The sequence below is a fragment of the Phalangium opilio genome, unplaced genomic scaffold (assembly GCF_054372755.1).
Source record: "Phalangium opilio isolate 3A_F unplaced genomic scaffold, DU_Popi_V2 ptg000095l_1, whole genome shotgun sequence".
Taxonomy (NCBI): domain Eukaryota; kingdom Metazoa; phylum Arthropoda; class Arachnida; order Opiliones; family Phalangiidae; genus Phalangium; species Phalangium opilio.
This window is the reverse complement of record NW_028324200.1, coordinates 610,439-678,710: the sequence shown is the minus strand read 5'-3', so window position 1 is coordinate 678,710 and position 68,272 is coordinate 610,439. Positions and strand designations below refer to the sequence as shown.

Here is a 68,272-nt window from a genome sequence, read left to right as displayed (position 1 = left end):
GGAGGAATCTTGCCTTCAGGAATATTTAAAAGTATGTTTTGCATACGAATACCAAATTCTGAAATTGAGTAGATTCCACCATCACTTTGGCAATCTTAGCTACCAACGTCCACCATCAAGTAACGATATTGAGAATCACAAAGTGCAAGCAGTACAGTGCTGAACATTCCCTTATAGTTGTGAAATAATGATCCATAGTTCGCTGGGTTTGCTATCCCTACGTGCTTACCATCAATTGCACAAATACCCCACTGTTGTTATAACCGTTTGGCTACTTTAATCCAATCTTCTTCGGAAGAAGGTAACTTGACAAATATGGGAGACTAGCCGTTACCCGTGGCGTCGCTCGCGTGTAATAAGAACTTCCATCTAAAATCATACAAAGAATGTGTACATTTTACTGATGACTAATATTTTTGTAGCACCCTAGGAGCGAAGGCACTCGGCTTTGCCCGTCAGCCCGTCGGGATATTTTTATTACTTTTCACGCGGACATTATTCCATAAAGAAGAGTTTTTAAGTTTTTGGCCGCCATAGTTTCAGCCCGTCTATAGGTTAAAGGAAACCAGTGTACTAAATATTTGTGAAATCGGTTGAAACGCGCGTACTTAATTGCATAGGGAATATTTTTTACATTTCTGGGTGCCATTTTTAAGATGGCGGCGGATTGAAAAAATCTTTCTTAGTACGCGCCTACTACTTATGAGTAACGGTCCTGCAAAGTTTCAGTATTCTAGGGCAAGCGGTTTGGGCAGGGCGTTGATTATCAGTCAGTCAGTCAGGACTTTGATTTATATAGATATAGATAATGCTTTACAAATAGCTTTGCACGTATCTTTGATAATATTGGAAACTGTTGCTTTCCCAATTGATAGGCTTACTTGCATATCACCGCTGGCTAAATATATAAATATCTGAAATAATGTGCATTTATGTCTAACTACGTGGCAAATCCTTGCAAATCACATGCATGATTTAATATTTACCGTAATGTAACAGCTAATCGTTTCTCTGTGGAGATGCTAAATTTAAAGTTTGTATTAGTCTTGGTAATATCATCTCGGACTAAATGTAGCAAATGGTCAAATTGCGTACATGACATCCTAAAGTACCTATGAGAAATATAAACATTGGGTTTTAGAGGACTTCTTATCTAAAGTAAATAAAGAGCCAACGCTTAACTCACTCAATGTGTTTTTCTTGGCCCGAAAGCCTCATTTCTTGTATAAGGTTGGCAAAATCTCCGTGCTGACTTCTTCTTTGATAAATATCCCGCACCCAGAACCGTCTACTGTTTCTATTTTTTTTTCATTGACGCCACAATGCATAAACTTTTATGGTATTTAAAACTTCTTCATCCACTATACGATCATCGTCCTCCATCTTTTAAAACTACTATTGAACGGTTCATTTCCGTTCACAGAATCAGAGCCCTTCACTTACATTGGCGGTTTCCTTCTACGTGCCGTTCTTGGCAGATAAAAACCGCCCATTTCCTTAAAGAATGGCACAATAAACTCATCGGTTTCTTTCTTCCACGTTTCAACTAAGCATAATAATTGGGCATTTCTTATCACGGTGTCTGCTAAAATATCATCCAAATGTGCGTTTGAGGACTGCACATTATGAACATAAATGTAAACGCGTTCGTTCAAGAACGGTAATACAATACTCTTCGTATCTCGTAATCTTCGAAGTTTCAATTCTACTTGATTGTTTTTAGGCGCATTTGGAACTTGGAATTTACCCTCAATAAAAAAACCGGAGGCGTTTCTCGCCCTACTGCAAGCAACATATAAATGAGTTCTCTCTAATTTCTTTCTGGGATTACAATGCACTTCTACGGACGAGTGTGTATCGCCTTGACTCTTGTGTATCGTAATAACCTCAGAAACTATCTCCTAGAGACTGAAAAATTTTGCCTCAATTTTCTACTAAATGCCTTAATAACCTTCTCGACAGGAGTCCAAGTCCTGTTTCTGCTCGTACAATCCAAGACACTTTTGTCTCAACAACTCCCCAACATTAGCATCAGCAAACTCAATCCAAACAGTGAACGAAATATGTTACCCGAGCCTATTAGTACCGTACTCTATCTTTCTTAACCAACCTGTTGCCCCATTTGTAAGTTCGTCAGACGTATCGACATTGTTAGTCATCATGTATCTGGCGCCACAAGCGAGCGTTAATTCTTTAGGCACACCATACGTATCAGACGTTGCCAACGTTTGAACTTGATAAAGAATGTTATTTCTAACTTCGCTAGTAAGATCACCATTTACAACATCTACTGAAAATGAAATACACTTTTCCGTACTCTTGGTAAAATAAGTTTACTTCAACGTTAGTAGGGAAAAGATGAATCGCTTCTTTTGGCGGTACACGCTCTCTGTTTACTTCTAAACTTACGAATAAGTCAATATCATCCTGATTCATAGTTCCCACAGTCATTCTATTCAAACCTTTCGCAAACCTTTTATCATCTTTTTGCCTCATAATTTCTTCAAGCTCACTAAATTGGTATTCCTCCCATATTGGGTTACCAATTAAAGACGCATATGGATTGTCACCATCACTTTGACTTTGAAAAGCGAAATGATCCCGGACGGGTCTAAGTTGGTTAAAATCTCCAACTAAAAGTACATAGACACCACCAAAATAATCCGGGCAACCCATTATCCCTTGCATTCTCGAGTTCACTCGGTTAAAAACCTTCGCACCAACCATTGATATTTCGTCAATAATTAACAATTTCACTTGACCATACATCAATCTACAATTGTGAAGAGTTTCACTTTCTAATCTGGAAATGCTTCCGGCAAATTGACTAACGGGTAGACAAAAGGTACTATGCAAAGTCGCCCCACCTATATTAAAGGCAGCCTTGCCCGTAGGTGCGCATCGCAGAACTTTAACCTCCGAGGGATTAGACCCTGGTTGCTTATTGTAAAATCTAGTAACAGATTCAAATATGGCACTTATCAAAACGCTTTTTCCAACACCAGCGCCTCCTGTAACAAATAGCCGTAAAGGCGTTTCTTTAAACTTTAAATGGTGTAGAACTTCATAAAATATTTCTTTCTGTTTCAAATTTAGCTTTCTAACAAGGGCATTGTATTCTGAATCATTAACTAACGTGACTGATGGAGCAACAGTTTTTTCCGCATTACCATCAAGAATAACTATGTTAACAATTCCTATTGCCTCTTCCATTGTATTAATTAGAAATTCAGAATCTTCAACAATTAAAGACCTATCTATTTCATTTTGATGTTCCAATTCAGGTTGAATATTAGTAAGATCAGCTTCAATCGCTTCACTTTCCAAATCTCTCACAGCTTGTTCAATAGCTGCTTCGTCAATCTCATTATGAAATTCTTTTCTAGATTCCGTTATAGTCTCAAGTCTAAGCTCATACTCAGATTTCACATCCTTTGCCAAAATATCTCTTCTCTCATCAGGCCAAGGCGAGAATAACATGACTTGTTCACGATAAAACTGCTCAGGATCTTTCACTAAATTGAATCTACGATACCGTATAATTTTAGAATGACCACGTTTTCTAATGAACCCTGAATCTTTTTCAGTTTTAACCATTTACCACATGGAACTTCATCGTTCTCACCGTCATCAATATGACTTTGAGTTTTCGAAACTCTACGACTTTTGGAAAATTCATACCATGCCGCAAATTGAGCTAACGTTACTGCCTCTAAATCTTCTGGCCTTTGAACATAATGGTCTAACATTCCAGAAGCGAAAACATCCATACTATCTTTGGACAATTGTTCAAGCTCAACTTTGCTTTTGAGAATACGAACAAGATTTTCGGGCACATTTGTATTAACATAAATGCAAGCCCGACTACACCTGGAGACTGGAATTTGTAAAGCACTATAAGCCGCTTCCTGCGCGCTAACCTCGTGCGCGTTCAAAAACTGATTAGCAATCACCTTCAACTTTTGCTTCACCGTGCATTTATCTGACTGCGCTCGTTTAGCGGCTTCACGCAGAAGCATTGACATACCACGCTGAGATTTCCCTATACAAGACACGATATACATAACCAGAGCGTAAGGATCAAGTACAAACTGAATTTCCATATTCGCTTGCCAAAGGCGCAGAGTGCACGGGTTGTACGGATTAACCTTAGTATCTTTGGGGTGTCTTTTCAATAAAACCACTTTCCTTTTGAGGTCATACGTAATGGCTTTAATATATTCATCTTCAGCTAAACGCAACTTTTCCAACAACTCCTCAAAACTATCTAACCATAATTCTTTTTCTTTTGATTGAAAAAGCTCACGCAATTTACTGGAATTGTTCTTACACTTAAGTTCTTCGTCAAGAGTACCCGGTTCTCTTAAACTCGGGTCATAAATAATAGTTCTAGGCATGGGAGGAAATGGAATTTCAAAACGACAAACTGAACTATTATTAACCTTCTTCCTACACGTTGTCGTGTGTTTATGCATTTGCAATGACGTTAACAAATCCCCATTATCATCGTTCAATTTCCCAGCGCAAGAAATAACTTTATCAATATATTCCTCTACCTCTTTAACATTTGACAAGTCACCTTTAAGCTTCGGCGCATCTTTAATCCAAATCAACCCATGTTGATGAGGAGAGCCTCTTTGCTGTATTTCAACCCTGAAGTAATAATCTTCAATAACACCAAGGGGGCCTAGCTTTTGCAGAGCTTTAAGAAGAGCCCGAAAACGGTGGTCAAAATATCTAGCACAAGTAACAGGATCATCCTGAATCAACTTTGCCTTTTCCGAAAAACTTAAATTGCCAATATCATCATTCGCTAAGCGATCCTGACCCGAAGTCACCCTCAGTATGTTCAAAAGCTCAGGCCATTTGCCTTCCGCAGCTGAAAACGTTATAAAAAAGGTAGCCATACCAAGCTGCCTAATCATAGCCATCAACTCTTTCTGCCTATGCTGCCAATATGAAGGCGAGGACTGCAAATTTTCTAATACTCTAAAAAACCATCATCCTGCTTAACAATTGAATCGAGTGCACCAGCAGACGATAAAAACCCAGCAGTGTAGTTTGGGCCATCTTTTCTCTTGGGTTTTCTCATACAAACTTGTATGGAATCTCTAACTTTCATAGTTTCCAACTTAACAATGGGCCATCTTTTCTCTTGGTTTTTCTCATACAAACTTGTATGGAATCTCTAACTTTCATAGTTTCCAACTTAACAAAAGTGTAAAACAATTTAGACGGATTTTTAGCACAACGCCTATCAATATTACGAAGCTCCCACTTAGCAATGTCCCCAAAACTACCTTTAACCTTAAGGTCTCTCTTCTGACCAACATAAATACTGGGGAATGACAATTCCTCCGCGTCCTCGTCATAGAGTAAAGACATTGGCGTTTGACCTTCACCAGGAGCAAACTTAACATGCATGGTATTAGTGGGTAGGAAATCAGACAATGACACTAACAACGTGTCTTGATTCCCAACTGGGAATGAATTAACTTGGTTAGATTCATTCCAAATTTCATCGCTATCATTCTCATTCTCTACATTCATTGACCCTTGTGGGTTTTCACTTATTGTATCACCATGGTTTATCTGAAGGTCATTTTCGTCAACAATAAATTCAAGTTCTTCTGGAATTGGATCTAATATATCGCTCCTAACGGTTATCCCATGCTTAATATACAACGGTGTTTTCACCAAAACCTTAAGAGCTTCGTGCATTTTTTTCGGCCTAACAGTTTCATACAAATAGGGTGTATTATATTGCATTCTCCTCATAAACTCAATTTGAATAGTATCTGTTTCACGAGGTAACCGTGGTAACACTGACACTGTAGACTCTACATTTATGGGAACGTTGACCACGTTCCCCTTAATCCCCCTTTGTTGATCACAACCTAACCTTCTTATTTGCATAAAAGGTATTCTTGGTGAAATCATTCTTTCCTCCAAATTTGACAAATTAACTAGTTCTACCGGAATTTCAGGAAACTCAAAACCATTTTCCCTGGAAAACTTGGGGATTTCGTTTTTCTTTACAGCTTTATTACAAGCACTGCATAAAAATACTCTATCACTTAGCTCACGACGGTGAATACCAGGGACAGCCAAAAACACCGCAGACTTAATTAAGCTACCAGATGCTTTAAAAAAAGATTTGAACATCCTTCACATGGCCACGTTGGACCTTCTTTTATGGTATCAAAATACGTCTGCTCTATAACTGAAGGATTTGCCCTCCTTATTGTCACAGACAATCTGTTTCTCGAACGTTCAGAGTTCCTAAACTCGGCTTTTGCACGACTTTCAGCCTTAGCCGACTGATTTTTAGCTGCTTCAGTGTTTCTATACTCTAAATCTTGTTGTTAACTAGCCTTATTCATCTGATTTCTTACATGTTCTGCTTCAACGTAATCTAAATCTTGGCGTTTACTAGCCTTATTCATCTGATTTCTTACACGTTCTGCTTCAACGTAATCTAAATCTTGGCGTTTACTAGCCATACCCAACTGATTTCTTACACGTTCTGCTTCAACGTAATCTAAATCTTGGCGTTTACTAGCCTTATTCATATGATTTCTTACACGTTCTGCTTCAACGTAATCTAAATCTTGGCGTTTACTAGCCATACCCAACTTATTTCTTACACGTTCTGCTTCAACGTAATCTAAATCTTGGCGTTTACTAGCCTTATTCATCTGATTTCTTACACGTTCTGCTTCATCGTAATCTAAATCTTGGCGTTTACTAGCCATACCCAACTGATTTCTAACACGTTCTGCTTCAACGTACTCTATATCTTGGCGTTTACTAGCCTTACTTAATTGGTTCTTAACTCTTTCGCTTGCTCTATACCATTCCTCAAGCCTTTTCACTTGCTTGGTAAGTACACCAGCCGGATTTTCCCTTTCACGATATGACTCATTCTCTCGCTTCTTTGAGATAGATCGTGCCTCCTTCATTCTATACTCTTCATTTTGTCTCAAAATTCTCATTCTCTCTAACGGATACACATTACCATGAGACGTAGAAGGTAATTGCTCATCGTTCGCTACCATTATAGAACTAACCGACTCATTATTAACTAAATTCATCGTTTCGTCGGTAGTAATTACCCCAACTCTTACAGCGCTTTCACTTCAACTTCCGTCTAATACATTAACCATAGTACTACCTTGGCTAACAGGCGACTCAATAGAACTAACAAACAAATTAGGACTAGAAGTACTAGAAGCTGCACCTTCAGCCCTAGTTTTTTTTGAGCTGCTAAAACTCTTCTCCTTTCATTTTCTCTCTTCTTAAACTCGGGATCTGACCTTTTTGCCCTCATCCTTTCCCTCGCTTTACGCTTTCGCATTTCATCCTTATTCTCGACATTATCTTCCTCCATTCTATATACGAAAGGTCAAATACTCACTTAAATCCACAGTACTTCCAACTTTCAACAACGATAATTCCAACTTTCAACAACCATAATTCCAACGTTCAAAAACAATAATTTCCTAGTAGTTTTATTGACAACCTACTGGCATAGAAATTCTTATTAAGAATAGCTCCGGCGGATTAAAAAGATCTATTTACAACTAGCTGGGCGTATCAACCCTGCCGTCACGTTAAGTTTAAAAAATATTTTTTTTTATATATTTTTGGTCTAACTGTTATCCTCAACTAGAAGGTTTTAGTCAAACAAATTAGAATCATAAACCCATCAGTGGAAGCTTTACTAATATTTAATACATATCAAACAATTTTGCTTTCAATATTATGTCTACAAATAGCTTCAAAATGTCTTTTTTAACGCTGACTAACAGTTTGCGCAGTTTCCTAAAGTAATCTTGGAACTGAAATTTTTTTAATAAAGAAAGTCCATTTTGGCCCGAGGAACAGGCAAAAAAAGCAACGGCCTAAATTTATTACATTCAAACACAAACGATTAAAGTTATTCGGTTTTCTATTGTCTGCTAGAAATCCACCACTATGGAGCAATATTAAAGGAGTTATTATAAAGTTAATCAGATTTCTAATGACATTTTCGTTCTCACTCCAGTGACTTTACTCCTGAGAAAATATCAATGAATGAAGGCATCTTTCGCTCTTTTTAGGAGATAAACACAAGTTAAAATAAACACAAGTTAGAACAATCAGGGGGTATGTACTAAGCTATAAGCTTTACCTTTTTTTTACCTCTCCGAGTGACGATGACGTCACGGAGAGGTATTGCACTGGACGTGTGTGTGTCTGTCTGTCTCTGTGTGTGTCTGTCTGTCTCTGTGTGTGTCTGTCTGTCTGGGGGTGTGTCTGTCTGTCACACCCCACGTGACCGCGTTCGCAGTTTGCGTATCGGAGCAATCGTGTTCCCAATTTCCGGACTGCATTGACAGTTCACGGAAATTTGGAAAATTGTGTTTGTCTCCGCTGGCTATTCTACTTGAGTTCCCACACCACCAGCTTTGGTTTTCGTCCACTCCACATGGACACTAGTTTGTGCTGGCTTCCAAGCACAGCCATCTTCTGTTCTTCGTCTTTCGTCTATACCACATAGACACCAATCTGCAACATTGGCTTCTAACACCACCATTTACTGTTCTTTGTCAATCCCACATTGACACCAGTCTGCACTTGCACTGGCTTCTTACACCACCATCCACTGGTCTTCCGTCTATTCCACATAGACACCAATCTGTATCATTGGCTTCTACTCCATCATCGTCGTTAGGCTTAAGATGTACGCGGCGAGCGGCTAGGGTTACGAGAAACGTCTAGCCTCCCAATGGCAGGGCTTCCACCATCGGTTCACGCGAATGCGTTTTTATCTATTATTATAATGGAAACGAATCGTATATATACCCCAAAATTTGAAGAAAGCGGGCAAGAGGGGTACCCTTCACTTTAAACGTCAATATTAGCAAAGTTTCGAAAGATAATAGGAACAACTTTATTTTAAACGATTTAACTATTTTTAAAGTTATTTACTGGCGATTAAAAAATTAATATCATTTATATTTAATTAATTATTTAAGATAAACTTATTTCTATGTACTGACACAAGTGGGACTTAATATAGAACGAGTTATGAAGATTGCATCTGAATCGAAACACTACACGCATATCAACGTTAATATAAAGCGAGTAGGATGAAAAGATCTCTCACAAAACGATAACATTTTCTTTTTGCAGAATATTAAATGGAAATACTTAAATATTTTTCGACCTTACGATTCTTTTAGTAGTTGTGTAGCTATAAAGCTCTGTTTCATCTCAATATTCCAAGAATATCTTTTGATATTAACATTTAAAATTTGGTGTTTACTTTTTAATTCATCTTTACTACATTTATATATAGTGTAACGTAACTGTTAGCTTCATTAAATAATAAGGATGTTAATACTTTATCTCGATCTCCATACGTGTTGAAACGACTGGGTCTATGAGAAAAGATAACCTAGATTTAATCCAGAATTGACCTTGTTTCATGTCCTCTTATAGGAGGTCTTAACGGTTCAGAGTGAGCCGAAAGTTAAATACTCATTTAAGTGATTGATATTAAGTCCTATTGGAATTATTGAGGATACGCAGGAAATTATTAAACGCTTTAAACTTTAAAAATGATCATGGCAATATCTCGCCGATTAGAACTATGTATTTCCGGTTTGTCTCATTGGCTGGCGGACCTGTGTTTTGAAAGTAAATTCGTCTCGGCTCGGAGAGGTTTATTTTGGTTTCCCAACTTGTTGCATTGTGTACAATGATACATTTCGTTGTTTATTTCCTGTATTATGAAAGACCAACCGTTTCCGCTCATTAGAGTGGAAACGGTTGGTCTTTCATAATATAGTGTCACACCAGAGCCTGCGCTTGTCATTAATCCACAAATAACTTCGCTACATGGAATTTAGTACTTAAGGATATAAATATAAAGCACTCGTCGCTACCCCCTACCGTATTTCAGAGAGTCACACTTGAAACTTCATTTTATCATTTATCACAAATCAAATTTACTATTTTGTTTTTAATAAATAACGGTATCACCACTCGTTCTATATTAACTTTGAAAAGAGTTTCTGGATTTGTAATACAGGGAAGTAGTCTTAATTACTCGTCTTATATTCACTGTGAAATATGTACAGTTTAGCGACTTCTTACGTCATCTTCGTTACTCGTCCTATAAAAACGTTGACTATAGAAGTTTCGGTTAAGAGAGGTTTATCCCATATAATTTAATAAATTTATTTGATATTAAATATTTTTATCGTGAGTTACTTATCACACTTCTAGTTATTTATTTTTAAGAATTGTTTTTCCTGATATGATTTGAACCTTAATTATTATTAAAGTTTGATGCCTAGAGTATGCCTCTTTTGCGTTTGTCTGGAAATTGGGGGTTATAAGGCAGCCTATTCTCATCAAGTGATAAGAAAAAGTGCATTCGCGTGAACCTTTGTGGACGCCTCGTCATTGGAAGGCTAGACGTTCCTCGTAACCCTAGCCGATCGCCGTGTAATTATTGAATTATTCAAAGCTATGCATTAAAGCAGACGATATTTTACATCCAATAAAGATATGTCTTGTACAAATGGAAATCAGTCAATGGGAAAAACAGGAAGTGAAACGTATACAGTTGTGACGTAGACATTACCATTATGTGTTTGTAAAGGCCCAATTGTCTACGTCTCAACTGTAAACCCTCTATGATCAAAGCTATACGTTCACAACTGGATTGCCGTGTAAACACTGTCCCCCGTTTCACCTCAGCGACATTCTTTGTAGCTATAACCCGATTCCGACCAGACCATTCACTGATCTGATTGCCACCATGAAGCTTTCATCTATTATAAAATCTAAACCTTATTATATATAGGCCTATATGTGTATTTAACTTTCGGCTCACTCTGAACCGTTAATGTCTCTTCAATACAAAAAGGAAATTCAAAACCCATATTTTATTTCAAATAAATCGGCCCTTATTTATTTACGCATTGCTTCACTAGAATTACTAACAGATAAAACTTTACTTCGTCTTGTAATATACAAGAAATGTTTATACTATAAACAGATGTAGTATAGCTTAAGTAATATAAAAACAGCCATTTAGAATAATAATATTTAAAAACATTCTTGGATTATCAAAATGAAACAGAGCTTTTAAGCTACAAAAGTACTAAATGCATCGTAATTACGAAAATTATTTCCACATATTCACTTTATATAATGGAAAAAGTGAATTTTAAGGTACTGTAGGATTTCTTTACACATCAAAACAAAAATAACTGCTAACGCAGCGCACTAGCGTAACATCGGACGGACACACACAGACAAAACATAGACTGCTTTTGAACTCTTTACGTATTAATTTTGAACTGAGAAACAAGATTATCTTAAATAATAAAATAAATATAATTCATATAGTTATTCGCCTTATTGAACGTTACATCGTTTTAAAAAAGAACAATTAAACATTCTTGAGAGACTTGACTAATATCAAAGAGAGTATAGGGGAGGAGTGGAAAGCGGGGCAAAACTTGTCTCGCTTTTCTACCGCGCATCTTCAATGCGCAGTACCGAGGCATTTCCGTTTGAGACATTAAATGGTATCGTAGGTGGCGCTATTGAGCCGGAAACTCCCTCGTACCGCTAGCCTTGCCGCTAGTATAATTTAAGCGAGACATAACTATTTACGCTTGTGGAGCGGGGGAGCTTCCACTCCTCCCTTATATTCTCTGTGCTAATATTGACGTTTGAATTGAAGGATACGACTGTTTTTTCGCCTTACTCAAATAGGTAGTATATAAGGGTTTCGAATCGCAGCTATGGATAAGAACAGCGCAATTGCGTGAACCTTTGGTGGAAGCCCCACTTTAGGGAGGCCAGACGTTTCTCGTAACCCTGGCCGATCGCCGCGTATGTCTTAACCTCAAGGATGATGATGGAGTAGAAGCCAGGTGTACAGACTGGTGTCCATTTGGGATGGACAAAGATCAGATGATGGTGGTGTGACTGGTGTCCATGTGGGATGGACAAAAACCAGAGGATGGTGGTGTGACTGGTGTCCATGTGGGATGGACAAAAAACCAGAAGATGGTGGTGTGACTAGTGTCCTTGTGAGATGGACAATGACCAGAAGATGGTGGTGAATAGAAGCCAGTGTGTAGAGACTGGTGTCCATGTGGGATGGACAAAGAGCAGATCAAGGTGGATTATAGAAGTCAGTAAGATGGACAAATGGCCTGAGGATAGTGGTGTTAGATAGGCAATGGATAATAGCCATTGTAAGTGGAAAACAATTTTCCAAATTTCCAGGAACTGTAAATGCGGTCCGGAATTTGGGAAAACGTTTGCTCCGATTTGAAAACTGCGAACGCGGTCCCCTGAGGTGTAAGTCAATAACAACAGACTGACAGACACACAGACACACAGACAGACAGACACGTCGAAATTGGAACCTCTCCGTGACATACGTCACTCGGAGAGGTAAAAATAAGCAAAAATGACTTTGTTTATCTAACGAGAATAGAGTTTTTCAAATTATCCGGTTTTTTAGGGGGCTAGAACTAATGAGGCCTGTTATCCTTTCGTGCTTCTTTAAATAAATAAATTCCTGCTCAAATTCCGATAGAAAATGCAGCAAAAGCTTACAAAGAGAGGATGAAAAGGGAAAATCAAGGGATTGTTATCGATTCTTCTACTAATTATAGGACCTTTCTCCATAAAGAAACATCCAGGAAATACAGACTCTGAATTGTTTTAAAATTCAAATTAGTTTCATAGATTTCATAGATAATTTAATATTTGCACCTGCGACCAATCGCGTAACGCCCTCCCTTCTTGTTAACAAATTTTACGTGGCGCCCTCTATATCTCGCGCCATGATTGATACAATCTTTATCTAATCTCGCGCTAAATTTCATTCGACATGTAGCACGTGGCACGGGAATTTTTTTTTAACCAAAAGGCATAGTGTTTCGCGATTGGTCGGACTTACTTATTTTAAATTATCCATAAAATCTAATTTAACTAATTTGAATTTGAACATCATTCTTAGTCTGTATTTCCTGGATGTTTCCCTGTGGAGTTAGATTTTATAATTAGTAGAAGAATCGATTTAAAAATTCACTTGATTTTCCTTTTCATCCTCCCTTTAAAGTAGCGCTAATTTCTGTTTAATAGAAACGTTCTTAGGACATGTATTCTGAAGGTGGAATGCGCTGGAGTTATTTGTGTGACCCCATAACTCGTTAAAAATTTACAAAAACAGCTTGGCATCAGGTTAACATTAACTGAATTCTAATTCTTTTGGACTTTACAAGCTGTTTCTGAACAAACACCAAAATCTCCCTTTCGAGGGCTAAACTGGATGAGCTCCCCATCTTTTATATAATCATAAGTATATCATAAACTCCATAAGTATGGGCTCAAAGGATATTTGTTATGAGCACTAATACTTTATAAAAGAACTAAGAGCAAAGGCACCAGGGGTTGACCATCGTTACATTTTTATTAAGGTTCTGTCCGCCATTTTAAAAGATGGCGTCAAATCGAGCCGTAAAAGCCATAAAACCCGTCTTTGGGATATAGGGAAACAGTGTATTAAATATAAGTGAAATCGGTTGAAATACGCGGACGTTTTTCCATATAGAAAGTTTTGGCTTCATTTCTGGCCGCCATTTTAAAATATGGTGGCAAATCGAGCCGCAAAAGCCATAAAACCCGTCTATAGTATATTGGAAACCAGTGCACTAAATATTAAGGAAATATCCGTTGAAATGCACAGACGCTATTCCATATACAATATTTCTCACATTTCTTACCGCCATGTTTCAAGATGGCGGCGGTTTGGAAAAATCTTTCCTAATGTCAGCCTACTACTCAAGAGCAACATCTCTGCAAAAATGCAACCTTCTAGGGTAAGCAATTTGAGCTGGGCGCCAGTCCTGTTGGTGGTTTTTTTCCTAGAGAGGGCGTCCCTAGTGGCGGATTTGTCGTAAACAAAAATCATAGCCTACTGTTATCTTTACGATTACCCGCTTTAACGCGACTTGACGAAGGAAGGAAGTCAAAGTAGGCCATAAATCCATTTTATTCCGGTTTGGGGAAGAAACATTTAGATGAAGGTGGCGCTGCAATGTCTTCGATTCGGAGAGAAAGAAAATAAGCCTCTACGGTAGACCGATACTTGTGTACTATAGGGAATGATATAATCGATCAAGCCTTTCCCCTGTCCCTTCAAACCCTGAAGTAGCTCTAGAACTACTCCAGAGCAAAGGGAGAACAGACACTGATACTCGAACCCAACGTAAAAAGTCAGACCCAGTTGTCAGTGACGTTAATAAAAAATTACCTTCCTTGAACACCGGGCTTTTCATGGTAAAGAAAAAGTGACTTCGGCATAGCCGCCTCTCGAGTTGAGCTCCCATCTAATGGGTTTTCAAAGTGGCGCGTGTTCATAGATATCACAAAATATGTTTACATCTATTGCTGGCCATTAAATTCCAGAGTGTAGTGTGACCCGAAAATTATTTCATTTTTGATAAGTTTTTGTTTTTCGTAAATTTCAAGCTTACTCCTTGTTCAAACTAATTAGAGAAATTTAATTAAATAGTTGTTGATTAGCATTTATTAATAAATTAAGTTTCATCTAACGAAATTTTGGAGTTTTGTCTTGGTTTGCCCAAAAATGTAATGCGACTGGAGTTTGAGTCTAATAATCCACCGTTAACCTATAATTTTCCGAGTTTAGTTTTCTTATTTATTTAATTAATTAGTGCTAATTAATGAAATATTTAATCTTAATCAACCGTGTAATAAGTAACGCTTCTCGGCCTTTTGGCTAAGATCATGTGTAGTATCTGTTCTGATCTGGAAGGTTCACGCCGCGACTTGGCTTTTCGCATAGTCCACGACGCGCTACCAACAAGGGATGCACTAATAGCACGACATATCGGCAACTCAAGGCGCTGTCCAAGATGTCCAGCCAATGAGACGGCCATTCACGTGTTCTACGAGTGTGAAACAGCTAAACTACTCCGGAACCATCTCTGCCGCTTTCTGAAAATACACTTCCTGCAATGGAGGTCCATACTTTACCTCGCACCTCTACCGGTCCCTCGGAAGCAAGTAAGGATGCTCACAATTCTGATAACAGAAATTAATTTTCAAGTATGGAAGGCCCGAAAAGCGGCGATCTTTGACAAGCGCTTTGACTCAGCGAAGGTGGTGCTACAGAGAGTACGGACAAATATCTTACGAAGAGTAATGCTGGACAGACGACATCTAACCCCTTTGCAATTCCGGGACCTCTGGGCTGAAGACGACCTACCGGGTGTAGTGGGCAAAGGAGATGACCTAAAACTACTTTTTTAGGGATTTATTTCTTTAGTCAGTTAAACAGTTAATTTACACTTAAATTTTAGCTCTGTCTTGGTTTTAATAGTATTTGGGGTTAGCACGTAAGGGCAGTAAAGCCATCTCTTTAAATTTCAAAATTTATTGCTTTAAATCTGTATAACAGACCAAAAATGGTAGTCTTTATTTGAGCCTTTTTAACGAAAAATTGCGTAATTAAATTTAATTTAACCGCAATTTTAAAAACCAGTGAACTGATGTAAATGACCAGATTTATTTTAATAAAATAATTTAGTATCTGTTCTGATCAGCTTAATATCTGATCGGGTTCCATTGGGACCTTTCGATATTAACTCGATTTTCGGAACTGGGCGAACTTTAACAGGCTTGCCCGACTTCGCCACGAGTCGACCTGATATTGCACTACATTCGGGATCGGCTCACACCCTCAATAATAATTCAAAATTAAACACGTTTAAGTTTAAGTAAAGAGCCAAAATTCGGTCGCGGGAAGGTCAAAATATGTGTAATGGTTGTTTACGGGAGTTAGTAAGACCAAGCATCGCTAAGTAAACCGTGCAGGGTTTACTACAGGCCAGGGAAAACCTGGAAAAGTCAGGGAATTTCAAGCAAAATAGATCAAAAAGATCCGGGGAAAGTCGTGGAAGTTTAATTATTTAATAAACGAAACTGTTCACTAAGATCCTAAGATCACCCCATGGGTCTAAAAACGTCAGGAAAAACCTTTAATCTGAAAATTTCCAGGCAAACCTGATATGGATTTAGTTTTGTCATATGTGTATGATATCTATGGGTAGCGCCGAGATAGCTGGGGCGAGAGCCCACCCTCAAAATCGAAGATTGAGTCATTTAGGCCTTTTTATAGCTGCCCACTCTCCGCCCCACCGATCGAAAGTCGTTCATTGTATAACGACGGCCTTGTTTAGTGCCCCCGTATACTTTCTTACTGGCCCTTCATGGTTTCTAAAATGAAACATTAAAAATTTGTAGTACCAACACTAAAGACAAATAACAGAAGGTTGTAAATTAAGGCCTTGCGTAGTGTCCAAGTAGTAGAGGAGAGTTTTCTATGTTGAAAAAGGAGGTAGGCATTGGCAAACTTCAGTACTGAGACATACAAGGGGGTTGATGTATTGCCGTCTCTGCACGCGTTCTCTCATGATACAAAAAGACTACAGCGCAGGCGCCAAAAAGCGAAATGAGTTTGATTTCAACGATTTAACTGTTTTATTCAATGTTATTAAAGGGAGGGTGAAAAGGAAAATTAAGTGTTCTTATCTATTCTTCTACTAATTATAGGATCTGAATAGTGAAACAGAATTATTTTAAAATTGCAATTAGTTTGAGATTTCATGGATAATTTTATAAGTATCTCCGACCAATCGGGTAACCAAGTTCTCGTGTCACGCTCCATGTCTCGGGACACAATTGTGACGTCGCGCACAAATTTTATCGAATCTCGCGATAGATTTCATTCGATACGTAGCTTGTCTCTAGTTTTTTGTTTATAAAAAGGCAAGGCGTTACGTGATTGGTTGGAGGCACTTATTTACAATTATCCATGAAATCTCAAACTAATTGCAATTTTGAAATCACTCGGCGTAGTTTCTTGGATGTTCCACTATGCATATTGATCTTATAATTAGTAGATGAATCTTTAAAAAATCACTTAATTTAACATTTCACCCTCCCTTTGTTGTCAGGAAATTTGGAGTACTAGTCTGTTCTATGTAACAAATGTTCACGACTGGAAAATGCCTAAAGCAGGAAAATTTAGTTCCGATCACGGTGATTTAAGGGTTGAACAACTTGAGAGTCATCCGTGGCTTAAACAAGGGTCAAGCGCATTGAACGCTCTCAGGCGTATTGTTCTAAACCCGCGTACTCTTGAAAGAATGCCATATTTATCAAATATCAGGTGTTGTAACATATAAAAGTCGTCATACAATTTGCACTAATGACGCTGCGTGTGAAAATTTGAATTGAATTTTGAAAGCACTCGTATATTATACAGGGTGTTCCAAGAAAGTGTGATTACACCGAAGTAAAGTACGGTGGGGTGGTTCTTTGGGTAATTTTGAGTTGAAAATGGTGGAAACCCCATTTTGCCTTATGGGGCACTGCCTAGGGTTTAAGGGATGAGCCCTTAATTAAATTAGCATTGATTTCAGTTTCTTACCTAAGGGTTCTTCCGTAAAACACTCAAATCATAACTTGTAAAGCCATAGAACATTTCCCACTTAAATTAGTCCACTGTACATTGGCCATACCAACTTTTTTTGAAACACGGTATACCAAACGCAAATGCAGAACTTCTCTTTTTAACTTGTAGTTTTAAGGTTTATCAGTTACGATTAACCTTAGCTATTTTGGACCATAACCATCATGTAGGGCGAAAGCAAGCTGTGACGAAAGACAAAACCCTACGGTAATTTTCGTATATCTTGGCAATGCTTTTAACTTCTCTCTGAGATAATTTTTCTTATAAAGGGACACTCGAAGATACAGTAAACTCTCTAAAACTTGGCACACTGTCAAAGTTTTGGAGCCTAAAACTTACAGTTATATTTCAGAGCTATTAGATCTCATATTTGAAAACAGAGTGAAATTTGAAGTAAAGGACCGGTCATTTCTAAGAAATAGTATTTCTTAACTAGACGAAACTAAAGTTAGTTTGATTTCGAACAGGGAAACTTGAAAAAAAATTAATATTGGTCATGACGACCTAAAACTAATACACCCACATCGCGGTATGGTGGACGCCCCGTCAAAGGAGGACCTGCGCAAAATTCAACGAAGCCGATTTGAAATTGCTGAAACCGACTCTTCTGAATACTCAGAATCAGGCTGAGAAACTACGATTTTTTTTAAAACTGCTTGGACATGTGGCCTGTGGAACCCAAGCACGTTTATTTTAAAAATTGGACATTGCCCACTTAAAATAGTTAACCTTTGAACATTTTTAATTAATTAAGTGGGCACAAGGCCAGTAGACCCCATGAATTTAATTTTATAGTAGACACCACCAAACTTGTAATAGGTAAATTTCCCCTTAGAAAACCCTTTTTTATACGTAAATCTCTAGTCAATCGAACGATGGATTCTACTATACCACAAATATTGACGTTCGTTACGTTTTTAAGATTTCTATTATTACTTTTTTCATATGCTTTTGTATCATCTTACGTCTTGCCTTTGCATTATGCACTCTCATATATATATATAGATTTACGTATAAAAAAGGGTTTTCTAAGGGGAAATTTACCTATTACAAGTTTGGTGGTGTCTATTATAAAATTAAATTCATGGGGTCTACTGGCCTTGTGCCCACTTAATTAATTAAAAATGTTCAAAGGTTAACTATTTTAAGTGGGCAATGTCCAATTTTTAAAATAAACGTGCTTGGGTTCCACAGGCCCCATGTCCAAGCAGTTTTAAAAAAAATCGTAGTTTCTCAGCCTGATTCTGAGTATTCAGAAGAGTCGGTTTCAGCAATTTCAAATCGGCTTCGTTGAATTTTGCGCAGCTCCTCCTTTGACGGGGCGTCCACCATACCGCGATGTGGGTGTATTAGTTTTAGGTCGTCATGACCAATATTAATTTTTTTTTCAAGTTTTCCTGTTCGAAATCAAACTAACTTTAGTTTCGTCTAGTTAAGAAATACTATTTCTTAGAAATGACCGGTCCTTTACTTATATATATAACTGTAAGTTTTAGGCTCCAAAACTTTGACAGTGTGCCAAGTTTTAGAGAGTTTACTGTATCTTCGAGTGTCCCTTTATAAGAAAAATTATCTCAGAGAGAAGTTAAAAGCATTGCCAAGATATACGAAAATTACCGTAGGGTTTTGTCTTTCGTCACAGCTTGCTTTCGCCCTACATGATGGTTATGGTCCAAAATAGCTAAGGTTAATCGTAACTGATAACCCTTGAAACTACAAGTTAAAAAGAGAAGTTCTGCATTTGCGTTTGGTATACCGTGTTTCAAAAAAAGTTGGTATGGCCAAAGTACAGTGGACTAATTTAAGTGGGAAATGTTCTATGGCTTTACAAGTTATGATTTGAGTGTTTTAAGGAAGAACCTTTAAGTAAGAAACTGAAATAAATGCTAATTTAATTAAGGGCTCATCCCTTAAACCCTAGGCAGTGCCCCATAAGGCAAAATGGGGTTTCCACCATTTTCAACTCAAAATTACCCAAAGAACCACCCCACCGTACTTTACTTCGGTGTAATCACACTTTCTTGGAACACCCTGTATAATATACGAGTGCTTTCAAAATTCAATTCAAATTTTCACACGCAGCGTCATTAGTGCAAATTGTATAACGACTTTTATATGTCACAACACCTGAAATTTGAAAAATATGGCATTCTTTCAAGAGTACGCGGGTTTAGAACAATACGCCTGAGAGCGTTCAATGCGCTTGTCCCTTGTTTAAGCCACGGATGACTCTCAAGTTGTTCAACCGTTAAATCACCGTATATATTCCATTTATACGGTATTCCATTTTACCGTTCCCGCAATATATATATATATATATTGCGGGAACCCAAGGGAAGTAATAATAAATTCGGAATAAAAGGCTTTATTATTGAAGCTAAAAGGTGAAGAAACTAAAGCCTTCTTCGAGGGACTAATCACTAAGTCACGGTACATGGATTACGGATTACTTGGAATAAATTTAGCACTGTCAAGGGTGGCCGACCCCTCGCCTTTCTTTGATGGGACAATATGGAACGTTTTTGCTTCTGGGTACATCTCATCTGATTCTCACTGAATTGTTAAAGCGTGAACTACAAGAGGTGCCTTTGTGCCCCCTATTGGAGTTTGAAAAGGGGAAATTTAACAATGTGACTCGGATTGGGAGTTTGTGGTGTTAAGTGTCACAATAAACGAATTTTAAAAATAATCTTAAAACTTTGAATCCATTTTTAATGAGAGGTTACTTTGGACGGGAAAATACAGTTCCTTCTAGATCTCAAACCTGAATGCCCTTTTTCGTCGCTCTCCCAAAAAGCCAAGACCCCGCATGGCTAATCAGTTTTTAGGATCGCTTGACAGCTCGTCAAGCGTCCGAGATTTCCTTTAGGCCAAACTACCTTTTGTATTGACCACCAGCGAGTTGCCTGGGGGCAACTTCTACCTTAACAATATTTCTACCTTACAACAATAAAAGGCTTACCCTTCTCGGTATTTTCTACTCCTGACTCGGACCCCTGCTAGGACTGAGGGAAGCTAAGATAGACATACAAAATAGCAGGGTGTCTTAAGGGGTTTGGAGGGCTTTAGAATTTTAGTGAGAGTTCGTTATACCGCCAAAATTTTGAAAAGTAAAACCGTTGCAATTATTTAAACCAGTTATTCCCTAGCGGAAATTAAAGAAATCAATAAATTTTAAGTAAAAACAAAAATTGTTCCTTTCATTCTTAAATAAATGATTTAGCGTTGATAAAATTTCTAAAAAGTAATGTATGGTAATAATTGAATAAAAAAATGGAAACTAAATACCACTAGATGGAGAAATAAAATTACCTTATTCCTCAGTAGTAGAATTTTTCAGAATTTTACAACCAGTTGAAGGTTTTAGGGGACGACATAAGGGGGGAAATGAAAGGGATAAGTAAGGAGGGTTGACAAGGGAGACCCCCTTTCCTTTTAGTACGACTAACTGCCGATAGATTTCACCACATTACAATGATATTTAAAGGGAGGATATGCAGGAAAGCATAGGGGCCGTTCAGCGTACGAGTGGCCCTTTAAGTAAACATTGATTTGGATGCGAGTACTATTTGGATAGAAAATATTCTTTTAAGTGTAGTTTTAATCTTTGTTTCTTTTTATCAAAAATATCTATAGACTCACTAATCTCATTGCACGTTTTTTGGGCCCTATCAATGGTATTTAACTTAGGTTTAATCTTAGTTCTAAATGTGTCTTTGGATCTGGTCGAATTTATCTTAAATTCTAGGTTTTCTACAAGTTCATTGGGGTCAATTGTGTTGTGAATTATTCCGTGGATAAATAATATCTCATTGGTTTTTAGGCGTTCATTTAATGTTACTAGTTTTAGTCTCTTTTTGAGGATGGTATTATAGTCGTTTGGGATGTAGGGCAAGAAGTAAGTGTGGTACAGCTGAATAAATTTTCTTTGGACTCTTTCCATCTTTTCTTGACCATAACTTGCTGCGCCACCAGAAATAAGCATTCCATATTCTAACTCTGACCTTACAATTGACTGATATAGATGATAGAACACTTTGGAACTTCTCAGGTTTCGTGATATTCTGAGTATGCCATATAATCTGCGAAGACAATCTGAGAATGTCTTATCAATGTGATTTATTAGATACATTTTGGAGTCCCAGGTTAATCCTCGGTCCGTAATATGGTCCACTCTCTGCACTTTATCTCCGTCAATGACGTAGCTGTAGTTTTTTCGGATTGGTTTTACGGTGAAATGAAACAACGTAAGTTTTCTTAGCATTGAGAGGCATGCCGTTACGTCTTCCCCAGTCGGATATCCGTTGTAATTCGTTGTTCATAGAGATGCAATTTTGTACCGAGTTAACTTCATTGTATAGTTTATTGTCATCCGCATACGCTTTGATGTTTCTTTGGTGTATTGCATCTATTTTTGGTTGTAAGAGATCGTTAATATAGAGTACGAAGAGAAGCGGACCGAGTGCAGATCCTTGAGGGACGGCTCTGGCACCCCCGTCGGACCGACTGGTACGGCTACAGGGAGGAACTTTGCCTTCTACTCAGAGGTAATGCTCCAAAGCTTTCCTCGGTGCTGGAATTTGATTTGGCAGTTGATCTCATGCAACAAGCCATTATCAATTCCTACCACCACAACTGTCCGGCGAAGCCTGCCAGCCGGCCAAAGCTCGTTCCATGGTGGAATACGGAACTTGGCAAGCTTCGCAAGCTCACTCGTAGACTCTTTAATAGGGCCAAGAGGACTGGGGACTGGACTATTTATAGACAGACCCTCAACAAGTATAATAAAGCCATCCGGGAGGCCAAGAGGAACTCCTGGAGGGACTTTTCCGGTAGCATCTCTGATCATGAAGATCCTGGCTCATGATAACACTCACCAGCTCAGCACCATCAAGGTGGCAGAAGGTGAGCTTACCAAGTCAGGGACTGATACCCTAAAGCATATGTTTAAAGGTACACTTTCCGCACTCAAAGGCTTTTGACCCCACAAGCACCGACGCGCCCCCCGTGCACTTTCGGAGAGCACACAGGGCGGACTGGGGCATCACCAATAAGATAGTTACATACTCTAGACTTATGTGGGCTGTAAACTCGTTTCAGCCCTATAAGTCCCCTGGCCCAGATGGCGTCTTTCCCGCCCTCCTCCAGGAAGGCATAGACGCCATTGGCCCTTATCTGTGCAGGATATTTAGAGCCTGCATTGCTCTCGCGCATATTCCAGATATCTGGAAGCGCTCGAACGTTTTCTTTATTCAGAGCTGTGCTAATTAATTAGTTAGCCAATTCAATTTCTAATTAATTGGCATTTTTTACTAATTGAAAATGGTAATTGAATTTTAATTACCTTACCGCTAATTGGGAAGTAATTATAATTAATTAGTATGCACAGGAAAAGTATTTATCTAATTAACAATTAATTAGAGTTTGGGAATGGATAATTAGCCAATTGAATTTTCATTTAATCTTTACGCCGATTTGAAGTGAAACGTAAAAATGGTGGAATTCACTCCGTTATGAAAAAGGGTCTTACGCAGATGGTGTTTTGCCCCAGGGTAAGGCAATGAGGAAAATACTTATATCACATCATCAATCTTGAGTCAGTTAAGTTGATCAAGAGGAACATCAAGGAAATTGACCACATTTGTTTAACAACTGACTGATGGTCGTCCAAGAAACGAAGATACCTTGGCATATCTGCTCACTGGCTAAATCTGGATTTAAGCAGGAAATCTGTCGTTATATCATTGTGCCTATTTAAAGGAGATCATACGGGGGATGCTATAGCCGAATTACTGTCATCTATACTGCAAAATTATGAGATTAATGTGAAGTCAGTTGTATCTGTTGTTACGGATAACGGCAGCAACTTCGTGAAAGCTTTCAAGGATTACGGTATTGATGCGTCGGCAATGGCAAGGAATGATGAAGTTGAAGAATACGAAGATATAGTTCCAGATGAGATGATTGGGGCAACGCTAGATAAGGAAGCGATCATAGTAGGGCTTCAGCTACCACCTCATTCACGTTGCGTTGCGCACACCCTCAATTTAATTGCGATTCAAGAGCCTTTAAAGGTTAGTATTTATACATAGGCAATCAGACCCATATTACTTCTTAGTAGGCATGTAAAGTCAATTAATATCAAATTCTGTTCTGTTCAGATTTCAGATAGGTGAGTATTGAATGCTGCCTTCGGAAAGTGCAGTGCACTGTGGACTCGGTCTTCTTCCCCTAAAAAAACCCTCCATATTATGCCAGAGCTTATTTTGAACGACAGTGAACCTGTCATGCAGACTCCGTCTAGCGTATGGGGACGACCGGTGCCGCTCCCAAGAACTTGGCCTTCGCCCCCTTTTAGTAAACCTATCGGCTTGCTCGTTGCCATGATGTCCGCTATGCTCCGGCACCCAGTACAACTGGACCCTGTTGCGGGACGCCAGTTGCGCAAGCAGATCAAGGCAACTGCGCATCAGTTGAGAAGTTATCTGACACTGGTTCAGCGCTTTCAAGGCGGCCTGACTGTCAGAGTAAATTCTCACAGTCGCCCCCCGAAAGAAAGGCTGCATATAGTGCTTGCTCAAAGTCAATTTTCATTTATTCGATATAATCTGCAAACATTTTTTACGTTGAAACGGATTATAATTACCGTGCGTAATACTTGATTATGCTTAAAAGTTTCTCTTTTTTAAAATGACTACTGGGTCAATAAGTGAAACTTAAATCCAGTAGAATTTACCCAGCTTACATCAAAACAAAATTCATAATTGCATTTTGTTTGATTGTGTACGTGAATAAGGACATCCCTGATTTCATGTCCACCTTTGTTTCATACTTTCCCATTATTCAAGGATTTTTCTCAAACACACAAAGGTCAGCTAAAATTCTCCGCCCCCCCAGGTTCAAAAACGTTCCGACGCCCCTGAATACAGTGGGTGGATATTTGGGGATAATTCTTTTGACGGATATTTTACGGCAGACGACGTTATCTGTTGAATCGCTATTAAAAGTGCGATGACTAAAATACAGGTGTAAAAGAACTTATTTGACGTTCGGTAATTAATGTTTGGACGTTTGAGAATTGGATGTTGAGAAATGCTCTGAAAATAATATTGTGGGAATAATATTTCGACGGCGAATTCATGAGGATGTTTGAGAAGACATTGTTCAATTCAAATTGGATATTTATATCCAATGAGAATGGTTTGAATTATAATTATATATATATACAGGTTAAATTATTCGCAAGTTTTATGACATGAAAATATTTTACGCATATTTCCCGCTTTCTCGGCTTTACTCTGAAAGTTTTCTTATTCCCAGCACATTTTAAACGTGATAACTATCCCTTTAAACTTTACTTAAGAATTTTGTTTTTTGAAAACTATGGCTGTTTTTGGAACAGAGCAAAAAAGAGAGAGAGAGAGAGAGAGAGGCTCTACAAACGATAAACAGCACAGCGTTTGCAATTGTGTCGTGTTTCAGCGTATGAAAGTTGCTCTATATATTTTTCAGCTGAAAGCTGAATCTGAAATTCGAAACTGAAAGCTGAATGAAAAAATCAGTTTCAGCGGACACTTTCGCAAAGAGGCAAAAACTGGTTTTGGTTTTTTATAGCTGAACCGCAAAGCAGACGCTGAAAGCAGGCTGATTTTAATTTTCCGCCAAGATCAAACCACTGTTGATTTTTCAGCTTCAGCGCCGTACCACGTGATGCCAAGAACCAATCATAAAAGAGGGCGCTGGGGTCACGGTTTTGAAATTGTTTATGCGAGTGTTTTAAAACGGTGAATATGTCGTCTCTTCATTTTGAAAATGTTTTCTGTGAAAGAATTAATGAAACCAGTAAACGATGAATAGAAGCGAAAAATATTTGAGAGAAGAGAAAAAATAATTAGCGTGGTTCAAACCTGGGAAATTATTTGGAACAAATGTTTAACAGAACACAAAGACAATTTGGCTGTAGATGCAGCTTGGGACCATGTTTCTCAAGTGACTGGCTACTCCAGTAAGTAAACCGATATTTTATACAGTGAAATTCACTTAAAAATGTCACCTAGTTGTTTTCTATCTCCCAACTTGGTACTTTCTGATATTTTAAAGGTTAAAAATTTACTAGTTCTTTATTTAACTCTTGATAAAAAAGAGTGGAAATATTTGGGCAATCAGTTCCGCAAGAATTTAGCAATAGTTAATGTTAAGAAATCTGGGTCTGGATACAATCCTACTATTGATTTCGAAAAAGTGAAGTGGCCCTACTTCAAACAAATGTTGTTCTTAATGTAAAGTAAACCATTACCTAGTTTTCATACCATTTATACAGGGAGGCCGGGCTACTTGGCGGGAAAAGTATTCTGCACTTTTTTCACCAAGTAGTCTGGCTTACGTGTATAAATGGTATGAATTCTTCTAGGCTGAAAGCTACGTATAGGCACGTTTGGCAAGAATAAGGCTTCCTGTCATGGACTAGTGTAACTACATTCCACAATTGTCGGTAGTTCCTCCTGTCGTCAATATGTCCCTAGCCGAAGTGCTCAAGTATCCTTACGATTAAGAGAAGAGTTTAACATGTGTCCCTTCTGTATAGTACTTGCAGCAACGTAGAAGAAATGCAAGAAATTGAAACAGAAGGGGATATAGCTCAGAAAATTACACAGAAGCGACTAGAGTGGGTTTCTAATAATCTGAACTTCATAGACCAAGTAATAATGTTTTTTCAGATTCTTTCAAAACTCGCTGCAGGGGGGATACCCGAAAACATGAAACTGAACTGAAGAAAAGGTAGTGGTTGAGGTTCCATCTCAAAGCCGTTGAGGAAATTGCTCATCGACACCATAAAATTCGGGTAGTTCGATAAAACAAACTTTATCTGCCTCTCATTTACGACCATCAGTGCATGGGAAACGCAAGGAAAAACGTTGCACATGTTTCATGTCAAAAACATGAAATTGGTTTCAATTCACGTTCATTTCCACTTAAATTTGATCACACATTAATTGGCTGTTTTGAAACCATTTTTATAGTTTTATTGATAGTGGCTGAAAGTTCGTCCAAAACTGTTGAAGATGACGCTTTTGACAGATTTGGAAAGTATATTGCTGACATTTCTAGGTGAGATAATCCAGAAAAGCGAAAGAAATTTGAACTGAAACTGGATTGAACAGCCTTTTCATTTATTTCAGATTCTGATAGTGATTAAAAACAATAACTACTCGTGTTTTAAATACCAACGAAATGATTTATTTACACGTTTTAATGCAGTTTTTTAAGTAAATGTGGTTTCGCTACACCTGGTATGTTCCATTGCCAAACAACCTGTCCATTTTCTGAAAAGAAATATTCGGCATACTGATCGCGAACTGCAGCCACCTCTTTCAAAAATTTCCTAGCTCGAGTTGGTCGTACGTTACCAAACGCATTAGCTACATTATTTCTCCATTGTACGTTTTCTGCGTAACCAGGAGGGCAGCAGACTTTTTTGGTCCATCTATAGCTGATTCTTCTGTCATAAGATAATTATGAAGCACTACACTGCAAAAAATACAGGACTAACTTTAAACCATTAATGAGAAAAATACATTTTCCGGTTTAAAAACCTGAAAGACAACTTTTTAAACCATTAAAGGATCATAATGGTTTACCTTTAAACCTTTGTTTTATTAAAGGGGAATATGACTCCGAAAAACTGGTTTACATATATGCTATTCAAACTATAATATGGTTTGAATTTAAATCTTATTATTTACTAAAACCATAGTTTTAAGTGTAAATCTAACCCTTTATATTTCTTGCTTAGTCGTATTAATATTAACGATGTGCTCCATATAAATCGCAATGCGATCCCGACAGCTTAGCGTTAAACGGTTTAAATATCTGGTCTAAAATGATTTTTATGGAAAGATTAATATGGTTTTCTGTTAAGACTAAAACGGTTTTTATGGTAATCCTATATTGGTTTGTAAAGCTTTGTGGCATTAAACCCCAAACAACAATTTTCAATAAATGTTAAACATTTTAACAAATTAGTCGGATAGTGTACATTGAAAATCCAATAGGCTTCAAAATAGGAGCATAATGCTGAAAACAAATCCATAGTGCAAGCTAATCTCTGTAACTTCTACTGTGCTAAACGTTATAACACAATCCGTAATCGGTGTACAGGAATTTTGAGTGTGATTAGCCCTATAGCTTTTGCCTTGTCAAATTTTCCCGTTTCAAGCACTCCCCTCCCCCCAAAATGGAAATGGTATAGATGAACCTTGGTTGTGTCTAAATTCACATTGAAAAGCCGGTCTTTCAATGGGAATTTGGAGAGAAACCTCGTTGGCAGCCACCGGCCAGGAAGCTCCGCTGCCTGGTTTCACGCTGTGTTTAGCCGCAATGTACGGTGACTGAAACAAACTCGCGAAGGAAGCAGAACGCCTTTTGAACAAGACACCAGTTAATGTCAGTAGACCTTAGGCTCGTGAAGTTTGTTAGTGGGGAATGGGGACGGTAGGAGTGCCTGAATTTTATAAGAAGGCCAACGTTACTTTCTTTTCATCTTTTTCTTAGAAATTCTACAAAATTTAGTTCTAACCTGCCCGCCCCTCAATACCAAATATTTCTGTATACGAAGAGAAAAAGCGAAAATTCATTTTCGTGAACTCAAAAAGGAGGAACATAATTCAGAACTTATCCTCTTATTTTAATTTTGAAAATGTTTTAACTAATATAGAATGAATGGTTTGACTATTCATTTGCCTTGGTTGGATGATATACTTGGGAATGAAGTTTTTCAGTGGGAATTTTTTCAAAACTAACTACCTTAACGACTTCAATTTCATTTCCTTTGAACTGTGTTAGTGTACATTTATAGTAAAATATTTTGGGCAAGATTAAACAATTACAACGGTATCTCTCAAATTAATCTAATTATTTTTAAATTTAAGGGTTTTATATAAAGCGTTAGACCGGAGCCTCCGAGACACCTAGGCCCGTGGCTGTCGCGAAGCGAGAAATATTTTTTAACTAATTTAGTTCGCCGTGTTTTCTCGCTTGGGTGCGCTTTTAGTATAGTAAAGTAAAAATAAGTTCAGCCTCTTGACCCCGTCGACTGCTACAATATTAGGTCAAAGCATATACGTAGACTTTATTCCTTAAATGATATGATGAAAAAGCATGTAGAATTAGGAAACGATACTTCTAACTGTATTGGACACTCTCTGCAGGGTGATTTAGCAAAAAATATCACCAGTAACTCTAAATATTCAATTCGCACTATCCATCTAGAAATTTATCTCCATGAAATGGAAATGGTTAACCCATTGTACAACTATTGAATCGAAAATAAATAAACTATTAAATATTAACTATTAACTATTAACATTGGGATAAAAAAGGAAAACTCAAAACCTTGTGGTGTTACTTTTCAATTTTAAATCTCGATGGCAAATACCGGGTAGCTAAGTGACATAAATCTGGTATTTTTAGCCCAAATCTGTTGACATTGACGGATATGGTTTTCGCGAATTAATGAAACCATTGATTTATAATTTGAATATTCTCCCGAAGCAATTTACAATGGTCAAATACACGAAGAGCAAAACCCATTTACAGAAAATGAGGCAGAGATTGAGATGGGAGAATCTGAGTCAAATTTGAATAGAACGATAAATAAACTCAACTATATAGAGACTTAAAAAGAAAATTAACCAACAGAATGAAGAAAAAAAGATTCAACGGGAAAAAATTGATAAATGGAATGTTTTATTGGAAGACTATAAAAAGATTAATTTCAGTAACAACGAACAGCTGATGAAAATGAGTCTAGCCAGGCGCTGTTTTTATTAGATTTAATTCGCAACTTCCCCAAGAAATGCCCTAGATGGAATTACGACAATATTACGCAATGCGTGCTTTGGAGATATTGTTCACCGAAGGGTTACAGATTTGCAAGGACTTTAATCAAGCTACCATGCAATTCAACTTTACAATCGCATGTTGCGAAGATGGATAGAGAAAATGGCGCCACTGACCTCATTAAAAAGAGGCTAACACTCGAAGCCAAAAATTAAATGATCATGAAAAAGTTGTATCAATCGCTATTGATGAAATATCACTCAACAGTCAACTTACATATGATCGAAAACTAGTTGCAATAACTTGACACCTTTTCCGAAACATAGTTGCAATAACTTGACACCTTTTCCGAAACATAGTTGCAATAACTTGACACCTTTTCCGAAACATAGTTGCAATAACTTGACACCTTTTCCGAAACATAGTTGCAATAACTTGACACCTTTTCCGAAACATAGTTGCAATAACTTGACACCTTTTCCGAAACATAGTTGCAATAACTTGACACCTTTTCCTAAATATAGTTTGACGCGTTTTATTTCAAAATTTTGTTCCATAATACCAAATTCCCCAAGGATTTGACACATATTCCAGAATAATGGTGAGTAAATTAAAAGAATTCTCGAATAATTTGACAGCATTTACCAAAATTTATCGTTCTCAATTATCGAATTCCCAAAAAATTCAACGATTTTCCCAAAACATTGCAGTTTTTCTCGCATTATATTTCCGTCCTTGGAACAGTATCCGTAAACTTAAAAATTCCATAGCTATAACTCCGGCGCGAGTACGTTATTTTTTTACAGTCCCCCCGACTTATTTTGCAAGATTGAGTGCAGAATGCGTAAATCGGATAGCGTTCGTAATGGCGGTAAGTGCATGGATTTTAAAATGTTCCAAAAATTTTTTCACCAACTTGCTGCGGCCAAATAATTTTTTAACCATTTTTTTCGGATTCCTCACAGTCTATTTAATTAGAAACCATTGTTAGTTGGGTGAGTCACGTAAAGTGCAATCCTACCAAGACGTCCATCAAAATTTTGCTTTGAGTAGGGGTAGGATTGCACTTTACGTGACCCACCCAACTAACAATGGTTTCTAGTTAATTGGACCATGAGGAGTTCGAAAAAAATAGTTAAAAAATTATTTGGCCGCCGCAAGTTGGTCAAAAAATTTTTGGAAAATTTTAAAATCCATGCACTTACCGCTATTGAGATCGCTATCCGCTTAACGCATTCTGCACTCAATCTTGCAAAATAAGCCTGGGGGACTCTAAAACATTGCCGGACTCGCGCCGGAGTTTTATAGCTATGGATTTTCTTAAGCTTACGGAAACCTTTTATTTCTGATAATAGGAGGGAAATATAAATGCGAGAAAAGCTGAAATGTTTTGGGAAAATCGTTGAATTTTTTGGGAATTCAATAATTGATAACGATAAATTTTGAAAAAAGCCGTCAAATTATTCGGCATATTTTTTAATTCACTCAACCTTATTTTTGGGAAAATGTGTCAAATCTTTGGTGAATATGATTTTTTGTAAAAAAAAATTGAAATAAAAGGCGTAGAGAAAAGGTGTCAAATTATAGGGAAATTAGCAAATGTCAACGTCAATATTTCAGAAAAGGAGTCTAGTTTTTTTGCAACTATATTTTGGGAAAGGCGACAAATTATTGAGAAAGAACCAAATGTCAACATGAATATTTTGGAAAAGGCGGCAAATTATTGGGCAGTTAGCAAATGTCAACATCAATATATATGAAAGGCGTCAATTTATTTCAACTTTATTTTGGAAAAGGCGTCAATTTATTTCAACTATATGTTGAAAAAGGCGACAATTTATTTCAACTATATTTCGGAAAAGGCGTCAATTTATTTCAACTGTATTTCGGAAAAGGCGTCAATTTATTTCAACTATATTTTGGAAAAGGCGTCAATTTATTTCAACTATATTTTGGAAAGGCGTCAATTTCAACTATATTTTGGAAAAGGCGTCAATTTCAACTATATTTTGGAAAAGGCGTCAATTTCAACTATATTTTGGAAAAGGCGTCAATTTATTTCAACTATATTTTGGAAAAGGCGTCAATTTCAACTATATTTTGGAAAAGGCGTCAATTTCAACTATATTTTGGAAAAGGCGTCAATTTATTTCAACTATATTTTGGAAAAGGCGTCAATTTATTTCAACTATATTTTGGAAAAGGCGTCAATTTATTTCAACTATATTTTGGAAAAGGCGTCAATTTATTTCAACTATATTTTGAAAAAGGCGTCAATTTCTTTCAACTATATTTTGAAAATGGCGTCAATTTATTTCAACTATATTTTGGAAAAGGCGTCAATTTATTTCAACTATATTTTGGAAAAGGCGTCAATTTATTTCAACTATATTTTGGAAAAGGCGTCAATTTATTTCAACTATATTTTGGAAAAGGCGTCTAGTTATCTCAACTATATTTTGGAAAAGGCGTCAATTTATTTCAACAATATTTTGGAAAAGGCGTCTGGTTATTTCAACTATATTTTGGAAAAAGCGTCAATTAATTTCAACAATATTTTGGAAAAGGCGTCTAGTTATTTCAGCAATATTTTGGAAAAGGCGACAAACTATTGGTCAATTATCAAACGTCAACATCAATATTTTGGAAGTCATTGCAACTATATTTTGGAAAGAGTGCCTATTTTTCGGCAATTTGATAAATGTAAACACCTTTTCCAAAATATCGTCCTTTACATTTACCAAATTCGGGAATAATTTGATGCCTTTCCAAAATATCGTCCTTCACATTTACCAAATTCAGCAATAATTTGACGCCTTTTCCAAAATTTTGTCCTTCACATTTATCAAATCCAGGGATAATTTGACGGCTTTTCCAAAATATCATTCTTCACATTTATCAAATTCCCGAACAATCAAAGGATGAGACACAATCCTGTGACAAAGAAGTAGAGACCTTGTTATCTCAGTCGGGATATAAAAAGGAAGATTGGAAAGATCATATAATAGAATATGGCCGGGATAGATTATTAGGAGTTAAAATATCGTCGTTCAGGGGTACTTTATACATCGATATTAGGAGGTACGCGAAATCAAAGAACCCGCGAAAACCGTTTCCCATCCCTACTAAGGACGGTATATGTATTAAATACGAGAGCGCATTTGAACTGAAATCAATTCTGAACAACGCTCAGGGAGATTGGGGCGCAACGGTATATATGTCAGAAGAACCCATTCAAATAGCCACCACGCCTGACCGAGAAATAGCCATCTTTAAATACAGAGGACAACCCTATGAGAAGCAGTTCGTAATTAGAGATTCAGACGATCTCCATAACATAATAGTTGCCTTGGAGAAAACAATCAATAGATTTGAAGAACTTTCCCATTAAGAAAAAATGTCGGACACTTCGTCATCCTCAGATGATGAACTTTATCTCATCGATTTATCCACAAAATTTAGACCTGAACAATATTTAAAGATAGATAAAATATCTAATCGAAAATCTAGGAAATATAAGTGTATTACAACAGAATATAATGTTAAATTCCGTAACTTAGAAGAACTAAAATTAACCAAAATTCATGATCAACTTTCCCAAATTTTGACATCTCTTATAAACCAAATCACGCAAAATAATGAAGAGTATAACTTAATTAGATTCGCCATAAGCTCCGACGCGTTAGAGAACCCTGTAAATTTAAGATTTATGGCGATAAATGAGTTAACTCCTGATCGATTACTCTCTAGTATCGAAAAGGTGGCTCAGTCCAAACGTAGTCTTTTACTAGAGGGTTCTCTAAAAATTGATGTTATTCTTTTAAAGTGCAATGTTCCAATGACAGGTAGAAAAGCGGTGCATAATCGAACTATAGCTGAACTGGATAAATATATTGACCAAGGTTATGCTTACATACCTATTAGAAATAATGATACTCTATGCGTTTCTAGAGCCTTAGCCGTGGGTAAAAGTCTAGCTGATCGAACTTATTTAAAATCAATAGGAAAACTAAACGAGTTTAATCAATGTAGACCACCCTTCCCAAAAAACCGCGGCTTTAGAGTTACACGCGTTAGCCGAAGTCCCAGAGGGTCCTGTAGATTTATTGGGTGTTCAAAAGTTTCAAAATGCCCTGTCAGATTACCAAATTGTAATCTTTTCCGCGGAAGAGAAGTTTGAGAAAATTTTTATAGGTCCTCACAAGGAAAAAAAATTTTTCCTCCTCAAAGTTGGGAATCATATGCATGTTGTACGGTCTTACATCTCAATGTTCGCGGCTAAGGCTTATTGTCAATACTGTTTAACCCTATTTTACGGTCTGGAAGAAAAATCTAGTCATTCTTGTTCGGAAACGGCTAAGTGTTACCGCTGTCAAACAACGGAGGCTTATCATGAAAAAGACGAGTATAAACTCATAAGATGCGAGGAGTGTAATAGATATATAAAGGGAACCGAATGTTTTAATAACCATAAGGGAAACGGAACATGTGATTCTTTGAAACGATGCGGAAATTGCGCTCGCGAAATAAAACCAAATCATAAGTGTGATCTAACTTGTAAAAATTGTAAAATTACGCATGAAAAAATCATTGTTGGGTGATGCCCCTAGATATTGATTATCCTCCTGTTCGTGTTCTATACTTCGATTGTGAAACTATCCCTTTAAATAATGAACACACTCCCGTACTTTTGGTTTCAGCTGCGCAAGAATCCGTTGATTCAAAAGAATTTACCATTCGTGTCTTTAAGGGCTTTGATTTTATAAAGGATTTTATAGACTATCTATTCCAATGTGAGACAAGCTCTATTAAAAAGGGAAATAAGAAAGTAAAGGTTGCGCGAATGTTGTTTTCCGATGTAATCTGCTGCGCTCATAACGGGGCAGGGTTCGATTTTTTCTTTATATTGAAAGAAATACTTAAAAGGAATATAGTTCCTGAGCCTATCTTCAACGGTTCAAAAATCATGGCACTCTTCTTAAAAAATCTAAAGATCAAGTTTATTGACAGCTACCGATTTATTAGCGTCCCCTTAAGGAAATTTCCCTCTACATTCGATCTCGGGGAAGAAAAAAAAGACTATTTCCCGCATCTGTTCCATAATGAAAAAACGTTAGGCTATACAGGGTGATTCAGAGATGTATGCGTTCCTTGCAACAGTAGATTCCTTGCAAAATTTGGAGTCGAATTTTCCTGAGCGGTTTTGGTCTAAACCGAACCGTTACAGAAATACAAGCCCTTAAACTCCGGGCCCATTTGGGCCCTAATACCCCCTTCAGACGGTTCGTAAAATCTTGGTCTAATAAGAAAGCTTGTTTAATACTCTTGTTACTTTTGAAAAAAACAGGTCGTAAAGCGATTTTGGTTAAACGAAATTCAGGTTTTCTGAAGAAACATGCGATATCTAACATTGCCCCTTACTATCTTTCTCAAGCAAGCGTTTAGTTTTAACGTGTCGTCTGAAGAGGGTATTAAACAAGAGGTGAAGAAAGAAGTTTAAAATGAGCTATTATTGGTGATTGCCAATTTGAGAAGTTCTTAATTTCAAATTCACATTTTTGCCTCCAAGCTTCCGCTAGAGCTTTCCACCCTCTTCAGACGAAGCATAAAAAGTACTTTCAATAAATTGTTTTTGGATATTTCTTTATTTCGATGTAACAAACGAATTAAATTGAAACAAAAGGTCTTCAACGACTTATGAAAGAAGTTGCTCAAAATGAGCACCATTGGCGTTGATGCATGCCTGAGCCCGACGTCTAAAAGACCCTTGCACACTGTTTATCATTTCCGGATGTTCTCGAATGTTCGCCGCAGCATGTTGAATGCGCTCCCAAAGAACGTCTCTTGTTGGCACTGGTGAAAAGTAAACCATGGCTTTCATGGTTCCCCACAAGAAAAAATCCAGTGGATTTAAATCTGGAGAACGGGGAGGCCACAGCACTGGTCCAGCGCGTCCTATCCATCTTCCTGGGTATTGTTCGTTTAGAAATTCCCGAACCGCACGACTGTAGTGCGCGGGAACATCATCCTACAGGATCCACATGCGTGCTCGGGTAGCCAAAGGGACGTCTTCCAAAAGTAAAGGTAGATCTTGACGAAGAAATTCCAAATACGCTTCACCAGTTAAACGTGGTGGAAGCATAAACGGACCAACAAGTCCGGCCCAGACATTTATGGAAAACTGGTGCTGATGACTTCCTTCTCGAGTTAGATGAGGGTTTTCTGCAGTCCAGTAGTGCAAATTGTGAAGGTTTATTATGCCTGTTCTGGAAAAATTCGCTTCATCCATGGAAAGAATGCTTGACAGGAAGTTCGGATCGTTTGCATCGCGTTAATAACCAACGGCTGAAATTAACTCGCTGTGGATAGTCATTTGGTGTTAACTCCTGAACTCGCTGGTAATGATAAGGCCTTAGTCCGTTCGATCTAATAACTCTCCAGACGCGGGATTGTGGTATAACCGTGAAATGAGCGATTTGCCGGGTGCTTACCGTTAAGTCCTCAATGACGTAGTTCATTATCTCGTCTTCTTGGCGATCACGAACAATACCGCGATCCCTAACGCCTAGGCCACGCCAGTTTCCCAATCGTCGATCAACATTGAGGAACGTGCGAGGGTCTGGTGCTCGTCTCCTAGGAAATCGTTCAGCGTACCTTAGCGCAGCTTCGTTCGCGTTACCACGGCATTCCCCTAACAACAAATGCATGTCCGTGTATTCGTTTTTTCGTAAAGTTATTAAACGCTCGGTTCGCCATTGCGGACTTTAATAAGTTCTATCTATTCAGAATAATTTATCGAGTACAAATAAATTTTCACTGCTTCAGCAGGGAAACTAAAGGCGTTTAAATACTTCAAAATAAGCCCAAAATGACTTTTAATAGGTATTTTGGTCTAACAGAAACCGGATTCACCAATTAGTAAACGAGACGTTGGTTTCGTTTACTAATTGGTGAAAATACAAATTTCCCATGGCGTAGATTACGGATTTAGAGGACTCTCAAACGCAATGAAATAGGCCAGTTATTTTTTATTTCAATTTTTCCTTATGAATCCGCTGGACCAGTGCTGTGGCCTCCCCGTTCTCCAGATTTAAATCCACTGGATTTTTTCTTGTGGGGAACCATGAAAGCCATGGTTTACTTTTCACCAGTGCCAACAAGAGACGTTTCTAAAGAAAACCTTTGGAAATAGTTTCAATAAACGTAGAGTCTTAGAGGATTACACAACACTTCCTTACGGATATTTAAATCATCAAGACCCGTCTGCCACGTCAAATGAGAAAACGGACCACTAAACATCGGGTCACGTTTTCCCACCTTGTTAAAGTGAGAGTGATACCGTACGAAGATCGAGTCAACTACGAGTTCATAGACGATATTAGAGAACGTTTTAAAAATGGAGAACGGGTTAGAATATCGCCTCCGCTTAGAAACACCGATGACCATTTTACTGGCTGGCCCAAGCAGCTCGGGGAAAACAACGTGGGTAATAAATTTACTCAAATATAAAGACATTATCATGGACAAACCCCCTGATAGAATAGTCTATTGTTATAGTGTTTATCAGGACATTTTTGATGAACTGAAACTCTTTTTACCTATTGAATTCCACGAAGGACTAATTCCTAATGATTCTGATTTTTTTGATAAACGAATAAATAATCTTTTAATCCTAGACGATCTAGCTAACACCTGTACCAAACAGGAGTTTATAAGTAATCTTTTTGGTGTCGGGAGTCATCATTTATCTTTAAGCATCGTGCTGCTGTCTCAAAATGTCTTTAACCCAGGTAAATATTCTAGAAATATATCATTGAACTGTTCTTATATCGTTATGTTTAAAAATCCTAGGGATAATAACCAGGTTCGCTATTTAAGTCGTCAGCTTTTTCCTACAGACACCAAACGCCTAACATAAGCGTACGAAGAGTGTACCGAAAAAGCGTATTCTTATATATTAATAGATCTAAAACAAAGTACCGATAATAGTTTACGACTTAGGTCCAATATATTCCCCAATGAAGGACCGATGGTAATCTACGTTAGAAAATAATAATCCATAAAATATAAATCTCAATTTATTTAACCTCATTTCGAGACATGCCTTTACCCGTGTCGGTTAGGAACCAATTACCCTTTTTAAATCTCTTGCGTAAAAGCGGTGTGAAACAAAGAAAACTTTTATTATCAAAGTGTACGCGACCCCAATTGGATTGTATAAGCGGTATTTGTTATAATTTGAAGAACGGCGGTATTCCATTGAATCGTCATAAAAAGAAAAGACTTCAACGGTACAAAAACGTAATAAGGTATTTATCCAAGAGAGGTTTAAGCGACAAAAAGAGGCGACAGGTGTTAATTAAACAGGTAGGAGGATTCTGGCCGGCGTTGCTTTCAATGTTAATACCGACAATAGCTTCGGTCTTTACTAGATAATGAAAAAGTGCGTTTTAGTACCAGCGGCTTTACTGACGGACAATCAAAAGGAAGTTAACAGTTTAGACAACGCCATTAAAGAGGTACTGAGAAAACCTGGTTCTGCCGAGGAAAAATTGAAGGAGTACCTTTTAACTCTTCAAAAATATTTATCTTTAAAGAGTTTAGCGGAGCCACCAAGCGTTACTATCTTGCCACCTACAACGAATTCGTCTTTTCCAGCACCCGGAGTGTCGAGTAAAATTCAGCCTCTAAGTCCTTCATCATCGTCTTGGATTCCTCCATCGTGGCCTACCCCTATCCAGAATATACCTATTAATATCTCTACCCCCTCCCAAAATATCCCTACTAATATCGCTACCCCTTCCCAAAGTATCCCTTTTAATATCTCCTCGAGTCTGACTACCCCACAACCTATAATGAGTAGTACAGCAATGGGTCAAACACCGGCGATGTCGTTTACTACGCCAGCTTCCCTCTCTCGAACGACCAGTATGCCAATTTTAACACCCATGGGACCCGTGGTACCGAAACAGTCCGGGACATCTCAAACGCCTAGTATGCCAGTTTTAACACCCACGGTACCGAATCAGCCCGTGGCGTCTCAACAGGCCTTATCAACGAAGGGCGCTTCTGGTTCAAAGTTCCGGAAACTTAACCCTAACGATGAGACTTCGCCGAAAAAAAGACTCGCAAAAATTCCATCTACGAAATCAAAACCGTACCCTACACAAGCCAAAATAAAAAAAGATCGCGAAGCTAGCTTGAAAGAACTTCAAAAGCCCGAATCTAAGATCGAGTGGGTAACTTATAGAAAGGCAAAAAATAACCTTAATAATGATTATTACATTTTATATAAAAGCATCTAACTCATTATATTGAAAAACACGTATCTGATTATATAAAAGCATGTATCTGAGTATATAAAAAAGCTTGTATCTGATTATATATAAAAGCATGATAATTACAATTTTTATAAAAAAGAATATATTCGAATAATAAATATTTTTATTCTAGCATTCAATACAAATGTATCTGATTATTAAACATTACAACTTTAATATTTTATTGATTACATTTTTCATATCTATGTCTTAACAAGTGCAGGCAGATATTCCATAAAGATAAGGCGTCATTAATTTCCGTTTTATTTTCATACATTTTCAGAACTCTATGAAACGAATTTCCCAGACATCTTTGAATAAGAAAGAATATACAATGAGGTCCGCAAAAAAGGGAGAACATATCTTGAAATAATTTATCGTTATAGATCCATCTGGACGCGTATTTGGCCAGGTTAATTTTATACGTATCCGGACTCTGCCCGTAACTGCAGAAAAAATTACCTTCGCCATTTTCAACGTAAATGCCTACCCAATGAAGTCCAGGATCCTCGGCTCTCTCCGTGTTCAGAACAAAACAAAATTTCTTCTTTCTAGGTTTCCTGGGAAGCATGTCTCTAGGAAAAGTACCTAGGTAGTAGGGTTTTGTCCTCTGATCGCATGATAATATTTGATTTATTTGTAACGTATTCATATCACTTTAGATAGTTCGTATTCGTAAAACGTTCCTTTAATTATTTCGTTATTTTTGTCTTTAACAACGTATACTGGAGGATTACGGTACAAAACCTTATCAATAATAAAGATCTCTTTTGTAAAGTAGCCTTTATATCCCTTTGAAAAGGTTTTTTCAAATTTACTCAACCTTACAAAATCACCTTCTTTTAGCTTTGGTTTTGTCCCAGGTTTAATGGTACCGAAAAGACGGTACCACACCTTATGCTCATTTTGTAGGTTAACATTGACTGGCGCGATACCCGTTGAGCGGTGTATCGAGTGATTGTAAGCCTTAACTATTTTTGGTATCGCACCCAGATAGCTACGAGTATCCGCGCTAGTCATGAATTTGTGTATTTTCTCTTGAACCGTTCTGTTAAATGTCTCGCAGATCGCAATTTTTTTATTCCCGTAAGCTACGTAGTGATGAATACCTTTCTCTATAAAATATTGCTGAACTGGTTTAGCTAAAAATTCAGAGCCAGCGTCCGTATTTATATTCGTGGGTACAACATCTTTATGTATTATTTTGAAAGCCTTTATAACTTCCGCGGAAGTCTTGTTTTTAATAGGTATAACGTAGGCGTATTTACTCAAAACATCTATATTACTTAACAAATATTTCATACCCTTGTTTTATCTGGAAAGTTTATCTAAAACTATTAAATCAGCCTGATGAGTCTGTAATTTTATTGCGAGGAAACTTTAATCGACGATAACGATGAATAGTATAGGTGGGTTGTTTTAATAGAAAACTCTCAACTTCTTTCCTCGAAGACTGAGGAACTCCTTTCGTTAATTTATCCAATCCCGAAAAAGAGGATGGATTTTCGGGGTCGTAGTACGCGTTTGAGAGAGACATTTTTTCTAAACAAGATCGAAAATGATATCTGATAATATAACGTAGTTGTAGGGTAATATATAAGAGGGAGAGATACAATTTTCTGGAATATTTTCTAAATAAAGAAAAAATTGATATATAACGTAGGAATAAGAAACGCAACAATAAGAGTAATTTATATTTTATTCGGTTATTTAAAAAATTAACAATACATTGTTTTTAGACCGACAAAATTTCCAAGAATATATTTTAAATAGATATATCATTAAACACTGGATCATTTAGGACATTAGCTTCGGTAGTGGTTGTTCTCTGGCGAATATCTCCTGGTCCCTTGGCACCGTTTATCGAGCAATTTCGATATTAAATTCATTTTGCTCTTCTCCGAGGTAACGCATTCCAACGATTTCAAATCCTCTCGGAATATTTTCAGACGCCTTAGAGTAATCCATGACCCAATACACGCGAGATAAGAGTGATATCTATTTTTTAACCGTACATTAGTTCAGTTTTTAGACCGACAAAGTTTCCGAGAATATCGTTAAATAAAATTGAGACGTCGTCTTCGTAATCTCCGTATTCCTCGACAAAGGATTCTAGAATTCTTTCGTAGTTAAGCAACGGAATAGCTCTAATTAGGTTTTTCTCCACTCTCTCGCTCCAATTAGTATCCGTGGGTAAACAAGTGATATCGTGGGCGATTTCGTTATGACAGCTGATATTTTCCCACGAATCAGTGAAATTAAATAAAATATTGGTCAAACTGTCCAAGATAATCTTCTTCATTATTTCTCTGGCCTCTTCTTTTCGCTTTAATTCGCTACCAATGACATTTTTCAAGTTCTTTAACCTTAACCAACTGTCCTTATTTAATGAAAATCCTTTCGATGTTGAGAATAGAATATTATATCTATTATTCGATCCTCTTATATATTGACGAATATCAACTATTTTTCCTCTCTGACATACGAAGCATTCTAGTTTAACTCTCTGAGTACCGTCAACTAACCAAGTCAGAAATCGTCCCGTTATTCCGTTAAAGAAAGCGTCAATATCCGCTTCGAAAGTCCATATACTATTCCAAATACAACTGTCGAAAGACGTTTCGGTTTTAGTATCGAGTCGTTTGACATTGAAGACGGGAAGAATTCCGCTTCCAACGTAAATGTTTTGCTTCTCCGATAGGTAGTGTACTTGATTCATCTCTAACCGGTTATGAGAGAATGCTTCTTAAATCGGAGGTTATATAGAGCCTTTTTACTCGGGATTAAATAACACCGAGCGATCCCTAGTTATCATGATAGAATTTTCGAATTCGGAATAAATTATGCACGTGACATTGTGTGGTAAATTGTTTTTAAATATCATATTGATACGTAGATTTCCTTGTCGGGGCAAAGAAAGATGACTAGCCCCCGCATTTTCATCCGGGCTTAAATCTAGGCAATACAAAGCGTAACCTTTTTTGTACTCTTCGTACGTGATAAAATTTCCCTTGTTTTTTCTGTATGTGTTTAGAGAGGTGAATAACGACATGTACTCTCGAGTGTATAGATTGTTTTCGTAATCAGGCGTAAAGGCTTCCGAAGGATAGGTATCAGTACCGACGTTGACGGATAGGTAATTAAGATCAAAAGTTTCAAAATTAAAGGGATTTAAAGAATGATTACCATTAAAGGCCGAGGTTCGAACTAGACCTATAATTACTCTTTGAGGTATTTTACCTAAGAAGACGTTTTCTCGATTAACGTCGTTCATTCCAGCTGGAATTGAAAAGGTTTTCACGACTGTTTGATTCAAAGGATAGATGGCGCTGGTTTGCTCTAATACCGTAGCGTGGGCTAACATTATTTCGGGATTTATTTTTAGTCTTTTAACGTACAATGAGGCATTATCGATAACCACTTTATATTTCTTATCAGCGGCTTCTTTCGATATTACGCAAAACTCTGGTTTAGATCGAATAAGCCTAAATCTAACGTCTACATTATTCAATAGGAAACGATTTAAGCGACAAATATCAACGTGTAACGGGGCGTATAAATCTATCGTACTCGATATCTTGGCTCTCTCGGCTCTTCTTAATATCCCATTGGTAGTAAGATTATTATTGGCTGCCACCCAGGCGGAATCGGGATCGATCGGATTATCCTTATAATATAAGCCTAGATTTAGTTGGCTTTCTTTAGCATCTATACCGTAATTTAATAAATTCTCGAGATAAGCGATATAAGGGGCTCCTTGGTTAGGGGACTGAACGCTCGTGTTTCCTAAAAAGACGTCTATTTGGGAAAAGAGGGCGGCGTGTAAAAGATTAACCGGAGCTACTTTTTTTTCAGCCGCTGGTACGTCGGTGCCGTCCAAATGAAGCACCCCGACCTTCAGCCTTAACCTAGTTTTAGAAAGGTCGATATAATGTTCGCTCGTGCCAGGGACAAAAAATTCCAAAGGTCCACTATCCGTTACGGAGCTTAAAGGTTGATAACTTTCGTCGCTACTAGTTATAATGTTAGCGTTCAAAGGGGGTGTCGCGAATAGGTCTAATTCCCCCATCATGCCTTCGAATTGGGCCATCTTGTTTTACGAAAAAAAATCGGCCTTTGATCTACTTTTCTTCTTTCGTATTTTCTGACGTTTCCGTCGAATACCAGACCCGTACTGAGAATTAGCCAGACTATCACCCGCTTTATGAATTAAATTTGAGCCCGCTATTTTTAGATTCCTTTTGAACGCTCTCTTGGGTTCTTCCCCAGCGCTCATATCTTGAATAAATCTTCCACCAAGTCCTAAAGCTTCTTTACCCACGCTCTTAGCTATCAAAGCTCTAAAAATGCCTCCTAATCCAAATCCTTTCTGCACTAATACACCTGGTGGAGATCCAAGGAACTGTTCCTGATAATAGGACACGTACCTATTAGGTCGAAACATGTCGTCTAAAGTGAATTTTGATAATGATGCGATCCGATATAAAGGATATAGGAGCGTCGGCTTCGTCTCTAATATCAATTTTGATAGTTTCAATTTCGTTGGATCTTATAGGATAATAGTCTATAGTACCGTATGTGATAATTTTCTCCGACGTATCGTTTTTAGTGGGAATGACGCGTAGAAGAGGTTTGAAACCAGAGCCTATAAACTGGGGATATATCAGATCAGTGTAAACGTATAAATATTGACTGACTAAATCCGGTTTGAAGTTGGCGTTTGCAGACCCTAATAGACGATTAGTTTAGTCACCGAATCCTAACATAGAACCTAATTGTTTACGAACGCCTCAAAAAAGCACGGTGCACTCCTTATCAGTCGTTATTCGAACGGTACCGTTATCGTTTAACGAGAAATTAAACCGAGATTGATCAGCTTCGGGTATCGCTCTATTCATAGCTTCCAATAGGGCGTCGACACTATAGGGTCCCTCAGGAATCTTTACCGTTACCATACGATTTTGAAGTTTTAAAGTTTTTTTCAATTTTATCTCGATATAATTATTTGTGTAGTTTATCGTAATATTTCTAGCTTGTTGAGACAATGGAATGGGACAAATGTATTCCCCAGTAATGTACTCGTCCGTTTCGAATCCTAAAACCTGAGCCAGAGGGCCAGGAGCTAGCCTGGCCTGGTGACCGGCATCGACTGATAATTTAACTCTCTTGATAGGAGGCCCAGTCGGAACTGACATATCTATAACCTGTATTTTCACGGGAAAATTCTGTTTTTCAAGCTGAACGGTTAAGTCACGCACCAGTTTATTCTGCATGGAAAAAAATACGGCGTTTACATTTTTATCTTTCGAACCTTCGAACTTTTGCGGTATTAACTCTACTCTTCTAACGTCCCAGCCATCATTCGTTAAATATCGTTCAGTAACCTGTATTTCGAAAGAGTTACAGGTATTGTCTATTACGGTTGAAATTTTCGGTGCTTATATTTCCGATAAACCAATTTCCCATTCATTTGAAAGAATAATTGGTTTACCTAATTTCACCGTGAAAGACGATTGTGAATTATCGGGATATTCATCAGTTTTATCACTTAACAGAGTAACGAAAAAAGAATTGACCGACATAATTGATACTTTATTTGAAAATGAATAAGGATTTACACGTTATTCAATTTTATTTAGAAATAAAAGGTTGAACTCGATGTGATGGTTAGAGCGGGGTTCGATCTCGCGACCTATTGATTGGCGAACAAACGCGCTAACCACTACACCGAGAGCAACCTTAATCGCTTCCTACGTTTTAGAGAAGATTACATAAACATATACTTGGAAATAAAACGGGTAAATGTTCATGATAAAAACTATCGGGAGTACCGAATTTACTCATTTGTTCCTGTATGTATTTTATAAAGTCATTTCCGTAAAATTCGGCTTTTTCTTCTAAACACAATGGCGCCGGTGAATCCGTTTCCGGGGCTTTAACTCTTGTTTGATTTATACCGTGACCCAATCGGGTAAATAAAAGTCCATCATCTAATTCCTCCAAAATAATGGTACTTCTAGGTAATATGAATCGTTTCAAAATTTCCACCTGATTCTGATACTCGATATCTTTTTCTTGAGGCTCTCTATCTTTAAACATCGGGCATTTCTTCGTAACACGAGCGATTTTCCCACTTTCAGATACTCGGTGTTCGAAACATATTGAATACATAGCGCATTGATCTAAAAGATACGCGACCATATATTGGAAATCCTCGCGCCCTTTGAATCGTTGATACGTCACTATATAACGCATTCTGTGTAAGAAGATCTATAAGTCACTGCTCTCTTCAAGGCGTTCGTCGAATAACCGAGATAAAGAGAGATCACTCTCTTATCAAACAAACTCTTATTTAAGTCTGGCGATTACGTCACGACTAAAGACAAGTACAGACACGTCCTAAAAACCGTTTAACCATATAGAGGGAAAATTTTTAAATTGTTTCCAAATTTTTGGATTCATTATCGCAGAATTTAATCATGATGTAATCAGTACATTGTTTTTAACATTTTATTTCAAAATTTGATTTGTTTTTTACACCATTGACATATTCGTTTGTTTATATATATGTCAGGAAATAGTGAATATGGTAAAAGTAAAGGATAGAGACCAAAAAGCGCAACTACTGGGTTCATCGTCAACATTCCCAAAATAATTCCTACAGGTACAGTTATAGTAAGTATAATAATATATGTTCCAGCTATAAAAGAATATTTGATTCCAACCTGTATAACCCGCAATATACAACATCTATTATTACAATATTCTTTAGTCTTGGATTTGTTTGTACTTGAAACGTATTTCTCCGTTACTGACACATCTCTCCCAGACTTGTCGTTAGAACAATTTATAGGTATGTTGCATGTTGAAAACCCTTTAACAAGCGGACATTCCGGGGAATATTTTCGATGCTCCTCATTCTCCATTAGAAGTCACTGCTCTCTTCAAGGCGAATAACCGAGATAAAGAGAGCACTCTCTTATCAGACAAACTCTAATTTAACTCTGGCGATTACGTCACGACTAAAGAGAGACAAGTTCACGCCCTTAACCCTTTAACCAATTAACAAAGACCTAATCAATTGGCGACCCCAATCTCGACCAGTAAACGAACTCAGAGAAACCCCCTCCCCCCCGGATAAAAAACCGGTTTTCCCCCGCTCTAGACTCAGGCGAGTATACACGCGCGAGTCTAGCGCGCTAGAAGGCTTGCGGCACACTTAAATGACCTAATTAACTCTCCATATTTCGGTGGGTTCACTACTTGCGTCCGACGGTTAAAAATTCGACCATTAATCGATAAAATATTTTAAAGTATACCTTCAATTAGCGTATTAGCGTTGCTTGTGCCACTACCGCTTGCCCCCGGAAACCGCTTAAGGTAAGCTCTCGGCAAGAGCAATTGCTTTTTAAAGGAAGAATCTCTTTTGGAGACTTGCGCGTACTTTGTAAGAATATATCCATCCAATTTTGTTCTCCTTTTTTTGGATGGTTTACTTCGGTGTTTACAATCTAACCAATTCCATTTATTAATATATTTTCAAATTGCTCTCCCTTTAAATCCATTACCAAATAACTTGACAATGAAGGTGCATATAATATTAGAATAATACGGGAGCTTCTTTGATTGGAAATAGGAGGCCAAGCTGTTGCTGTAGGTTTTAAGGTAGTCTTTTTTTTGCTGGAAGAAAACAATAAGTTAGCAAATCTGCGTGTTTTTCACTTTAATCCATTAAAGAGAGGATGAAAATTAATTTCTAGACTTTTTTCTAGTAATTTTAACTTCTATATTTATTAGAAAAAATACATAACAATCATCCTCACTTTGAAGATGACTACTCACAATCCAGAAAGTCTCATTGCTTCGTGGGCGATCCAACGCCAACCAGTTGGTGTCTCGGTTAGCTTGTGGTTTGGCTTATCAGTTAAAGTGTCCCATTCCTTTACAGGGAATGTTGCGCAAAATTCGACAATGGCGTACAATAGGTGCTTCACACTTATGTTTTCGAAGGAAGGGGTTAATTTACTTTTGGAATTGTTTTTGTGCTGCGCGGCCAGAACTTCAATGAAGTGTTCAAAAGTTTCTACCTCCAACGTTAGATCGGTGTTTTTAAATGAAGAAGCCATGACCTTCGAAAATTAATATCATATTCATAATTAAAAGTTATAATTATTTAGCCGCGTGTACACCAATGACGTTAAATATACAACTAGACTGAGCGCTGCGTGCTTCAAATTTAAGAAAAGTGAAGCTCACTTTTGTTTTTATGGATAGGACGTAATGTAGAACAATGACGTCACTGACGGCTGACAAGGAGCCTCTAAGCCTAATATTTCATTGCCGCGTGCACGCGAGCGAGCTCTATTCAAATCAATGACGTCATTGTTCTATATTTTGTCATATACATGAAAACGAAAGTGAGCTTCATCTCAAGCCTATTCAGCGCTCGCTCTAGGGGTATTATTCCTAACTCATTGGTGTACACTAGACTTGTGAGCATCAGCGTTTAAAAGTAAACAATCCACCTTATTCCCTTTCACCGGAAGTTAGGCTTATCTCGGGATTCATGGAGGGGAGTACTACACGGGAAGAAATTTCTCTGTCGTCTGTTACATATTTAGCAGAAGACAGACTAATTTTTCCACGCTACTCCCCTCCATGAATTCCGACGTAAGGCTAATTTCCGGCAAAATGTCCACGCTCTTACTAAGCGAATGGCAAACTAATAGCGATAAAAACAAATTTAGGCTGTAAAAGTAACGAAATGAATTAAGTCATGTTGAGTAAGAATGCGATGACACCGCTTGTGTTCCGTTTATAAACGCCTAAAGCCAAAAACTATTTGCATACAAATGAATCTTGTGTCTTTCTCAAACTGGGCCATAATGTCCTCCTGGTGGGCGTTGTAGGCTGTCAAGGGGCCGTTGAAGGCTCTGAGTAAATTAGGGGCATTAAGGTGGTCTTGGTGGCTCTAAGGATACCGTTCCATATCTCAGAGATCTGTTATTTAGCACAATTACGCGGTGTGCCAAAATATGTTTATAATTAAATTCAAGCCTTATATTATCATATTCACCCTTGACATTAAATATGGATTAAAACAAAGTAAAATTTGAAATATAAGCTTATAGCATAAAAAAACTAAATGTGATTAAATACGTTTTTTAATTCCTCTTATTTAAGTTAAAAATTTTGTGGGGCACTAGAAAATTTAATTTCCCAAAGTGGGCGTTGGACGAAGTAAGTTTTGACAACCATGGGCGTAAATGCTACCGCGATGTGATAGCGATTAGTAATAACTTCGCCAACCGTGACGCGATTGCGGTTAGAATTTTGTTTACGAAGCTTTCATCATTGGAAGTAAAGTTTCAGTTCCCAGTTCGTAAATATCCACGCTGTCACTTATCGAAAGGCGAACTAATAGCGATATAGCACAAATACGCCATTTTTAATACAATACGTCCATATTAGAGCTAAAAGCAAAACCTAAAAACCCGAGTACTTGCCAAGGCTTACATTGTTAGTGAGAATCAGCAAATAGAAAGCGTTTCAAAGTAAACTATCTACCTTATTCCCTTTCGCCGGAAGTTATTCTAACCTCGGGATCCATGGAGGGGAGTAACGGGAAGAAATTTCTCTGTCGTCTGCTACATATTCAAAAATATACCTATTTTAGCAGGCGACAGTTAAACTTTTCCCATTACTCCCCCTCCATGAATCCCGAAGTAAGCCTAGCTTCCGTCGAAAGGGATTAAGGTGGACTAATCGGTAGGATTGCACTTTGCGATACCCCATCAACTAACAATTGTTTCTGACTAATTAGACCACGGGGAGTTCAAAAAAAATAGTGAAAAAATTCCTAGCCCGCCGCAAGTGGGTCAAAAAGTTTTTGAAAATTTTAAAGTTGCATGTACTTACCACCATTAACACCGCTGCGCGCCTTAACGCGTTCTGCACTCATGCACTCAATCTTGAAAAATTACTAGGGGGGAAACATCATAACAAGGACTCGCGACGGAAATATAGCTATGCAATTTTAAACACCCGCTGAAACATTTACAATTCTCATACCAGGATAGAAAAATATTTGAAGAAAACTCCAATTTTAAAAATGAACTCGTGACGACATTTTGGTAAAATGCGTAAATTATTTCGGAAGGAAATGAAGTTAAACAACACCATTTTGGAAAAGGTGTAACATAATTTTGGAAGTAAATGAAGATAAAAAACAAAAGGTGTGATACTATTTGGGAAACTAAATAAATGTATACAATATTTTGAAAAAGGTGTGATATTATTTGAAAAATTAAATAACCAAGCCTAAATCTATAAAGTACCTTGACCTATCCGAACATAATTAAAAAACTAAAGGTGGAATTCATAAACGTCGGACGCAACGCAATTTAGTACAGGCAAAGGCAGGGCGTCGTGCGCAAAGTCCTGTCTTTTATGAATTTCACCTTTCTATTCTAACCTAAGCCTAATTAATCTTAAGCCTAACCAGACCTAACCCTAACACACTATAAATACTTACCCCCCTTGGAAACACCACTTCCATGAATCCCGAGCTAAGCCTAACTTACGGCGAAAGGGAGTAAGGTGGATTGTAGTTTGGCCAAGGTCAAACGTGTCTAAACTTGCCTACTCACGCTAACATTTCGTTTTACTGAATTGTAATATTTGTGAAGGTCAGACGTGTCTAAACTTGTCTCCTTGTATATCAATACCGTACTAGCTGTTTTACTTCATTGAAGTTCGATCACGGCAAGGTTTAAAAATGGCCCAGGCTAATTTAAACAATGCAAAATTTGAAAACCCAAATTTTGGTAGCGTAGATGAATTTTTCAGAAACGTTTCATTGAAAAATTGGGGTGGATATTTTCCAAACATGAATGAAACATTAAAAGCGAAATCAGAGAAGGATGCAATTACTCTGGTAATTTCAATAGGCTTAGTGCCTAGTATAGAATCTTTCAATGAAAGAAGGATTGCTTGTGATTGTGGAAACAGATCGGAAACCGGGGAAATTAATGGCTACCTTGTAGGCGTTCGATTTGCGCATAGGCGATTTGGGTATGTTATTCGTTGCTCTGCCGCAAAATCTCGCGATAACAAGCGCAAGGCTTTAAAGGCCGGTAAAAGAAAAATACCTGATTATTTGGTGGCTGAGTGTGTAAAGACTTTTGTAGCCACTAAGAACACCTGGTTTTACAACCAAAACTTGTCAGTCACTGACAGTCTGTTTCTCGTCTTCCTGTGGGTTTGCAGGATGAGCGTTTCAGACGCCATAACCCATAGCGAATGTTCCGCCCATACGGTTGTGGATTACTATTCCATGTGCCGCGAAGTGACTGAGGTTATTATCTCGAACAGGGCAGACAGAGTATAGATTGGTGGACCAGGTTTGTTCGTAGAGGTGGACGAAATATACCTGCACTCACGAAAATACCACCGTGGGGCTGAGTTGGCTGGAGAGACTATCTGCATTTTTGGGATCTATTGCAGAGACACGAAAGATGGTCTCTTTTTGAGGGTTAAAAACAAGTCCCGGGCCGTTTTGTGGAGCCAGATGGCTAGATATATAGCCCCCGGATCTATAATCGTGTCTGACGGTGCCCCAATGTATATGAACAGTACATTGATGGGTTTTCAAGAACACTTAACAGTGCTCCATAAGTATGAGTTTGTGAACTCTGAAGATTCACGAGCTCATACTAACAACATAGAAAACCGAAATAGGCACGTAAAGGATACGATTAAATCCTACAGGACCGACAGGGCTTTAAATAGTTATATGGCCTCATACTGGTACAGGTGCCTCTTTTTCAAAGACCAGGATAGTAATTGGCTTCCTAATGGAACCAACTTTAGTCGGTTCTTGGAGGACATCAAGGCTTGCTATCCTGGTCCAGGGAAAAAATGCCTGGAGCTTATTGAAGTTGGTGTTTCGGAGCAAGAGCTTGATACTCTGAATTCTGAAACACAACCAGCATTCCTTATTGTTGGGCAAAATGAAGACAACACCGTTGACTTCAACGACGAATGAGCTGTTATTTTAATTCGGCAGTAGGCAAGGGGACCTGCCAGTTAAAACTTCCCCAGTTATTTTAATTCGGCAGTAGGCAAGGGGACCTGCCAGTTAAAACTTCCCCAGTTATTTTAATTCCGCAGTAGGCAAGGGGACCTGCCAGTTAAAACCTCCCCAGTAGGCAAGGGAACCTGCCAGTTAAAACTTCCCCAGTTATTTTAATTCGGCAGTAGGCAAGGGGACCTGCCAGTTAAAACTCCCCCGTTGATTGCGTCGGCAGTAGGCAAGGGGACCTGCCAGTTAAAACTCCCCATGAGAAGCGACGTGTGGCCACCTCCAAGTGGTGTTTCTCGGGTGACGCTAAGAGCCACACATTACTGCATGCCCATCGGTATGAATGTTTTAGGAGTAATTGGTTGACAACTTGACGCCTTTATTACAAAATATTACTGCTTACATTAAGTTACTTCCACCAAGAATTTGACACCTTTTCCAAAATATTTTTGCTTACATATCGTTACTTAAAGCAATAATTTGACGCCTTTTCCAAAATATTTTTTCTTACATATCGTTACTTAAAGCAATAATATGACGCCTTTTAAAAAATATTTTTGCTTACATATCGTTACTTAAAGCAATGAATGACACCTTTTCCTAAATATCATTGCTTACAATTCCAAAATATTTTTGCTTGCATATCGTTACTTATTTAAAGCAATAAATGACACCCTTTCCTAAATATCATTGCTTACATTTTGTTACTTCACCCTAAGACCATTAACAACCCCCGCTTCACCCAAGAATTTGACCCCTTTTTCAAAATATTTTTCTATTGTTTAAGAAGGTCTTTAATATTTCATAGTTATACTACCGTCGCGAGTCCTTCAATTTATTGAAGTCCCCCTGCTTATCTTGCAATATTGAGTGCAGACTGCCTTTAGTCTCAATAGTGGTAGGTACATGACTAGTGGCTAAAAGTGCGCCGCTTTTTAGGGTAGAAATGACGTAAAGTAACAATATTGTAGAAAAAGGTAACAATAAACAAGCTAATTAGCAATAACTTGGAATAACACCAATATTTTGAGGTAAAAACATACAAAATTTAGTAACATTTTGGAAAAGGGGGAAATTTACTCATTTGATAAACCTTGATAATAACAAAAAGAGGTGCCAAATTGCCAATTTAGCCGCTCATGGTACATGAAATTTAAAATTTTCAAAATTTTTTTAAAAATACTTGCGGCGGGCTAGGAATATTTCACTATTTTTTTGAACTCCCCGTGGTCTAATTAGTCAGAAACAATTGTAAGTTGATGGGGTATCGTAAAGTGCAATCCTACCGATTAATCCCTGCGCCAACGGCGATGAGATAGCGATTAGAAATGCTATGCCTTTAAAGGTATAGCATTTCAGTAGCCTGGGTAATTTTAAAGTGACGGGATTAAAGATCAAAGTATAGTTTCAAAATGTCCACGCTCTTACTTAGCGAAACGCGAACCAATAGCGACATAATACCCCGGTACGCAAAAACCACGTACTTGCAAAGGCTTACATTTCAAAAGAGGAAACATCACTATGGAAGAAATATAGGCCTTTTAAATTTATCGTTTCGCGTAATGACTGCTCTAAATCATAAAAAACCTTACCATTTCATAGTTTCGGAAATCCTGGATGAGTAGAAATTCAGTCTTGTGAAAGTTCCTTGTCTTTTAATTTCCTCGCCGTCACGTAGCAATTGGCGAACAAAAAACGACAAAACTTGGGTACTCCGAAAGAGGAAATATAGACTTGATTGGTGAGGCAAATGGCTGAAACTAAAGACGACCCTTGAGACTAATAGCGAATTCCATTTACACCGTCACCTAGCGGTGCGCTCACATGCAGCAATAAATATAGTAACAAGTTGGGAAAACCAAAATATTACCTCTCCGAGTCAAGAGGTCTACTACTACAAAGTTATTTACTTAGATATGGAATTATTTCTACTTTTTGAAGTAAAAATTTACGAAATATTGAAGCAGTATTCCAAGCATAGCGAATATACAGTAAAGCAGACGACATTTTACATCCAATAAGGATAAATCTTGGACACATGGAAATCAGTTAATGGCAAAAAGAACAGGAAATGAAGTTTACGCTTCAGCTGTTTACCCTATATTCTGATAGCTACATTCACAACTGGTTAGCAGTGTAAACACTATCGTCTCGTCTCACCTCAACAATATTCTTAGTTTTCCAACATAAGTGTTAACGTTAAATAATACCAAAGCTAAATTGTAGCTAGATGCAATGATAGTCAATGCGCACCTTAAAGAGAATAAAACTCTGTAGCTTAGCCCTACTAATCTAATTGCCACCATGATCTTTCCTTCTATTATAAAAACTTAACCTGATTATTTAAGAGTGTATTTAACTTTCGGCTCACTCTGAACCGTTGATGTCTCTTCATTTCAGACACGAAAATCAAAACCCAAAGTTTACTTCACCTCAGACCTCAATTATATACTCTATATTTCACTAAGCAAGTAATACTAGATATACCCGCCGGAGTTTAGATCTTAGCTTTCTTCATGAAATTATTGAACCAAGGATTATTCTATATACAGATGTAGTATAGCTTAAGTAATATATAAACAGCCATTTCAAATAATAATATTAAAAAAAATCTTTGGAATATCAAAATGAAACAAAGCTTTAAAGCTACAAAAGCACTAAATTCATCATAATTACGAAAAATATTTCATCATATTCACTTTATATTAAGGATAAAGGGAATATTATGGTTCTGTAGGATTTCTTTACACATCAAAACAAAACGAACTTCTAACGCAGCGCACTGCGGCACTAGTGTAATAACGGACGGACACACACAGACAATAACATAGACTGCTTTTTAACTCTTTACGTATTAATTTTGAACTGAGAAACAAGATTATCTTAAATATTAAAATAAATATAATTAATATTTAATATTTTCTTCGTTAGTTATTCGCCTTATTTAACGTTACATCGTTTTTAAAAAGAACAATTAAACATTCTTGAGAGACTTGACTAATATTGGCGTTTGAAATGAAGCATACGCCGGTTGCTTCGCCTTACTTAAATAGGTAGTATATAAGGGTTTCGAATCGCAGCTATGGATAAGAACAGCGCAATTGCGTGAACCTTTGGTGGAAGCCCCACCTTAGGGAGCCCGGACGTTTCTCGTAACCCTGGCCGATCGCCGCGTATGTCTTAGCCTTAAGGATGATGATGGAGTAGAAACCAGGTGTGCAGACTGGTGTCCATGTGCAATGGACAAAAACAATGACCAGAAGATGGTGGTGTGTAGAAACCAGTGTGTACAGCCTGGTGTCCATGTGGGATGGACAAAGACTAGAAGATGGTGGTGTGTAGAAACCAGTGTGTACAGACTGTTAAAGAAGTCTTTGCGCGTTGCGGTTTTTGCACATATTTTACTATATTTCGAAAACTATGCAAGCTAGCGCTCTGGAATAAAGTGCATTATAATAATTTTTCATTTCTCTTTCATATTTTATCCGTTTCATAGTTGTCCATTGCAAACTTTTACCGGAAACCGGAAGTGTCCAAATTAACAACTTTTTAAATATTGGATTCTCGCGGTTATAAATGCGATTTTCGGATTCCTTGGGGTCGATTCATATTCGAAAAGTTTTCACCAAATTCAATTCGGATGAGTAGGTCACGAGTAATTAGCCTTTATTCAAAATCTGGCAACTTCGATTTAAATGGCAATAATTCATAATCGAGAGTCGAATCTTTGTCGAAATAATGCTTGTTAGATGTTATGGAGCTTTATGCATATATATATGTTAGGTCTTGTGGCGCAATACTTTGAAACAAATCCGTCGTTCATTAAGAGAAAACCCGCGTATTTTGAAGAGGATAAGCGGTTTGAAAACGTTGTCAATTGGGCAACGACATAATAATATCTAGAACTCCTTAATTTTGTTTGGGTCTTCAGCCCGACTCATTGCAGCCTAGTGAAAATTTCATTCATGATGGCATATGCGCTGCACGAGAGACCTTCAAATAGACAAATTGGACTAGTGTTGTCTATAACTTTGTTGAAAATAAGTATATGAGGTGTTAATTGATGTGCATTTTTGTATGAATGTTTTTTAAACCTTTAGGCCCAATTCACGCGCGCGCGAAATATTCATGTTTTTTGTTTGTATTAATTTGTGTTTTATATATTTTTTGTAAACTTTGGATTATTATTGTTCCTCGCAAAACAGTATAGATAGCTTTAGTCGGATATTTTGTATAAGAAAAATAAATATAACTGCTTTAAATAGAATCTTTGACCGAAGGGATCGGTTCGCTTAAAAAATAAAGTAGAAAGACTAGTTAGTTTGGATAGGACTGTTCAAAGATTCAGGATATTATATGAAATGCACGTGCACTGTTTCAAAGTTAAGATTAAGAAAAATAATAGAGAAAATGAGGGGATAGAATAATAAGGGTATAGGCCGATGCTCTGGCCATAAATGCAATTGGTAAAAACAAAACTGAACTTTGCATATGGGGGTGGAAAATAGAAATTGAACTTTGAGACCTAGAAAGAAGTTAGGAATCCTCACTTGGACATAAGAGAAAAGTCAGTTGGTTATGGGCTAGCGAAGAAGCGAGAAGTCCTTAGATGGACATAAGAAAATAAAATGTTGTTAGCAAGCAAAGAAGCTAGAAGTCCGTAGTCGGACATAACTTAAATGGAAATTGTTGAGATCTAGCAAAGAAGCTAGAAGTCCTAGTTGGACATAAGAAATAATATAAATGGAGCTCAGACCTAGGCAAGGAGCTATAGTCTTCGGACATAATAATTGAAGAATGGAACTTGGAAATTTGAAAGGTAGTCTTCGGACATAATAATTAATGAATGGAACTTGGAAATTTGAAAGGTAGTCTTCGGACATAATAATTAAAGAATGGAACTTGGAAATTTAAAAGGTAGTCTTCGGACATAATAATTAAAGAAAGGAACTTGGAAATTTGAAAGGTGGTCTTCGGACATAATAATTAAAGAATGGAACTTGGAAATTTGAAAGGTAGTCTTCGGACATAATAAGGAAAGAATAGAAAATAAGAATAGATTTGGAAAAGGTTTAGATACCACGAAAGGATAATGCAAGAGAAAAGCTGAAGTAAAGGAACAGTTTGAAATAAAAGATGTTGAGTTGGTTGAAATAAATAAAGCGTTGATTCGTCTAAAGGAAAAAACTGAGTGACTTTACCATTGATTGGAGTGATTCTTATAAGTTACTTGAGGAACGGGGACTTATGGTTTCGATTTTTCCGTCGGTCGGAACACTTCCAAAAATTTGAACTCTCCCAAAAACGAAGGTAACGAATTAAGAGAATAAAAGGAATGAAAGCAACAAGCCTCCCGCGTTTAACGCAAATGTTAGGCGTAATAATAAAGCCGCCCGCAGCTAAGGCAATGGCAAAGCGCATTTCACAACTGACGTTCTAAGCTATCGTATTTAAAAGCATAAAAATTAAATGAACAAAAATGCAAGCCGGTAACAAAGTTAAAAACTGAAAATAACTGCTTGCAGCTAAAATGAGCCCGAATGGTAAAAAGTGAAGTTGGTCTCTCTGCGCTGCTGGCCTGCTACTCCTTTTGTTTATCTTCTATGGCAAAAACACTAACTTCGGGAATCAAGGTGTAGCAAATTGAAAAAAAAAACCCATGCTGTTGTTAACTCTATCACATATATTTATTATCTAGACCGTAATTGGGATATTCGGAAAACTTTGGGTTTTAAGATTATTAAGGAAAGAAACCGTGTCTGTTTGAAAAATTTGTGGAAAATATTATACTTAGTATCTTTATGGATAATTTGTTAAAAAGTGAAACACAATAAAATATGCAAATAACACGACTTCCTCGGAGTTTCAAACTGAAGAATGTTCTTTAGCTTTAATGAATTTTTAAAAACAAGACTGTCTCTTTCAATTGTTCCTTAATATTTTATTGGCTCTCCTTTAGCCCTTAAACACATTCTTAATCTTTTTCTAAAAGACAGACATAAAAGCTGAATAAAATTAGGAGGCCAAGCATTGTAAGCTGCCATGACAATATTCAATAGGTCGGCCCTTTTCGCGGGTATTCGTTTCTCCATGTTATTAACCAAGTAAGCCTACAAGGTTTCGATCGGGTTTAAGTCGGGCGAGAGAGCGGGCCAGTCCAGAACGTCAATCCCATTGTTTTCTAGATATCTTGCAACGATTCGGGACGTATGGGCTGGGCAGTTGTCCTGCTGAAACCATACACTAAAACAATATTTTAAGTGAGAAAAGAATAATGATTAGTTTATTAATATTAATACCGGTCGCGGTCGTCTTCATTATATATAGGTGCCATAGACGGGAACATGGCGTTTCTCAAGATATCTAAATACGCGTTGTCGTTGAGACGACCCTCAATTGGTTGCAAAACTCCCACTCGTCCATCGCCAATGCAACCCCAGACGTTTACGCTAAAACGACCGCTGGTTTTCGTGTAGTTCACATACTCAGGAACGTATCGCTGGTTTTGAATCCTCGAAACCCACACAACAGGCGACGAAGATGAGCTTTGGAACGTCTATAAAATAATACGGGTGAAGTAAGACATAACAGCTTTGACCAAAATTAATTGACATTATTCGCTGAACCTTTTCGTCCGAAAATAGGATGTATCGTTCTAGATCTTCCCTTGGCCAGGCTAAAAGTTCCCTGCAGAACTGGCGGCGTATTCCTTTATGCATTGCCGTCAATGATGGCTTGTTTGCGGACCTAATATTAATAATAATAATAATAATTTTTATTTCCCAATATATAAATTGGAGGCCAACAAGAAAAGGAGTAACTCCCAGTACAGAGCTTGTTGACCCAGACAAATACAAAAAAGAAAAAAAAATACACAAAATTAAATTAAAACAAAGAAAATTATAAAAACCAATAGTCATGTAAAACCATAGTTAAATAGATAAAGAGGAATAAAAATAATTATAATATACAATCGTCATTTAAAATTTTTTGATACAATTTAAATTCAAAACAGGCTAGCGTATTACTACACCTTATGTCAATTGGGAGAGAATTCCAATCCCTAACGACACGAAAAAAAAAATGAATGAAAAAGTGCATCACATCTAGCTTTACCAATGGCAAATGTCAAAATTTCATGCCTTTCATTAATAATGACATAATCTAGTAAAGGAAAGGTATAATGACAGTAGATTACCCGGTATAAAAAGACGAGACTAGAAAACTGTCTTAGTGCATACATAGGTAAAAAATTCAGTGTCTTTAAACGATCACCATATTGTACTCTATTGCAATTTTGCACATTATTAAACCATGACTGGTTCAATTGATAAGAAGTAAAATGTCTCAAACCCCGTTCAACACTGTCAATATCCTTTCGTAAATGAGGAGACCATACCACAGACCCATATTCCAAAACAGGAATTACCAGAGCCTTAAACGCTATAATAGCTGCTTTTGAACGACCAAAAGTTCTATTAATTAAACCAGTCAAGCGCCTGGCTTTAGAGGTAAGACATGGTCAGCCCATTTTAAATAACTTGAAATAAAAATCCCAAGTAACTTACATTTAAAGACCCGAGGCAAGATTTGATTAGATACACAATAATCAACATTAAATACATTGCGACGTCTAGTTAAAATGATATATGAACATTTCGATACATTTAGAGACAAGAGATTTCTAATTCCCCAGTCAACGATTATATTTATATCTCTCTGAAGTAACACAGTGTCCGACATAGAGCGCACAGCTCGAGAGAGAAAGGAATCATCAGCGTATTGCCAAGGTTAGTATCAGGGGAAATACCAAGGTGAAGATCATGGGCGTACAGAATAAACAGTAAAGGACCCAATATTTATCCCTGGGGTACGCCAGAGGTAACAGGTTGATAACCCGAAAACTCACCTTGAAAGACAACTCTCTGTTCACGATTCCTTAAGAAATCAGCAACCCAAGCTAGGATAGGACCGCGAATACCCACAACATGAAGCTTAAAAATGAGGCGATCATGAGGAACAGAGTCAAAGGCTTTTTTCCAGTCAAAAATTATGACATGTACATCAGATGGTACACGTAAGTCCAACAAAGAAGCCCATGAATGGAAAGCCTGGACTAACTGCGTTACGCAACTGAAACCCTTTCTAAAACCAAACTGCTTTTCAGGGAGCACGCCAGGCTTAATACATTTAGAATTAATGAAATCAGATACAATTGATTCCATAATTTTACAGAAAACAGAGGATAAGGATATTGGACGGTAGGACACCATATCAGATCTGTCTAAGGAAGAACCCTTATATAGAGGGACAACATTAACCCTTTTCCAAGCAGCCGGAAGTCTGCCAACTTTCAACGAGTAATTTAAAAAGTCAGACAGAGGATACGACACACTATCACGACAAAGCTGTAACATTTTTGGGGTTATCCCATCTGGACCAGGGTAAGAGTTACATTTCAGGTTATTGATAGCAGTGATAACCAAAGATGGAGTAAACAATAAGTTTAGCTCATCATCGACTGGTAGCGGAAGATCATACAAAGTGTCAGCTGGGTTAGGAATTGGGCCAGATTTACAGAAACAAGAACAAAAGTACTCATTGAATTTAGTAGCAATGATAGCACAATCAGTAATGCTATCCCCATTGTTCTTCATAAAGTTTGGAATTGGGAGTTTCGATTTGAGGGCCACAAATTTCCAAAATTTTTTAGGCTCAGAGCGTAAATTATTAGAGAGTTGCCTAACATGATTCGCATAAGAAGTACGAGATAATTCCTTGATCTTATTTGTCAGACGCCTGAATCTAGCTCTATTAAACTCGGTGAAATTGGATTTGAGTTTTCTAAATAGTGTTTTTTTCACATTGGCTAAATGAATTATCTGACCCGTTATCCAAGGATTTGATTTTCGCTTAGGGCGAGAAGTAATCTTAGGAATACTAACATCAAGACAAGCAGAAAACATTAATAACCAATTGTCCCAGGCCTCGTCAATGTCATTTTCTAAGGAGCGTGACTTATAAGTCCATTTAGCGAGACAATATCAGCATTGCGAAAATCAAAACTTGAACGCTGCACCACCTTATTCTGAGATACTGTACAAATTAATTCACCAGTCACAGCATTATGATCACAACCAGGTAAATTATCCACAGAGACTACATTCTTAATAAATGTTTTCTCATTAATATACACAAGGTCAAGAGTATTATTATTCCTCGTCTTGTCAGAGACAACTTGATGCAAACCAATATTTGAGACACATTCGAACATGTCAAGTGATGAGAGGCAATCGGGGGTTGGTTTCGGAAGACCAAGACTAGCCATATTAAAGTCTCCCATTAAGATGAAAATATCATGTTTGTTAATCTCATCAATGACACTATTAAGTAAGGCACAAACACCTATTACATAATCATGGATACACGGCGGAGGGACATAAAGACAACCAATCAAGATTGACCTATCATCCGCCTTAGCAGAAGCAAACACAGCTTCAATTTCAATGCCACCAGGAGAGACACCTGCGTCGTCTTACGCCCGCCTTCTTCAATCTACCCCAAACAGTTGGGGCGGTAACCCGAACACCGTCCCTAACTTCCCAACGGTCTCGTACCGTCTCGAATTAACGCTCTATGCTGCCGAGCATTTCCCACCAAAGGTCTTCCAGACCTATCTAGATCCTACAGCGATATAAACGAATTACATTCAACTAAGCCCATTAAATTAAATATATATGTAAACATAAAGTTAAGGCGCCCTAGCTATATACTACCGGTTCTAGCAAAAGTATCATTGAAACCATACTTACCCGTATCCTTTGAAACCTTTGGTAGCGTGCAAACGTATAATGAGCTCCACGACTTGAACATCCAACTTGATTCGCAATGTGGTTCCAAGTCAAGCCTTCTTGCCGCATTCTAACGATTTCCAAACGTTGTTCTTCTGTAATACGGGGCATGATGTATGAATACAATTAACGGGCTCTCGGGACCTTATGTACAACATTTTTTCATCGTAAAAAGACATATTACACCAACCGTTTCGTTTTGCAAGTTAAAAAACAAGTAAGAATACCAGTAGACGTAAAACCTCATTTTACACTGTTTTGGGTATCACAAAACGCAAATCTTTTACGTTTTTTTATTGGTGATTGAAATCGCTTCAACGGAAGTGGTTCTAAAAAGGCTTTAATATTTTACCCAGACATAAAAATGGAGTAAAGGTAAATAAAATAGTGTAAAATGAGGTTTTACGTCAACTGGTATTCTTACTTGTTTTTTAACTTGCAAAACGAAACGGTTGGTGTAATATGTCTTTTTACGATGAAAAAATGTTGTATATAAGGTCCCGAGAGCCCGTTAATTGTATTCAAACATCATGCCTCGTATTACAGAAGAACAAAGTTTGGAAATCGTTAGAATGCGGCAAGAAGGCTTGAATTGGAACCACATTGCGAATCAAGTTGGATGTTCAAGTCGTGGAGCTCAGTATACGTTTGCACGCTACCGAAGGTTTAAAAGGATACGGGTAAGTATGGTTTCAATGATACTTTTGCTAGAACCGGTAGTATATAGCTAGGGCGCCTTAACGTTATGTTTACATATATATATTTAATTTAATGGGCTTAGTTGAATGTAATTCGTTTATATCGCTGTAGGATCTAGATAGGTCTGGAAGACCTTTGGTGGGAAATGCTCGGCAGCATAGAGCGTTAATTCGAGACGCTAAAACTTATAAGTTCTTGTCGATAAGATAACTACGAGACCGTTGGGATGTTAGGGACGGTGTTCGGGTTACCGCCCCAACTGTTTGGGGTAGATTGAAGAAAGCGGGCGTAAGGCGACGCAGGTCCGCAAACAAGCCCTCATTGACGGCAATGCATAAAAGAATACGCCGCCAGTTCTGCAGGGAACTTTTAGCCTGGCCAAGGGAAGATCTAGAACGATACATCCTATTTTCGGACGAAAAGGTTCAGCGAATAATGTCAATTAATTTTGGTCAAAGCTGTTATGTCTTACTTCACCCGTAATATTTTATAGACGTTCCAAAGCTCATCTTCGTCGCCTGTTGTGTGGGTTTCGAGGATTCAAAACCAGCGATACGTTCCTGAGTATGTGAACTACACGAAAACCAGCGGTCGTTTTAGCGTGAACGTCTGGGGTTGCATTGGCGATGGACGAGTGGGAGTTTTGCAACCAATTGAGGGTCGTCTCAACGACAACGCGTATATAGATATCTTGAGAAACGCCATGTTCCCGTCTATGGCACCTATATATAATGAAGACGACCGCGACCGGTATTAATATTAATAAACTAATCATTATTCTTTTCTCACTTAAAATATTGTTTTAGTGTATGGTTTCAGCAGGACAACTGCCCAGCCCATACGTCCCGAATCGTTGCAAGATATCTAGAAAACAATGGGATTGACGTTCTGGACTGGCCCGCTCTCTCGCCCGACTTAAACCCGATCGAAACCTTGTGGGCTTACATGGTTAATAACATGGAGAAACGAATACCCGCGAAAAGGGCCGACCTATTGAATATTGTCATGGCAGCTTACAATGCTTGGCCTCCTAATTTTATTCAGCTTTTATGTCTGTCTTTTAGAAAAAGATTAAGAATGTGTTTAAGGGCTAAAGGAGAGCCAATAAAATATTAAGGAACAATTGAAAGAGACAGTCTTGTTTTTAAAAATTCATTAAAGCTAAAGAACATTCTTCAGTTTGAAACTCCGAGGAAGTCGTGTTATTTGCATATTTTATTATTGTGTTTTACTTTTTAACAAGTTATCAATAAAGATACCAAGTAAAATATTTTCCAAAAATTCTTCAAACAGAAACGGTTTCTTTCCTTATTAATAATCTTAAAACCCAAAGTTTCCCGAATATCCCAATCACGGTCTAGATAATAAATATATGTGATCAAGTTAACAACAGCTTGGGTTTTTTTTCAATTTGCTACACCTCGATTCCCGAAGTTAGTGTTTTTGCCATAGAAGATAAACAAAAGGAGTAGCAGGCCAGCAGCGCAGAGAGACCAACTTCACTTTTTACCATTTGGGCTCATTTTAGCTGTAAGCAGTTATTTTCCGTTTTTAACTTTGTTACCGGCTTGCATTTTTTCATTTAATTTTTATGCTTTTAAATACGGTAGCTCAGTACGTCAGTTGTGAAATGCGCCTCTTTGCTAGATCTTAACAATTTCCATTTAAGTTATGACCGACTACGGACTTCTAGCTTCTTTGCTTGCTAACGACATTTTATTTTCTTATGTCTATCTAAGGACTTCTCGCTTCTTCGCTAGCCCATAACCAACTGACTTTTCTCTTATGTCCAAGTGAGGATTCCTAACTTCTTGCTAGGTCTCAAAGTTCAATTTCTATTTTCCACCCCCATATTCAAAGTTCAGTTTTGTTTTTACCAATTGCATTTATGGCCAGAGCATTGGGCTTTACCCTTGTTATTCTATACCCTCGTTTTCTCTTTTATTTTTCTTAATCTTAACTTTGAAACAGTGCACGTGCATTTCATATAATATCCTGAATCTTTGAACAGTCCTATCCAAACTAACTAGTCTTTCTACTTTGTTATTTAAGCGAACTGATCCCTTCGGTCAAAGATTCTATTTAAAGCAGTTATATTTATTTTTCTTATAAAAAATATCCGACTAAAGCTATCTATACTGTTTTGCAAGGAACAATAATAATCCAAAGTTTACAAAAAATATATAAAACACAAATTAATACAAACAAAAAACATGAATATTTCGCGCGCGCGTGAATTGGGCCTAATTCTTTAAAAACCATTCATACAAAAATGCACATCAATTTAAACCTCATATACTTATTTTCAACAAGGCTATAGACAACACTAGGTTCCGTTTAGCGACGCTCAATCGTGTAGCGAATGTTCCTAGCATGAAAGCTATCTCCTCTGAAGTTGTTTTATATATATGCAATAGTCCAATTTGTCTATTTGAAGGTCTCTCGTGCAGCGCATATTAGGGCTGTTCGATACTACTCGATGCCAACTTGGTATCGAGTACTTCAGTCTTTCGATACCGGTATCGAGTACCGTTTTTGGGATCCGATACTGGTATCGAGTACTTTCGAAAAATCCGAAGCATCGAGTACTTTATCCCCCTATCTTTTCCCCCTGGAATCGAAGGAACGTTTATTTTTGAAACTTGCGGCCAATCATTTGCTTTATATTTTAACACGTGAATTTTTCCCTCGTCGACCTAGTTTATAGCGAATTCCACTGACTGCTCTCGGAGCGCTCCCATGGAGCAATAAGTATAGGAGACCCTGATTTAGCAAAAACAGTCTTTAACGAAGCCGAGAGCTACTTCTCCCATTTATATGGCTCCATGGGAGTGCTCCGCGAGCAGTCAGTGGAAATCGCTATTAGTCTCTATACTCCATCCCTAGAGTAGACTGACGTCAGACGTAGCTTCTTCAACCATAGCCCATTCGATCGCGCACAAAACGACGCAAGCTGCTCGTGCTATAGAATCCCGTTCAAAGAGTTGGATTTACATATAAGCGCGACTTTTGAAGAAAATTCGTAGTAACCGAAAATTAATATTAAGTTCTATAGGAGGAGGTATGTTTTTTGGCCAGTTCCTTCGTCCTATTGATACAAACGACCTGAAATTTAACTTGGACGCGTTTCGACGTGTTTTATTATACTTAAAGGATTCTAGCTTTCTAGAGTGGATATTGTTTTATAAAAATTATTTTCCAAAGTCAAAATGATGTCCAGAAATTTTACTCTGAGGTGTGATACAATCTATTCAATTATATTCCAAAGGATTCAAGCTTTCGTCCGAACTTAAAAGGCGTACAGAAAATTTATGTGAATAGCTCTAACTAAATTAAAATCACATCTTAAAAATTAGATTAAATAAATTTAAATTAAATGTTAAAATTTTGCAGCAATGGTTTTCCGAGAAAAAAAACTAATTACAAAGCTTATTATAATTAAATACGCAAAATCTATCATAGGTGGCGCTTTAAAAAAAAGTACTCGATACTTTGGGTATCGAGTATTTTTTTCTCCGATACCGATACCCGGTATCGAATACAATATTCAGTACTCGATACCGGTATCGATACCAAAAATCTTCGATACTCCCAGCCCTAGCGCATATGCCATCATGAATGAAATTTTCACTAGGCTGCAATGAGTCGGGCTGAAGACCCAGACATAATTAATGAGTTGTAGATATTATTATGTCATGGCCCAATTGACAACGTTTTCAAACCGCTTATCCTCTTCAAAATACGCGGGTTTTCTCTTAATGAACGACGGATTTGTTTCAAAGCATTGCGCCACAAGACCTAACATATATATATGCATAAAGCGCCATAACATCTAACAAGCATTATTTCGACAAAGATTCGTTTCTCGATTATGAATTATCGCCATTAAAATCGAAGTTGCCAGATTTTGAATAAAGGCTAATTACTCGTGACCTACTCATCCGAATTGAATTTGGTGAAAACTTTTCAAATATGAATCGACCCCATGGAATCCGAAAATCGCATTTATAACCGCGAGAATCCAGTATTTAAAAAGTTGCTAATTTGGACACTTCCGGTTTCCGGTAAAAGTTTGCAATGGACAACTATGAAACGGATAAAATATGAAAGAGAAATGAAAAATTATTATAATGCAATTTATTCCAGAGCGCTAGCTTGCATAGTTTTCGAAATATAGTAAAATATGTGCAAAAACTGCAACGCGCAAAGACTTCTTTAACAGTCTGTACTCTACTTAATACGACAATATCTGAAATGTCCAGAACTTCAGCCTGTGAGGATCGATTTGACCTTATCAAAGACTCCAACTTGTCTCCATCAGGTACGGAAAATTGAAGGTTCAAGTAATGTTGAATTTAAACAATTAACTAATGCCCTTTCGTTTTTAGGAGTGACGTGCGTCAATAATCAAGAGTTTGGCTCAGGAAGTAAAAATAGTGAGTGAAAATCATACAAAAACGAGTTTTCTTACTCATTTATTTTTTGTTTAACTTTGTTGATTGAGAATATATTTAAATTTATACAGGTCACCTGTGACGAAACCCTGGAATGAAAAGACCCACTGAAGATAGCAACGAAAAGGAAAAATCCTGTTCTCGAGATGTGCCACCTGGCATGGTTTTGGTTAAAGAAGGTAAACATAAGAAGTTTTAACTAAGTCTCCACAAGGCTAAAAATGTTTAATTTTTTATTATTCGATCAAGATTGGTATCGAAATGTGAACCGAAATTTTGAAATTTTAAAAGTAAACTCTAACGAAATGTTGTCCATGTTGGAAAGTTTAATGAGGCACATTCAAAATGATAAAAATGTCTTGACGTCTGAAGCACCTGCGGTGGAATTTGACTTCTCATTTCCTTTAACATCAAATGATGACCTTCAGGAACTTGAAGAAAAACTGAAAAGTGACGAGTTGAGGGCGCAATTTGTAAGTAAATTTATAACGCAACCTCACGAGCCTTTTACATTGCATTAACCTAATTTGAGTTGTAAAATTTTAAGCTCCAATATCTGAAAAAAAATTGGAGGGTCAAATGTAAAAAAACATAGTGAAGAGAGTGTTCTTAACTATTTTAACTGACGAGGTTTGCGCGCTTTACAATTGGGAGGGACGCAAAACGAAACTTATGTTTAAAAGTCTGCGGATGACGGGGGAGATTGTTGGTTAGTTGATCAAACATTCATAATAGGTCTGTGAGAATTCTGAGCCTGTTTGTTTTTTAATTTGCAGTGGCAGCGATGTCATCTGACAAATCAGCAACCAAAAAGGATGTTGAGGACGAAATAAAATCTCGGCTTCACCATGCCCAGGGAAACATTGACAAGAAAAAAAACATAAATGCAATTATTTAAAAAAAATTAAGGAATGATCAATTAGCTAAAAATGGATCTTAAAAACATTTAACTAGAAAAAGTGCTCTTTATATGCAATTGAAATTGTTAAATTTTATAACCCATGGAAAATAAAATAAAAAGCACTGCCAATACACCTGTGAAGTGAAATTATTATTAATAAAATTATTAAATAATAACAATTATTTACAATGTTATAATCGAATAACAATTTTACCTTTTGTTTTATTTGTCTTTCTCTGACATATTCAAAATAGTCGTCGTCAATTAGTTTCTTACCACCACGCGAACTATCTAGAAACAGCGGCATAATTAATATACATGAGACTGCTGTTGCGTCTTAAATATATAATAGAGTTAAAAAACTCAGGTAAGTTTTTTAAAAGAAAGGTTTTTTACGTGAGTACACCGAAATGTCCTGACTACGAATTGTCTATACACCGAATTTCCCATACACCGAAATGTCCCCACCGAACTGTCCATACACCGAAGTGTCCACACCGAAATAGCCGGTTTCCACAATAAATGTTTAAACATATTTTTAATTTTTAATTAATTCATAATTTTTAATTTCATTGAAGAACGGATATTAATATACATTGAACGTCCTAAAATATTGCCCGTACATCTCCAGTTGATAACCCTAGGATGTGGGCGCGAATATTTTATGAATATTCTTCGGATATTCCACGGATGGTAAATGTATGTCCCTAACATATCCTAGAGGTATCTCTCTCAGGGTACATCGTTATATAAGACATCGGACTATCCCAGGGACATCCGACAACTAAATATAACACATATAGGAACATCCAAGGGACTAAATCTATGTCCCCACCTATTATACTTGGGATGGCCAAGGGACAGTTTTGGGTTCGCTGGGACGTGGCCTCATCGAATAAAATCTAGTTCGCGCTCGTAGAAAGTTTTCTCTGTAAGAAAAGGGAAATGTAGAATCCTACATTTTCCATCTATCCGCCATATTTCCATCCCCCACGTTTTCCGCCAAAAATTGGAAACTGGTACTCTTCCTAAAGCAGGTCTGCCAGACATTGAACGCGGACAGCGCATCTTATCTATGTAACAGATTTATATAACTGAACGAATTTTACTTTATCGGTCTAGCAGACCGCCCTAAACGTTAGGCCTCGGTTTTTTAACTTTTGTTGATATTTAACTATAGTTATGCCACCATAGATATTTTAAAATACTTGCCTAACATTAGAATAAGGTACACACTTCAGCATTTTCGCTCATGAGCCTGAGGTCAGGAAAAAAACATTGGCAGCCTAGGCCTTAGTCGTCACCATGACCAAAGCTAAGTAACAAAAAACTCTTGGCAACAGAGCTGCCAGACTACAAAGTTTAAGGATCACAAAATTGTAAAACAGTGCTGGTATACTTTTTTAAACAAAATTGTATGTTCTTTCTGGACTGGTACAGTTTTACTAATATTTGTAGCAGACGAACGTTACGACGTATTTTAGATAAGCGATGACTGCGTAGTTTTGATGTATGACTCAACTGTTATAGTAATAAATGTTTTCTT

General features: G+C 37.4%; 2 pseudogenes; both read left to right on the top strand.

The window, feature by feature from the left end:
• Positions 1-14,804: 14,804 nt before the first annotated feature.
• LOC149635040 (U2 spliceosomal RNA) lies at positions 14,805-14,910 on the top strand (annotated as a pseudogene).
• Positions 14,911-15,610: 700 nt separating this feature from the next.
• On the top strand, positions 15,611-15,788 carry LOC149635039 (U2 spliceosomal RNA; annotated as a pseudogene).
• The last annotated feature ends 52,484 nt before the right edge of the window (positions 15,789-68,272 follow it).